General features: G+C 37.4%; 1 protein-coding gene across 1 annotated transcript; it reads right to left on the bottom strand.

The window, feature by feature from the left end:
- Window positions 1–5,934: 5,934 nt before the first annotated feature.
- Window positions 5,935–32,059, bottom strand: GTPBP4 (GTP binding protein 4). Its single transcript, XM_072652067.1, has 17 exons — window positions 31,848–32,059; window positions 27,427–27,597; window positions 25,441–25,544; window positions 25,211–25,347; window positions 22,443–22,543; window positions 21,270–21,362; window positions 20,624–20,815; window positions 20,473–20,538; window positions 20,042–20,131; window positions 18,564–18,674; window positions 17,005–17,082; window positions 16,733–16,784; window positions 15,354–15,454; window positions 14,066–14,263; window positions 12,167–12,232; window positions 9,436–9,579; window positions 5,935–6,725 (listed from the first exon to the last, which is right to left on the bottom strand). The coding sequence occupies exons 1-17, from the start codon at window positions 31,893–31,895 to the stop codon at window positions 6,573–6,575; spliced, it is 1,905 nt and encodes a 634-aa protein (XP_072508168.1). The 5' UTR covers window positions 31,896–32,059; the 3' UTR covers window positions 5,935–6,572.
- Between the last annotated feature and the right edge of the window lie 40,030 nt (window positions 32,060–72,089).

A 72,089-nucleotide genomic window follows, 5' to 3' on the forward strand; every position in this document is an offset into this window, starting at 1 on the left:
TTGAGAGCATTGTAAATATGGCAGCTCTGGAAAAGAGACTGTGGTCTTGTATCTCCAGTCGTTTGCAGGCTAGGGGTTAGGGTGGGGAAGTTGCATCAAGAAATGGGCATTTAGACTTAGTGTTTGTTACTAAAGTATTTCCCCGATTTTGTTCTGCTTCTATTTTATGTAAATTGTCCTTTTTCAGCACTATAATGTAATAGTACATAATTAACACAACTGTCTGGTCTGGGAAGGGTGTGTATGTTCGTGTGTGTTCATCCTTCATTGCTGAAGAAGACCATGCAATCAGAGAAATAATGACATCACATGCACTTGACTTTGTTTTGAGTGAGGGAGGGCTGTGCAGGTCACCAGCCTCACTTCTCCTCCAGAGCCATCTGAATCCAGTGACCAGATATTCATCAAGATGACTAGAGATGAGCCAGGATGAGGTAGCTGGGGTTAAGTGACTTGCCCAAGCTCACACAGCTAGTGAGTGTCAAGTGTCTGAGGTAAGATTTGAACTCAGGTCCTCCTGACTCCTGCACTGGTGCTCTATCCACTGCACCACCTAGCTGCCCCTTCTGGGAAGGGTATATTCAGAGAGTAAGGAAAGGAAGCTCAGAACATACAGATTGGAAGAACTTAAATGCACAATACTAACTGAACTGTACCCTTATGTACATTAAGCCACTTTGAATACTGCACCAGGGAGCCAGTCATGATCAAACACGATTTAGTAGCTACCCTTCTAAAGAAAAGAAGAGCTTAGAATACTGTAGTGCAAATGGTAAGGAATCTATATTTATCACCAAGAATAATGAATCCAAAACTGATAATCCTATAGAGGTAAAAATGGACCTTTAATGAAAAAGACTTCTCATGCTGAAAAGATTAGAGCTACATAAAAAGGTAAAGATGAGCTAATAACATACGGGACTAAACAAGAATAAAGTGCTTATGAGTTGATATGTGGTCCCCTAGAGCAACATCAACATTGGGAGTCTTAGAGGGAGAATAATTGCTGGGGAATATTCTATTACATTTTGATTATCTTAAAAGAAGAATGGAAAGGGAGAGGAAGAGGAATACACTTGGGAGGAGAGAGGGAGAGGAAGATGTATAAAGAAAAGTCTATATGAACAAGAAGAGGTAAGGGGAAAGGGCAACCTCAGTGTCATGTGAACTGGTCAAAGGAGAGAAGAATTACACACACACACACACACACACACACACACACACACACACACACACACCTGAGTACATAAATTCATTGCACACACACACACACACACACACACACACACACCTGAGTACATAAATTCATTGCACTCAACAGAGAAAAAGGACAGAAACAGGAGATGGGAGGAGGACTAAGACGAAGGACAGATTAAAGGAGAGATTAGTCTTAAACCAAATGAACTCTAAGAATATATAAAAATAATTATAGCAGCTATTTTTGTGGTGGCAAAGAACTGGAAAATGAGAGAGTGGCTATCACTCGAGAAATGATTGATAAAGCTATGGTATTTGAAAATAATGGAATATTATTGTGCTTTAAGAAATGATGAAGATAGTTTTAGCGAAACCTGGGAAAACTTGTATGTACTGGTAAAGAATGAAGAGAGCAGAACCAGAACAATTATACAATACATTGTTATACGTACACATAACTTTGAAAAGACAAGACCTCTGAGCAGCACAATGACCAGTCACTTTGAAAGGACTCATTATGAAACATGATACCTCCTGATGGGCAACAGACTTAGGGTGCAGACTGACACTTTTTAGACATACCCAAAGGAAGAATTTCTTTTGCTTTAATATAAATGTTTCTTATAGGTTTTTTTCCCTTCTTTTTTCTTCTCAATGAGGGCTTGGAGAAGGCAGGAGGGAGAGAATTTATCAATTGAAAAAAATAAAATTTAATTTTTTAAAAAAATGTTTCAAAGGACATTAAATAATTTTAAAGAAAAATAAAGCAGTAAGAAAGACAAAAAAATAGAAGTTTAATTCCCTGTCTTTCATAGGTGGGAACAAACAAGACTTTCACCAAAGTTCTTTTTCCCCTCACAAAGAGGATGGCAAGACAAACAAGTTGAACAAGCAAGATGATGCTAAGCAGGGTTTCTCTTCCAGGCAAGTGTTCCTGATAGCTCTTTCTGGATTCAAGTGAATGCATTTAATTTTGACTCTGGGCAATCTTAGTGGCTTCCCCCTCTCCATTAACTCCATGAGACACAAGTTCCCCATATATCAGATCCTCTAGAAAGTTCTATCTCCCCACAAGCAGGGAATAGTTTCCTCCTATCTCTTTCTTCATGTCTAAGATCAACTCCCAACTGAAATCCCTTGACCTCAGCTTTCTCCATTACACATAGACACAAGTTCCCCATATATCAGATCCTCTAGAAAGTTCTATCTCCCCACAAGCAGGGAATAGTTTCCTCCTATCTCTTTCTTCATGTCTAAGATCAACTCCCAACTGAAATCCCTTGACCTCAGCTTTCTCCATTACACATACAGCTCAGGTTTACTCTCAGAAATTGTCTCCTACAGCTCTGTACATGTACCATGCTCCCTTTTTTTCTGTCTCTATATTAATTCTTAGGGAAGTGATCCTAAAATTATGTGAAAGCAGATAACTGCTGTGAATTCTTTTGCTCGATTACTCACCCATCCAGTCAGAAGAGACAGCATTTCAGTTAGGCAAAATGTAACACATATATAAGTTATTCAAAATGTAGGGGTTTTTTTTAAGTCCTATTTTTCATTTGAAAAATGATGGCCCTAAATCAGTCGAATAAAAATCACATGGCCTAAAAAAGTGGGGCACAGGTGTTTCATATATCTTAACTGATGAGTAAATTTAAATAGCACAGTCTAAGCATGTAACCAGCTGGAATAATGAGCACTTCTTTATGTTCTAAGCTTGGACCAGCCTTAAGTCAGGCCTTCTGTTTGCCTCAGAACTTCATCAGTCTTGTCTCTTGAACACTGGAACATGCAAAAGAGAACCTAGGAACTTCCTATAATGCAAACACAATATTGAGGCAGATCAGTGTTATGGATGAAACCTGTGCCTCAGAGCTCATTCTCATGGGACTTTCCCCATTGGTGGAAACCGATTATACAATGCTGCCTGCCTGGGTGAGTGGCAGAGTTTTTAAGAGCTTGACAGAATACATCCTGGCTACTTGGTTTCCAGATTCAAGAGAAAAGATACATAATTCTAGATTCTAGTTCAAAATTTTAAAAAATAATAAATCCCCCCAAAAAAGTGTCAAAATAAGCTGAACTTATAACCAGTTTCAATTTACTGTCAGAGATTTTTAGTATATTAGTAATATTTTTAGTATATTCATACTGCTCTCACTAAAATATCAATATTTTATAATCTTTGAGCTACACTGGACTACATGCTGCTCCTAATTAAGCTCTCCCCAAAACTCTGCCACCTTAGGTAATACCTTTCCCTATCATATCATCTTCCTTGTGCTGATGCATGCCTCACTCATGCTCTCTCTTTATGTATGTATGAGGACCAGGGCTGTTTTTGCCTTTCTTTGTAGTGCATATTAAAGCACATATTAAACGTTTTATAGATGGTGAAGTTAAATTGAACACTGGAACTGAAGAAGATCCCAGTTAAAATTCAGCCTCAGACACTTACTAGTAGCTATGTGACCCTGGGCAAGTCATTTAACCTATTTCCTCAACTGCAAAACAGGAATAATTAATAAGAATGATAATTATACCAGCACATATCTCCCAGGGTTGTTGTGAGGATCAATTAATAACATTTATAAAGTGCTTATCACAGTGCCTGGTTACAGAGTAGGTGCTAAAAAAATGTTCCTTCCTTATTTCTAAATGCTTGCTGTTTTCCATGCCTGTAGAGTAAGTACAGGGAATCTTTTTTCCTCATTAAAGTGAAACACAATCTGGTCAGCTGACTTTAACTGCCAATTAGCACATTCCTTCCATGCAAGCCCTAATATAAAGAGAACTTCAATTCACAAGCAGAAACCTCATTATTTAGTTAACTCTATTCAACATCTACATCCTTACTTATCTCCAGATAATTCCCAATACTTCTCTGGCCACTTGGCTCTGACACTGGAGCAATTTGAAAAGTAATAAAATGGAAGTACAAGAAAAATAAAGACCCTTCCCATGTGGCAATCTTGGACAGAATTACCAAGAGAAAGTCCATTTTGATTTTTTGGAAGACAGTTCTAGAACAATAATAGCACATCCTGGGGGCTTATGGGACCAGTGATACCCAGGCAAGAGGAACTAGTGGAATGTTCCTCTACATTTCTTTAGTGTAGAGATCAGATCAGAGGCTCAACAAAAATTAAGCCTTATTGAACATTCAGTAGTCCTATGTAAAGGGTTACCCTGTACCATCTCTGACCTATCCTTGGGTATAAGATGCATAAACTCAGTCTAGCTATACCAGGTTCTCATCAATCTGGTCAATTTACATAAACCTGGACTCAATGGATTCCTTACCTGAGACATACTTCATACCTTACACATGATGGTAAATATGAGATTTAAGAACTAGTTATGAGAGATATATAATACCCAAACAGAAATAGCCTCTTGTTAGAGCTTAGTCTGAACCTGTAAAGACCTGGTACAAGGTATAATAATGTTGGTGATACAAAACCACCATAAACTAGCTTTTTAATGCCCACACAAAGAGTCATAAGCCATTTAGTCAACAAGCATTACTGTGGTGGGAACTGTGCTGAGACACAGAGAGCTGGCTAAGAGGACCTCAGCAGCCATTCAGACCAATCCTGCCCAAAAAAGAATCCTCATTGCAACATTCCTGACAAGTCATAATTCAGCCTTTTCCTAAAGACTTCCAAGTTGGGAGAACCCACTTTGTCCTGAGGTTGTCCATTCTGTTTTTGAACTGGACTAATTGTAAGGAAGTTGGGTTTTTTCTTACATTGAGCCAAAATTTACCTGTCTACCACCTCCACCAATTCCTCCTGGTCCTGCCATCAGGGACCACAGCAAACAAGTCTAATCACTCCTTAAATACTTGAACACTGTCCTGTCATGCCAAAGAGGCAACACTGTTACAATCTAGAATCCCTTATGCCTCTGAGGCAGGATAATGCTGCAGAGTTTCCCTGGATTTTAGCAGAAGTTTTGGTAAATATGAGGAGGCAGAAAGTTATCTGCAGCGCTGAGGCAGGCTCTGCTCTGAAGAGCTCAGACTCTCATCAGTAAAGACAACACTTACAGGCAAACTCACCTGTAAAAGAAGATGGAAGGTCCAGTGGTCCTTAGGGCACAGCACGCAAAACATGGACATCTTAAGAATTTTATGGAATTGGCTGAAGGGGTGGGGAGTGAGGAGAGAAAAGCTGTCCCAGACCTAAACCCAGAGCTCTTCAGGGTTTAGAACATCACCTTAGGATCTATGACTGACTTTTTTTACTGTCAATGAAAGGGTTCTTGAGAGTTGAAGCACAAACCTGATTCACCAGACACTTACAAGAGGGAAGCTATTTCCAGAGAGACAAAACCGTGGCAGACGTGGGAAAGGGCAAGACTTTGTGAAAGTAGCTGACATGTGCAGGAAGCCCACTACTCCAACAAAGGAGTGCGTATTCCCAAGTTAGATTTGAGAATGTGGAAAACAAAGCCAATGAGATCATGATATGGGTTAACAACAGAGACAGGACATATTGAAACCCTATCTGAGTGACACCTGAAGAGAGGTGATCATGAAAATCATGGGGACTGGAGAAGGGAAAGGTTATAAAATGCTACTTGGGCCTAACCCCTAGAGCTTTCAAGGTATTTTCCCAAGTTTTGTCTAACTTACTTCCTCCAGCTACGTATATTCAAAAGATAACATCCTTTTCATTAATTTGTGACAGATTAAAAGGAGATCAAAAATTTCTAACAGACAACAGAACCAACTTTAAGTTTAGAAAATACCCCAAGCTTTATTTAAGACCAACCAAAATTCTGTTTGGTAAAAATATAAGTCATTCATTCAATTTCCTTTTCCCTGGCATAACTGAATTTGATTTTTATAACAAAATGTTTTATAAAAACCAAATGTTCATATGCAAAAAACTTCTTTTACATTACTGGTTATATTTAATAGATTAACTGTATAGAAGGATAATTGTACAGTTGATATAAAAAGTCTCTGAGCCAGAGTTCTGACATTTTAATAAATTCCTTTCCTAAGTACTTTCCTTATAGATTATATATTCTTTCCATGGGTTTACAAGGCTCTTTAGCAATATTCTTGAGTCCACCAGTTAGGGATGTTTTACCTTTGAAGGGAAACATTAGTATACAACATCCAAAGCAGGTATTTAGGGCTTTTCTCTGCTGAAAGTCAGCAGAATTCATTAAAGGTCTACAGATACACTACTCCAAAGAAATAGTAAGAGATCCACAATATTTATGGTGGTGTTTGTTCAGTGTATCTGCATAGCTGCTTGAGTTGCTCCTCAATTTCCAAACCAATACTCCAGCTCTAAGATGTCACACCTAATAAGAAAACAGACAAGACAGTATAGCAGTTTAAGTTCAACAGGGTGTTTTTATCTTCTGTCTTTTGTACCAGATTTCCTCTTGCCAGACAATAAATGTTTTGGTTTCATATCAAACACATGTCTATCAGCTTCTCCCTTTCTCCCCAAGCGATTCATCTTCCTCTGAGCCTTCTTCATAATGGTTTTAGCTTTCTTCACCATCTGTTGAGAAAATAAAATGTATTTTAGGATATTTCAAATTAAGATATCACTTATCCTTTGATATACAGGAAGATGTTCAAAGCAAAGCCAAACATCAGACAGAACCTATCAAAAAATGAAGTTTCTACAAAGGATATTTTCAACTCTATCAAATGACAGGCACAGCAGCCTTCCTCTCCAAGATATAATCTTCCCAAATAAAAGCATTCTCAGTAAGCACCTGCTTTATGCAAGAAATCATCATAGGCTTCCACTTTATGGGAGAGGTGGAATGGGAAGGCAAACAGACAAGAGATATTCAGGTGGATCTATCATAAGGTTGGGAGTCACAGTAAAGGTTTAGGCAAAATGATCTACAGAAATCTGAGGAAGGACAGAACATATTCAGCTCAAGACCTTCAGAAAAGGCAACTAGTTTGAACCTGGAAAGAAAAGAAGCAGGAACTGAGAAGCAAAGCCTCCCAAAAGGAAGGGATGATCTGTGCAAATGCTAGAGATGGAAGACTCTGTCAATTTCAGAGAAAGTCTTGGCTCAAACATAGCACACTGGAAGGAAGGTGAAAGAAGGCTGGAAAGGTAGTTAAACACAAGTCTTACTTAGGGATTCAAATAACAAATTAGCATGCTGGGGTTTTAATTGTTGTCAGAATGAACCAGATAAATCACTAATAGTCATTTATGAATTTTAAGAATTTGTTTCAAGTCTTCTTTCTCCTGCTGCCATTCCAGATTCTTTTTTAATCAACTGACAATATATAGTAGATTCGTGCTGATCATTCACACAGTTAAGTATAAAAGAATATAATACTATGATGGGTCCAACATATAGCCCATCTATGCCAAAACTGTTAGAAAACATGCCATTTGATAGTAAATCATAACAAAAGCAAGTTATCCAATCAACTTTATAAGTACAGAAATTGCCCCCAATATAATATACTTAACTTCTCCCTGAAAAGTCTGCTAGGCTTCCTTCATTCTAAAAGCACCCCTGATCCAAGTATTTTTTCCAGTCAGAACATCTACTTGTATTAATAAGTTCCAAAAATTTATTGTGTACAATGTAAAATAATCCCTTCAAGTTTCCAAAATGTCTCTAATCCTAATATTTAAGAAACTGAAGAACATGTTTCTATTCAACCTGGTCACATTTAATCCAATCCCTTCATCTTTATCTTTCCCCACAGAAGAATTCCAATTCTTTTAGTCAATCCTCATTGTTCAAGAAAAAGTCACTCTTCTTCCTCCCTTTCTCTGTTTAGGGAGCAGCAATCTTACTCCCTGGTGCCTTTAATTCCATTTTCTCACTTATAAGCAGCTGCTAACTGCTAGTGAATTGTCTATGATCATGAACAAGGTATTTACTCTCTAAACAACATCTGTAAAATAAAAGGAGGAGGGTGGAAGGGATTCAACAATCTCTGTTTCCTGTCAATTCTTCTTCTCCCATAATGGCAGGGAAGAACATAAGAGGAAGCACTACAGAAACTTCCTTCCCCACCTCAAGGCCTGCCACTGCAGCTACCAGAATTTCATAATGTATTTTAGACACAACAGCACTGTGCATAGAACTTAAAATTATACTGTTTTCTTCCAATTACTAAATCCAGGAAGTCTCAAATCTTGCTAATTAAAATGCAACTACACAGTGATCAACTCACGTCTCAGGAAAACAGTCAACAATTACACTGAGATCTTTTCGCTTGGATTGCAAGATTATTCAGAGCCCATCATATAAGCTGGGTCTATGAAACAAATAAGTCCATGTTTGATCGCTTCCACAGACTTACCTTATAGTACACTGGTACTGTCCTCATCTCTTCACTTTCCCTCACCCAACATAACCAATGCACCATCAAAGCCTGTGGCTTTCACCTTCATCACTCTTAGAGACAATGCCTTCTCCCACTCACTCAAGCCATAACCCTTCATCAATCACTTCTAGTGGCTCCAATACAAATATAAAGTCTTTTGTGTCACTTAAAGCTCTTCAATACCTAGTCTTCCTACATTTCCAATGTCCTCACACATTACCACTCTCCATGTTCTCTAGGCTGCTGGTAATACTGCTCTACCTGCAATCTTTGCACTGGCTTGGCCTTACCCTGGCTTCCTTCAAGACTCAGCTCAGATCTTACCTTCTCCAGGATTGTCCCTTGGCATGGGGTAGGAGGGAAAACTTACCATCTTTCTGGGCAGCCTATTCCCGAGTTCAAATTTCCAACTTCCATCTACTCCATGCGGACCTGCTCTTCTGAGGCCCTCTTTCACATGACAGTCCCTCAAAATCTCAAGGAGAGCTACTTCCATTCCCATTCCTTCCCAGTTTTCTCTTTTGTAAATTAATTTCTTCAACCCTGTACTGAAGGCCCTTCACTAGCCTGGTTGCCCCACTATGAATACTGCACAGAGTGACTTGTTCAAGTCATGTGGCAAATTATTTCCCTCCCCACTTTATCAACAAGCTTTACTAGTTTACTGCCTGCTAGAGCTTTCTCCCATAAAAAAATAACACCATTATTCATACAGAAATGTATCTTACCCTTTTCTAATGATTGCTACTTATATACAAGGAAGTCGTGGTGGTAGCTATGATTTACTTAATTGTTTTTCTTAATTAAAAGAAAGAACTCAATGGTGGTGGAAGCATATCAAGGAAGAATTTTGTAACACAAAAGACATCAACACAACTTTAATAAACGACACCCACCTTGGCATCTCTCAGACCAGAAACATCACGGGGTGGTCGTGAGCAACTGCGGCTTCGGCTTTTGGAAGTAGGAGGAACAGACTCTTCACGTTTGCGTTTCCTAGTAACACTCCGAGATCTTCTTGCCTGGGTGGCATAGTGGCTCTGAAATTTATAAAAATCAAAACCATTTAGAATTTCATGCCCTCAGGCATAATCCCAGTCACTCTTCTTCTTTCAATAACTCAAGAGGAAAATGTATTTCTAAAACCACATATTAAATTAGATTTGTTTAAAAGCTGAAGATAAAAGAACCAAAAAGAACCAAAAATAACCAATCCTTGGTTAATTATTAAATAAAAGTTTCAAACAGTTTTCCATACAACATGCAAACATTATATAACTAAGCCAGGTTTTTTCTTGAAATCTTGAAAAGTCATTCATAACTAAAGTTTTTACACATCATTTCCTTTATTTCAGAATTTTCTTTTATATGAGCTATAACATTCCAGTGACATAAGATCACAAGATTCTGATGGAAAAGAGACTTTAGAGGATAAAACTGACTGGCAGAATGCTTGCACTATATCAGAAAAACAATACGTATGTATACGCACATACAAAGCAAACATCAAGTACAAATTGTAATTTCAAGTGTCAGTGAGGCACAAAGAAGCAGAAGACCTAGAAAAGCCTCATGGGAGAAGAGCAGTATCCTCAGTAGAAATGGGGAAGTTATAACATAGGTCTCAAAAAATTGTGAAACAATTAATAAGCATCTCTCTTGCAAAACTTAGAACAATTTTAAGATTACGGATCACAGATTTAGAAGTTATGGGTTGTAGGTCAACTTCCTCATTTTACAGATGAAAAAAATTAAGCCAGTGTTGTTAAGTGACATGTTTGTTCGTTGCTAAAGAAGACCATGCCATCAGAGAAATAATGACATGACTTGCACTTGACTTTGTTTTGAGTGAGGAAGGGCTATGCAGGTCACCAGCCTCACTTCCCCTCCAGAGCCATCTGAATTCAGTGACCAGATATTCATCAGGATGACTGGAGATGGTCTAGGATGAGGCAGTTGAGGTTAAGTGACTTGACCAAGTTCACACAGCTAGTGAGTGTCAAGTGTCATTTGAACTCAGGTCCTCCTAACTCCTGCACTGGTGCTCTATCCATTGCACCACATAAACGCCCAAGCAAAACTGAAATGTGAAATCAGGTCTTCTGGGACCAGTTCTCATGTTCTTTGTATAAAATCAAGATACCTTACCCAGAGAATGAAGAAATTTTAGAATTTTCATTTAAAGTAACTAACAAAAATTTAGTGAGGAACGGTGAAGTATTTTAGGAGAACTCATTTTACTCAGCACAGTATGCGAAAGGGAGAAAGACTACTTCACAAAGCAAATACAATACTTAGGAGCAGAAAGTTATTTTCTTGCAAACTTGCTATTCTCCCCTTTTTTTAAATAATATTTTTCCCCAATTACATGTAAAAACCATTTTTAACATTCATTTTAAAAAAATTTTGAGTTCCAAATTCTATCGTTCCCTCTCCGTCCCCCTTCCCTGAGAGGATAAGCAATCTGATATGGATTATTCTGGGGCAATCATGTGAAACATTTCCATATTAGTCATTTTGTGGAAGAAAACTTGGACCAAAAAAAGAGAGAAAATGAACAATAATATGCTTTGGTATATATTCAGCCTTTATCATTTCTTTCTCTGGAGGAAGACAGCATTTTTTATCATGAGTCCTTTGGAATTGTTCTTAGATCATTGTATTCATCACAAATATTGCTGTTACAGTGTACAATGATCTGGTTCTGTTCATGTCACTCTGCATCTATTTATGTAAGTCTTTACAATTCTCCCCTTTTTAAATGAATACCCTATCTACTGATGATTTGGGTTTCATGGAAGTAAGCATGGGTTCCTGAAGCCAGCTAGCACGGGGTAAACACTGGCAGAAAGGCTTCAAGTACAACCCCAAATGTGGATTATACTCAAATTATCACCTGAGAAGCAGCCTAGCTAAGCCCAGGATGAAACAAAGGGGAGCCACAAAGCATGGAAGAAACGCTATAATCTGCAATGGTGAAGGGAACATCCACACCAATGAAATCACAGGATTGTATTACTGAGTAGATTTCCATATGAACACAAAGAACTAAGAATTGTAGAAAAATATCTTATCATACAAGTAGCAGTATGGAAACTTCTTAACAGAAAATTTTAATAATACAAATAGAGACCTTTTTATTACACTGTAAAGGTCTAAACTGTAGCCACTGCAAAAAGAAGGTTCTAAAACGCACAAGTCTTCGTACAATTTTCCAAATACTAACCAACAATTGTAAACAACTGGTTTCTGAAAATACTTGCCCTCCTAGATCACTAGTATATATGATATCCTCAAGTGTGTTTGAGTAAACAGACCCTGACAACTGCTAAATTAGGCCTATATTCTATAAGAAAAAGAACAGTATGATTAATAGGCTTAAAATCAGTCATTTCAATTATTTAATGAGCTGTGAATAAAAGAAGCAATCTCAAATTATCATCTTTTAAGAAGCTCTATGCTTAAAATAAATATTGTGTGACTAATGGAAGATTATTCTCCTTTTGTCCTTTTGTTCCCATTGAAAGGAAACACCTCTATCTCATTCACATTTCTCAGAAAAATTCTTGGCTTTTCATACAATACATTACCCACTCTTTATACACCAAACCACCCACACACACTTACATCATCTTTGTCATCCATGTCAATACCAAGGCTGCGCATCTCATTCTCCAATGTTTTCCGTTGAACCTGGCAAATAAAATAGTTAATAATGCTGAGTTACATACTTAATTCAATTTTGGGAAAGCACAGAAGACACTGCTAACCTATTTGTGCAAATCAGAACATTTCTTCAAGGTCAATGGGAAAAAAGTTGGTATCATTTTTTAGAAACAATCTATGAAACAAATTCTTCTACATGTCTATTTCTTGAAAAAAGCTAACATTTCAGAACAATTGTAAACTATCCATTTCCACAGCTGTCCACTTACGAGGACTCATACGTGGACAAGTGGTATCACAGGAAGGAAAATGAAACATGGCCAATAAACACGGACTGGTCAAGAATCAAAGGCCTGGGAAGGCAAAGGTGGAACTTTTTTCACAGTCATAAATTGAAGATAAGGGTTTCAGAAAAGAAACAGACTTGGAGATGAGCAAAGTGAGGCCTAAAGAAATTAGCTACTTGTCCAAGAATACACACAGGTAATAAATGACAGGTAATTATCTGAAACTAAGCCTTCTAATTCCCAATACAGTGTTCTACTACAACAGGCACCAAGACATAAATTCAAACTGTATTAGAGATTTAGAAGAATGTGATTCATGACTAAAATACAGCAACAGAAGGTATATGGGGTGAAGTAACACTTTGTATCAAGAAGATAAAATTGTAAGAGGAAACCCAGGAAATGAAAGGAAGATGCTCCTGATCATCTGACTATGAAGTCACAGATAATGGGTTGGGAAACATGTCATAAACCCGATACCAAAGTAATAGGAAACTCAGTTGTATCTAGGGTAGTGTGTGCGCACTCTCTCTGCTAAAAGCAGAACAGCTGATAGAAATTCTTGACTGGTCTGCATGATTTCATTTCTCCAAAGGTGGAGGATGTAATTAAGGACTGCTATCCTGGACCTGACTGTGACCTGGTTGCTATAGCAGACATGATACTCCATCTTAGAGTGTGTAAGAAAGAAGAAAAGTAGTCTGACATGCCTGGCAGATATGGGGAGAACAAGAAGCTCTCAGAGACAGGACAGGTACGATCCTACTGAAGAAAACTAAAGAATGGCAAAGACCTGTAAAAAAACAACAACAAAAAAAAACCAAATCCACCAGAAGTACTAATTGTCAGAATGAGATGAGTCTAGCAATGAAAGGAAAGGACTACAAAAAGACATTTTTCAGGTGTCACAAGGACCAAAAGGAAGATCAAAGAAGAAGCAGAGCAGTGTCTTGAGATGGAGTTCTGCTAAGGAATGATGAAAGCAAAGTAAATGTAATCTAATTTTATTCTCTTTTCTCTATCAAGAGAAATATTTCAGATTGGAAAGGATAGAGAAAAAAATTGTTCATGGGAGCTTGAAACCAAGTAAATGAGGTGACAGTGAAAAGAACATCGATCTGCCCTTAATGAGTGAAATTTATAAAGTACAACACTCAATCATCTGCAGAGCGATAATAATTGAAACCAAGGGAGCTGATAAGGTCACCAAGTAAGAAAGTTTAAACTCCATCTTAGAGTGTTTTGTTTTCTTAAAGAACAATGCTTCCAGATTAAGAAAAAAAAGTTATAATCTTGAAAGTGATTTATCTGAAATGCAGAATAAACTGTGGGTTGACTTTGGAATTCAGTAAAGACTAAAAAAAATATAAAGAAATGAAGAATAAGTAAAGGTATTAGTTACATAGAACACAGAAAACGAAGCAGTTCAAAGTAATATTGTAACTATTAACACTAAACCTGATTCCTGGCCATAAATACTAACCGAATTGTGAACTCTCACGTCAATACAGAAAGGTATTTTATAAAGTTAGAAGACAATCCATTATCAAGATATTTTTTATTTAAGACTTACCTTTTTAGCAGTTCGAGGCATTCTGGGTCCTGACTTATCTTTCTCTTTAGACTGCAGAATTTTCAATTTCTTTTTCTCACGAATTTGTTTCGCCAACTGGTGAATTTCTATCATTTCCTCATCTTCAGTTTCTGATTCACTGTCATACTCTCCAGCGGCTTGTCTTAGCTCTTCCTCTTTCTCTAATTCTTTCAGTTTCTTTGATAAACAAAAAAATTTAATTTGAAGAAATTAAGGTTTAAGATTAAAAATAATGCCAGAAAATTTTGCTTCAGAACCATCTTCCCATACGTAAACATGTAAGAGGACACAAAGGACTATGTATTATAGTCTAAGCTAATCACAATAGCCAAGACAGGTTTTACCCTGTGTTTAAAAGATGAAATTAGACCACAAAAAATGTTACACAGAGACACACACACACACACACACAGAGACACACACACACACACAACTTTTATTCAAGCTACATAAAGTTCTACCAGAATAAAGTTCTACCAGAATACAATTAGACCATGTCACTACTCCCATTTTTTCAAATTTGCAGGAAATAATTTACTTCAATAGGAGTAAGAGTAAACTTGGAATTCCTTCTCCCCTTTCATCATCCCAATGGTTCCTACTCGCACTCTCTGTTTTACTACTGACATTTTAAAGCACTATAAACAGAGTACTTCTTTCAATTAAATCTATCTGAATTTCATCCCTTTAAATCAACATACTTTCTAGTTCTTTTAATTTGATGATATAAAAATAATTCACATTTCCAATGATACTTTAAAAAGGAAAATAACGAAAATTTTCAGGTTAGAGCAATACTAACACAGCATAATCAGACCAGAAGATTTGGGTCACACCTCCTTGAGCAACAGAGAGCAGAAGGACTAATTCATTATTATGCATGAGGCAACTTTCATAAAGCTACAAACGAATCAGAAAAGAATGACTGTTCACCCCCAAAACTGCTAAATTCATGTAGATTATAGCTTTAGGGCAATGTCTCTAGAAAGATAAATTAATCTTACAAAGTATACAAAGCAGTATCTTAACAAAAACCAGTGCAAAATACTATAATTGTTAATATTTTACAGATGAGAAAATTAAAGTTCAGGAAGAAATTAAGTGACTTGCTCAGTCAAAATACTGGAGAGAGTAATGCCAGAAGCCTTTCCATGATCTTTCTTTTTTAAAACTTATTTTAAAATATCCAAAACAGATATCTGTCTACAAATAAGGGAACACACCAAAGGGAATATAACATACCAACATCAAAAAGTGACAAACTCACCTCCATGATGTCTGGGTCAATATAATCAGCTATGTTATGGCCTTCCCAGATTTCTGGTATTTTATCATATTTTTCAGATGAATTCATTAGATCCCAATATTCTAGAGAAAAATTTGAAGAAAAGAAAATTTGATAATATTCTTACAACTACATAAAAGTATATGCTTAATATGAGCATCATTAGCATTCTTAATGGAACCTAAACGATTTCTATTTTGAGCAAATGCCCTAAGAGGCTTTACCTTTTCTCCACATACTTTTTTCTTGCATTAATGAAAGCTTTCTCCTCATGACAGAGCTTCCCATGAAATCCTAAAGAGAGTGACCATCCCTCCCACTCACAGAGCAAAGCAGATGAGGTTGGCATACCTAGTACTTGCTTCCACATCATATTTCACCATCCTCTCAAGCTTTCCTCTTCTAAGTGGGGAAAAGTCTTATTTTTTTATCCTCTCATTCTCCTATAACCTTTGTCTGTGTGTTCGTCCTTCATTCCCGAAGAAGACCGTGCCATCAGAGAAATAATGACATGACTTGCACTTGACTTTGCTTTTTGAGTGAGGGAAGGTTGTACGGTCACCAGCCTCACTTCTCCTCCAGGGCCATACTATTCTCTTAAATACACTCATCACCTCAATCTCCACCGCACAAACATTAATCATAACCTCATTTAAAACTACTAACTACCAAAATTAAGTCAGAAACATCCTTTTTGGACTACAATTTCCTCCCTAATCCACCTGATCTCACTCCTACGAACATGTATCTTCTCATTCTTCAGAATACCTAGGTTCTGGACTTTCCCTAGTCTCCTAGTTCATCTCCCTGATTTTTTTTTTTTCGCCTGCCTCTACCCAGCTACAAAGACCTCTGTGAGCAAGAATTCAAGTCTGTGCTCTCTAGTACCCTAAAATATCTCATGCTATTGTCTTTCCCCCAGTGTCTACTTTGCCAATTCCTAACCCCAAGTACCATCACTGTATTTCTAGACTTCAGTCTCTTAACTTCTAAGAAGAACTTCTGGACAAAATTACAAATCCCCCAATGTGCCCTAAACGATACTGGGAAACCAACCCTAACAGACTCAACAGTTTTTTGAAACAACCGTTCCAAATCTTTTCTGCTTTTCTTCCCAACTCCCAAACATGCTACCACCTCCCCCTCTTCAGAAGACCTCAACTATTTTCTTGGATTAAGGGGTTTCCAATGAGTTTTCTCAAATGCTCTTCTCCACCTCAAATTTTAGTCTTTCACCATTTTAGGCAAAAAAGTAAAGTTTTCTTCTATGAGACTCTATTTCACATTTTTACTTTGTCAGGCATAATTCAAATTCAACGTAGCATTTGAATGTCTTCTAATACCACTCGTACTGTACTTACTCTGAAGATCCAAAATATAATCATCTCCCAATTCCAGCTCAAGATCTCGTTCCTAAAGTAAGAAAATAAAGTTATCTACAAAGTTGGCTATAAAAGCCAAAATTTTCACAGCCCAAAATAATCAGCCTTATTTTCTCTTTCAAGCCCACAGAGTGTGAGTTATGGTCCCTCCAGGTCAGAGAAAGGAGTTAAATCAAAATCTTAACCCCACCACCACAATATGATAGTTTCTACATTTATGGAACCAACAAAGCTCCTACAAAGAGACATACCCTTTTCTTTTTGGGTGCATCAATTTCCATTCTCTTCTTGCGTGCTATTACACCCTCAGGAATGAATGGTGGCCTCTCCTGGAAACATAATTTTGAAGTATTACACTTAGAAATATTTTGAGGAATTGTGATTTCAGGAACATGATGACACATTACAGCACCATAAGAATCAATGAATAAGAAAAAATAAGGATAGGAAAATTTAAAAGCTAACAAATTGTTAACTAAGGAGAACCAAAAAAATTGAACAGACAATACCTATAATAGTTATCATTTTATGATACTTTTAAGACTTGCAAATTCTTTATATAGTCAATCAATAAACATTTCTAGGTGACTACTATGTGCCATGCTCTGAGCTAAACACCGGTGGCATGTTATTTTTGGTGTTCAATCATGTCCAACTCTTTGTGACCTTATTTGGGGTTTTCTTAGCAAGGATATGGGAGTGGTTTGCATTTCCTTCTCCACTTTGTTTTCCAGATGAGGAAACTGAGGCAAACAGGGTTAAGTGACTTGCCCAGAGTCACACAGCTAGGAAGTGTCTGAGGCCACATTTGAACTCAGGTCCTAGTGACTCCAAGGCTAGTTCTCTATCCACTGCACGACCTAGCTGCCCCACCAGTGATATAAAAAGATTCAAGAGACAGTCCCACATCCCTCAAGGAGCTCACATTCTCATGGAGGAGCTCACAAGATACTATCTCATTTGACCTTCACAACAGCCATGTGAGGTAGGTGCTATTATTATTTTCATTTTATAAATGAGAAAACTTGAGAAGTAGTAGGGTTAAGTGACTTGACCAGAGACCACAGCTAGTAAAAATATGAGCAAGGATTTAAACTAGGGTCTTTTGGACTCCAAATCTAATATTCTATCTACTGTACCACTTATCCCTATGTCAGGCCTGTCCAACACACGGCCCATAGGATGCTTGCCGTCCACCAAAGCTGCTCATGGGTAGTATATTGTGCAGGCCTGTTTTACATCCTCTATATTTTTTTGCACGCTGCCCAAAATCCCTCAGTGGGCCACATGTTGTGCAGACTTGCACCGTGTAAATCAATGTAAATAACAATTACAACCTAAACAAAATTCAAACGCTGTATAATTATAATGACTAAGACTGATTCCCCAAAAGACAAAATAAGCACAGCTCCTCTTCTGTGCAGTGGTGTGGGAACCCAGCATATACTTTGAGACTCAATCAATATGTTTAGCTTTGTGGAACTTTTTTTCTACCTTTTAAAAAAAATTTTGTTACAAGGATTGGCATGTTACATAGAGGAGATACTTGGAGAAATCCAGGTCATTTAAAAAAAAGACATAAATAAAATCTTTTAAAAGATATTTCTTGTTATATTTTCATAAATTTCTCCTCTATTGTATTAAATTATCAATTATATGCCCAAAAAGTAAATTTCTGAACCTCTTTCTCTTGGAATGCGAAATTACAAAATTCACATTAACAAACCACTGCACATACCAATAATCATTTATTCAATCCAAGTCAACGTGATAATCTTACTCCCAAAGCCCTTTAAAGAAATAAGTTTACCTTATCATCTCTTTTGTTTGGTATTGCTAAATGCAATCTGTTCAGTACTTCATTCACTTTATTTCCTTTCATTTTGATCTCAACTCGATGAGTCAGAAGTCTGTCACAAGCCTAATAACATATGAAGAAAACACAAAATCTAAGCAAGAGATAAAGTTAAAGACTGTACTAACAAAGCAAGAAAATACGAGACTCAAACCTTCCACTAGAGTTCAATTAAGATACAAGCAGTCCCTGGCTCACAAACAAAGCTGTTTCCAAAAGTTCGCTAGTTATTTATTCAGAACTCAGGGACAAGTGTTCCCTTAGAAATAATCTTATTAACAGTGGTTAGAGCATAATCCACAAGATCCTGTTTAATCAATTCAGTTACTGAAACACCAACAGTCCTATGTTGTTGGTTAAGGAAAAAGGAAGCTTATAGTGAGGGACAAGAGAACAAAAAAGGCAGCTTCTCCATTCTGAGCATGAGAGACCACTGCAAGGCCAAAGTCTCAAAAACCGATAAACAGGTTTCTGCCATCTCCCTGGCCCTTTCCATACTACTCTCATCAAAAAGCTGGTGTCCTTCAGCTGCACTAAGAGCCCCAGTTCACCACCTGCCTGAGGCCTCTCCATTCCCAAAATGTCCTCCGTGCTGAAGTTTCTCTATTTTAGAATTCAACTCCTATTCCCTGCCCAAAGTTAAGGCATCAGGAAAAAAAAAAAAATTAAAATCTAATTGAACTCATACTGTTTGAATAAATGGTGGCCTCCTAGCCTTACCAGAACATTTTAAGGGCAGCTCCCACAAAATGATTAAGATTTTTTCCCTTTCTCCTACTCATTAAAAATCATAGTTTCTCTGAAAAGTTTTTTCCACCCCCTGCAACAAGAGCTGCCAGGGCAAAGTGTCCCAGGGCTGGGAGAACAGGAGGGAAGGACAGCATAGACAAGCCATGTCTGTGGTCAAGTCAAAACAAGCACAGACAAGTCATATCTGCTGGGCCATTTGCAAAATTGGAGAATGCCTGCAATTGAAATCTGCTGATTTTCATTTACATCACTCAATCAGAAAAAATCCCAGGGGTTTTGGGTTCTTTCTTTGATTCTTTGACATTTCAATGATTTCTAAATATTAAACAACCACTGATGTCATTACTCTTCTCTCCATGATATAAACCCTAGCTCATTCCCTTCCTCTTGCTTAGTATATCAATGGTCTTTATATTTGACTACTATAGCAAGTTACAGCACAGAGGTTCTAAATATTATGGAAAATTGTTGTCACTCCTTTATGCTAAAACCGACCAGAACTATTTACCTAAACAGCAGGGCTTCACACATATCTAAGAGGCATCAGAGATGTGACAATGCTTTAAGAAGCTCAAACTGCCTCAAAGACAATGCCATCAATCATCGTTAGGAGGTTCAGATACTCAGTTCACAAGTCAAAAAAAAAAAAAAAGACTGTGATACTACTGTAGGAAGATACTGACCTCTGTTTTAACTTTAATAACACCTTCTTCAGTCAGGGTACTCGTCTCTATGACAGGAAGTCCTTCAGCTGCCAAATCTGAAAATATTTTCTGGAAATATATAGAAAAACAGAATATCAGTAAATTATTTCCAGGTCATTACCTAGAACAGCAACTCCTACCTGTGTTCAAAAACATGAAATGTTAATTACTCTCAAGGCTACATAGTTGTAAAAATACCAACTATATTCAGCAGAATTTCTCTAAGTTCAAACACCCACTTATTTTTTACTAATCAAAACACAAATTATTAAGTTGGAATAAGATTCTTAAAGTAATAAAGGAATAAAGATTCTTTTTACAACCAACTCCAAGGCATTGTCCAAGAAAGAATAAGAAGAAATGAAAATGTTCTGAAAACTGAACCGTGCCTCAAAACAGACAGTTATTACCTGGTCATCTTCTGGGAGTTCAGATATTCTCTTCACATCACATTTATTTGCTACAATAATAAGAGGCTGATAAGAAAGAAATAAGAAAATCAGTATCTTGTTCTTTCATTATAAAGTAACAGCTTTATCCAACCTTAGTTATCAAACATACTTTATTAGCAAAAAGTGGCTTAATATTTTTAAAGAGCTCCAGCTGTTCTTCCAGACTGTGCCCACACTGCTCAGACAGATCCATGACATAGAGCACAGCAGCACGAAGGTGAGCCAATGCTGTTATAGCCTGCATTTCAATGGTGTTCCTATCTTCCAGAGGGTGATCCAGAATCCCTGGGGTGTCAACCACCTAAAAATAAGAAATAATTGTTCCCAGACTTTCACAACCTTCTGTGGTGCCTGTATTTTCTAATTACAGAATCTCAGACCTTACAAGTCATTTAGACCAATGTCCCACCCCATGCAGAAATTCCCTTTATGACATCCTTGACAGGTATGTTATACAACTTTTCTAAAACATATCTAGTGAAGGGGATGCCACCTCAAAAGGCAGCCTGAATATGCTCATATTATAGTAACGACCTCAACGTACTAGTCAACAACAAAAAAGTTTCTTTACGTACAAACTCCTCCCCACTGTGAACTAGATTCTACCCATCATGCATAGCTGAGGGTCTTTTAAAAATAAGAACAAGATTCTATATTCTATCTAAATTTAATCAAGATAAAATTTAATAGGAAAGACAAGTGTTTTGTATAGGGCACTAGCATGTAAATTATCTCTGATTAATAAGAGCTCTCACCTGCCAACGCAAATATCTATAATCCATGTGCCCTACAAACAAAGATTTGGTTGTAAAGGCATAAGGCTGCACATCCACATCTGCTCTTGTCACCTTAAAATAAAACACAATCAGAATTTATTTTCATTCTTCAAGCAAGCAGAAATTATATATTTCTTTTCTATAAGCAACCTAAATGATACATGCAAACTACTGAATAATTCCATTTTCTAAAGTGATAATACATATAATTACAATAACTCTTTCCCTGTCACACTCAGGTTTATACCAGATATCATGTTCAAAGTAAATTAATGCATACATATCATGGGCATAATATCAAAGCTGAGACAGCCCTAGAGTTCAAAACATTCATATACTAAACAACATACTAAGGAATTCAATTCCCTTCCTGTAATATCGATGAGTGTATTTGAAGTGACTACAGCCTAAGTTCTTTAAAATATATTTTTTAAACAGGAGGTCACAAGAAATTTCTAAGCTGGCATTTTCCTCTTGGTGCCTGAAGTATTTCCTAGATCACACGCTGGCCCCATCCTGATGGGATCCCAATTATTTCCTCAAAGTATAGATTTATATGAAACACAAAACAAAAAAACCTCATCTTTACCTGGTTTACATCATAGTTTATGAAAGCAGTTTTCTCATTTTAACCTAACAGGATAAGTAACATACACATCCCTATCTCCATTTTAAAATATGAAGGAACTGAACTCTGGCCAACATCACACTGGTAAAATGGCAGAAGTAGGTTTGAAACCCAAAGTTCTTTCCACTACATCACTTTGTTTAATATCTATTATTACAGTGCCGAGAACTATAATAATATTAAGTTAGGTTCCAGTGAGAGATTAATCAGGTTTGTGGTTGTTCATTCTTCATTTTCGAAGAGGACCAATGACATCAGCAGGGTGATGTCCTGACTTGCAAGTAAACTGGATTTAAGGGAGGCAGGACTGTGCAGTCATCAGCCTTACTCTCTCCTCCAGTCATCAGAGTCCAAGACATAGGTCAGAAAGACTGGAAAAATCAGGTTTAACAGAAATTTTTTATACTACTTGGGGTAATATCAAACAATAATATTTCTAGCAGCCTGGTAGAACTTCTTTAGCTAGTATAACTGGGATCTTAGTTGTATATCAAAAACAACAAATAAATACATAACAGACCGACCTTATTGATGAAACTGGATTTTCCAACATTTGGATACCCACACAGAAGCAGAGTCCGAGTATTTGGGTCAATTGTTGGCAGACGGGATAAATGCTGACGAACTATTAAAAGTTCAAAGTGAGTGTGCTTAATTATATTCATTAACAAATGAAACATAAACGTGACAAATTAGGAAACATTTACTAGAAAATCACAGGTGCCATTTTTTTAAACTTGTAGGTACTAGAATGGGAAAAACACAAGAAATTATATGCTTTTAAATAACTTTGGTTACAAAGGCCAAGAAGAAGGAATATCAAGTGTGAGGTAGAGGTAACAGTGAAAAAAACTATTTTACCTAACAGTACTTTCATGAATCCAACTAAGATTTTTTATTAATCTGAAGGTGTACTATTAATTTCTAAAGATATTAAACAACAAAACTGTAAATATATCAAAGACAGAGTTGAATGAGATCCGTGTGTGTGTATATATATGTATATATATATATATATATATAGATTCATATCTGTATTAGTGATAGAGATGCTTTAAAAAAAGGGGGCAGATCAACTGAACATTTAGAGAGCAGAATGAAATTCTGAAAGGGACAAAGACAAGCAGAGCAGTGTTGGCACTATTATTAATTTTAATATTTTCTAAAAAAGAAACAGTTTCACATAAAACCCTCTTTTTCTATGCTCCTTCAACATAGAAATGTTCATTTCTGGATGTTAAAATCATAATAAAAAAAGGAAAATTGAAAAATATATTTTAAGATGTTTACGAGGTTTAACGGCTTTGCCAGAGTATTGAACAAGAACCCTCAGAGTAAGTCCTCCTCCAATGTCTCACTGTGGCATGGACGTGGCCCAGGGTTCTTTTACAGTTTCTGCCATTTAAGCACAAGTTCTGAAGGTCCTATACTTCACTTCATCACGGCCCTGAAAGGCCAAGAAACCTCAAAAGGATTGGTGTATGATAGGCCCAGCAATGGGCTGTTTGTTACTGAAAGATCAGCCTAAGTTTAAAGAGGTTCCATCAGACTGGGTGTAGGATGATTTGGATGATTTTTTTTAACCACATTAACTTTCAAAACCCTCTACAAAACCACAGAAACATACAGTTCTGCTATAATGTGACACATGCTTCCCTAAAAATCACTACACTCTACCAAAACAACAAAGCTTATGGGGAAAACTGGGCTGGGTCACAACACTCAAATTCAGTTCCAGTGGAAGCCAGCACAATCATGACACCAAGGAACTCCAATCATGGGGATTCTAGTCACCAGCGTCAGCCACTGTTTCATGAGGGATCACTCTATAGCCAGGAACACACAGAAACAATACGATGCTACCTTCACTAACCTGAACTGTGTCTGTGAAGTGCCTTGGGGGTGGCAAGGGTCAAAGAGGTCTGGTCATCATCAAGTCTGTCCTGATATTAGTCAATCAATAAAAATTTATTAAATTCCTACGATAGTGCCAGGCACTATGACAAGCACTAGGGATACAAAGAGACAAAAGACAGTTCCAGGAACTCTCAATCTAGTAGGCGCAGGGAGTAACAGACCTGATGAGAGAGTTCTCTGTCTTCCCTTTCACACTTGCCTCTCCCCGCCTTCACCTCTGTGTTATTCGCCCTCATCCTCAGTAGATCTCTTCTCATCCTGAGTTGAGGAAGATGACTGCCACGACATTTTCCCCAAGTTAGAGTAAGACATCTCCTCTTCCCACAGGCTCCATGGCAATGTCCCTTGCCTAACCCACCTACAGAGGTCCCATTTCAACCCCTCCCCCTCCTCGTGGATGCCTGGAAACTGTGATTTTCCTTAATGAAAAAATCATGCATAATCAAATGCAAAATTCATTTTATGTTCAAATTGTTCCCTAATATGTCAATTGTGATGGAACAAATTCACCTTTTAAAAAGAAATATTATAGTAGAACTGCCTATGTTGTGATCTGTATTAGGAGCCACCAATGAAACATAAAAACAAGGAAATACTGAAAGTCACCACTGAAAGACACACAATAAAAAACTTACCATGTCAGTAATCAATATTTTAGTTTTCCCCAAAATTTATTTATTTGTTTTCAGTTTTGAGCAATCACTTCCATAAGTTCCAAATTTTCTCCCCTTCCCTCCCCCTCAGTAATCAATATTTTACAATAACTACATTATCAGTGTATGTACTTCTTGAGTGAAGCAGTTCATGTCCTTCTACATATAAATGTAGATGGTTTAACGGTGTGAGGAGCTACTACATGCAACCTTCCTGTGATAGGACCCCCAAATTGAGCAGTTATCTGGTCTTTAGGAAGAAAGTCACAGTTTATCAAAAGAACTATGGTCTAAGCTTTTCCAGTTTGGCAGCAGCTGCCTAAGCTCTGACACAATGAGAATCAGAGGAGGATTCTAGCTGAAGACTGATAATGAAATTAGGAATTCGCTCTCAGCACATTATGTATATTTCAAACATGACAGAAGCATCTATAATTTTGCCCGTGTTTACCCCACTCCATCAATGCAAACAGCAACATTTCTATGCTTTGATAGAAGGCTTTGGGGAGTTGCTGTGGTCAAAAAAAAGAAAAAAATCACAGCCAATCAGGAAAAGAGTTTTTGAGTTAAGGTAAGCTGGTCCCCAGATACTTTAAGTGCTTTTTTTCAGCTCACTGGTATCCCTAGGTAGGACTTTGTTGGAGACAGTTCAAACTCAGGAAATTTAATTTAAACAAGATTAAAAGTTTAAATAAAAACTGGTTTACCTATACAATACATACCTTGTTCCAAATACTCCAGACTCTGTTTCTGTCTCTTGATAATTGTACACATACGCCCCAGGGCTGCACGTTTGAGCTGCTTGCAGCGGTACAAAGAATCTCCATATTTCATAAGTCGTACATAATCTTTGGCAACGCTTTGCAAAAGAAAAAAGTTACACCAGTTTTTTCACTTATGGCAATGCTTTGTTGGAAACACTAAAAAAAACTAAGAAAATAAGATGTCTTACTTGTCTACTAGATTTTTGGCGATATTAATTTGTCCTAAGGCCAACTTGTAATGATCCTTGTCATAAAGAACATTCATCAAATCAGCATAAAATGGGTGGATATCCTATAACATAAATAAAGAAGATTAATTGCCACTTCTGAAAATTAGTTTTATTACCACTCTTTTCCCAAACTAATCTAATATCAACTTTCTATATCAAGTTAAAATTCCCTTTCTCTCCTCCCCACCTCCGAATCTCTTCAACCACATCCCCACCCCTCACCCCAATTAAGGCCATCAGCAGATCCCAACCACAGAATCATGGAAGCCTTCAATGAAGAGGTTAAATTTTCAACCAGGTCTTAAAAAACAAAGTTCACAGATAAAAAGAAATCATATATAGGGTTATCATGAGGTATATACAAAGGCACGATGATTGAAACTAGAACATTTTTTAATGATTTTGTGAGTCCTCTGATCATCTTTACCCTCTTTCTCTCCCTCTCTCTCTCTCCTTTTTTCCCCCACCTCTTCCCTCCTCACTCCCAGTTTGTGTGTCATGGTTTGCAAATGTCCACATTAATGCTTTTCATCTATTTTTTTCTCTCTTCTAATAATTCTCTCTCCAAAATTTAATAGCATTCTGAATTCTGAATATAGCAGATTCTCAATATGCATGTGAACTGACTCAACTTTTTCAATAAATTTTTTATTTAGATGGTGCAGTAAAAATATAGAAAAATACTGAAGAACATATTTGCTTAAAAATCTGAATTCACCTGAAGTTATTAAAACTAACCAATTTAACCTCAAACATGAGTTTCCTGAAATGACCAAGAAAAGGAGACACTTCATGATCATAAAATTTTGGTGCTATGAACTTCAATCACACTAAGAATACAACATGAACATGTTTTTAAGGCTCTACATAGCTTACACTGAAAGGAATAAGATATTTTATGAAACCACACAAGTGAAATCCATATTTTTAGTCACCTTACCTTTAAATGCCTCTATCTCCACTGTTCCTATGAATTCCCTTTCCCAATAAATCCCTTTGTCCTTGTCTCAGTGCTTCTTTTCTATTTTTTTTTTTCAGAGCAAGCTGATAGGGAGGGACAAAGAGACTTCTATACTTCATCCCTACTTTCAGATAACAACAGAACATGTGTTACATTCTGCCCTCTTCCTACCATCATAATCACTTCCATTAAAATATTTCCATTTCAGAAATAAGGAAATTTTGGTAAAAAGAGGCTGACTCGCCTAGGATCACAGATTTAATAGTGTCAAAGAAAAGAATAGAACACATATCTCATTACTCCAAGTCCAAAGCTTTCTTCACTATATCATGCTGTGTTCCTGTTAACAATCGAGGCAAAAAAAAAAAAAAAAAAGCTTTATAAGTTAATGCTTTATTGATCACTTTCTTCCGTACCACTGGAAGATATTTAAATGTAAGTTAAGCAAAAGAAGGTAGTTTACTCTAGTAAAAATTAATCTTGCAATATGACTGTCATCTCAAAAGAGACTGTCTGATCATTAATGATGATAGAATAGTAATCCAGCTTTGTATGTGTCTGAATTAACTTCATTGTCCATTTCTGGCCCAGCAGAGACTTTGGCTCATTGCCTCACTATATGACTAACAGGAGGAATATTTGTATTTCACCTCAAATAATCACAAGCTGGGTGACCTCTACCTCAACTATAAGATGAGAATAGTAACCACTTATCTCAGAGCTGCCCTGAGAATCAGACAAAGTATTTATAATGCTTTACAAATATTAAAGTAACATAGAAACCGGCTATTATTAACACATGCCAGTTAAACACGTTTTTAAACTTTAAGACTGATATACTTTTCCAAGTTGTTTCTTAATCAAGCAGTTAGAAAATTATCCTGCTTTTCTGTCAGACTTTACAAAATTACATTCTGAAAAGTGAATACACATCATTGCAAAACAAAAATAAATAAATAAATAAATGTAATTGAATTACTTACATCCAATTTGGGGAAGTCAGTTAAAATCTGGTTGAGTCTATCATGGTAATTCTGCTGAGTGTATTTAACTTTCCTCATATAAAAATGTCTAATGCGGTGAATTTGGTAATGTTTATGAATGACTGTTGGAGTCTTTCGTTGAGTCTTCGATAATGTCAGGTCTATAAAATCCTGTAATCAAAGAATTTGGTGGATAAATTCAGGCTAAAAACTCTTTAATGTTACACATTTATCTAACTTCTTTTAAAAGAAAAATATTTCAAAGATAATGTATCATTTTTTCTTTTGGCAACAGAATACAATGCAATATTTTCATAAATGTGATCTAAGACATATTCTTTACATTTGTCTTTGGCTTTTATTCTTAAGGATATGTTTGGTGATGTAATTTGAAATACAACCTCTCAACACAATGACCAGAATGCCAGACCAGGAGTTAGGAAGCCCTGAGTTCAAATCCAGCCTCAGACACCCTCTTTGTCTCAGTTTCCTTTTCTGTAAGATAAAGATAATAATAGTATCTACTTCCTAGATTTGTTGTGAAGATAAAATGAGGTATTTGTAAAGCACTTTCTTTGAAAACCTTAGTGTTATGCAAATGCCAGCTAACTAATCTAATTCCATGTCCAACAATATGTAGTTAAAGGAAAAAAATCCAGTCTCTGAACCTGTTTCCATTTCTGTAAAATGGGGATAACACCTATAGTACCAAAACATGATAATGTATGTAAAGCACTTGGTAAACCTTAGTGCATTACAAACTATTAATAGCATTGTATAATCACCCTTTACAATCCTTTCACTGAAAATTTTTTTATCCAGTTTCTTTCTAATCTTTTATGCCCAAATGTCTAAGCACTGTGGTATATATTTTTTAAAAAACCAGCTAATCACATTCAGTTATCACATTGGTTTCATGGGGAAAAGTCTAAAAATGCAGAAGGATGACAATAAATTTGACTTAGGAACTATAGCTGAATTAAGAGTGGCAGCACAAACAGTGTAAAATGTACTGGGACAGGAGTCATGAGACATAGTTTCAAATCCCACCTCTGCTACTTGCTACCTATGTGATCTTTTGGTATGTCACTGAGCATCCCTGGGCCTTATTTTTCTTACCTACAAAATGAAGAGCTCAGATGAGCCAGTTTCTAAGATCTCTTCCAGTTCTAGATCTATAATCCTACAATTAAGTCCAATGTGGACAAATGTATGACAAAAAAAATATGCAGGCTTTACCCAAATTAATAAAGTAATATGTCCAGAACAGTTTCTCTCTTCTGGTTAGACCATATTTTAACAAGACTGACAAAATGCATCAAGATCCAAGGAAGGAAAAGAAAGATGGCAAAGGGGTCTATGTTCCATGAGGTAAAAGATAAATAGCTAAAAGAACTAGAAATGTTTCTTCTAGAGAAAATCGTCATCTCCCTCCGAAATAGACAGAAGGACTAGGAAAATGACAATTATATTAAAGTATTTGGAAGACTATAGAGAAGTGATTTAACAACAGAAAAATATGTGGAAGGCCTCTGTACAAGTTCCTTGTAGAAAATTCACAAATACAATTTCCATCTTTAGAACAAACTGTTTTTTGTGTATGTGATACACCTTCAAAAATAGGTGAGTGATGATTGTCTCTTAGTTATGGATAGTAAAAATACATAAAAGGTCATAGAAGGAAAACATTATTTGACCATTAAAACCTCAAAAATTTTAAGGAAATTACAGGGTATCTTTATTAAAAATAATTATACTTTTAGAAAACTGCCCTGGCACAGTTTCCCTATAACAAAAAAAAAAGAAACCCAAAAGATAGAGAATGATTACAATTATTATTGAATAATTATTTCAAAATCACTAAAAAATTTCTAACTATTTGGTGCTGTGCATATATTTTTGTCACAGATATTCTCATTTGATGTTGCTAAATCTACCACAAAGAACTAATTTGTGTTACAATGTTCAACGTGGAAGATATGAAAGAAACTATGTTCCCTATTTCAAACGTAAATAAATGAGATAATGGTGAGCATAACGTATCATGTTCACTTAGAGGATAGCACAAAGGACAAAATGTGGCCAAAATCCTTAATGTCATTAAGCAGCTATGGCTGTAAAATTAGAATAATCCACAGCATAACCAATTTAAAAGGGATTCTAGAAACCAACCTCCATCCTCATTTACAGATGAGGATACTGAGGCCCAGAGGAGTGATTTGCCCAAGTTCATATAGGGGCTAGAATTTGAAGTCAGGTCTCTTTCTACTGCACCATATTGCCAGAGCCTCTAAGTACCAATCAGACACTTGATCTATGCACAGAATAGGTGGGTGCTCCATAGGGTTATTCAGATGAGGTACCTACTTAAACAATCTGTGAAATATATATATATACGTATATATATATATATACGTATATATATACACATATATTTTCAATGAAGTCAAGAGCTTACGAATCAAACATATATTTCCCTATTTTCTGATGTGTATAAAATGTTACTGCTGATTGAATCCTACACACACACATCACACACACACGCCTCCTGAACGGCTCTTAAAAATTTCTCGGAAGATTTTTGCAGTACTAACTAGAACGATGGAGCTTCTGCTATTTTGTGTCTCCCTATATGATATGTTGACACTGTGAGCTCCAGAAAGCAGACTGTTTCACTTCTGTCATTGCACTCCGAGGGCCTCACACACAGTGAGTGTGGAATCACTGCTTGCTGACAAGCATGTAATCATCTCTAAAATTTACTCAACAACTAAATATACGGAATGAGGGGGTACTGGATTGGTCAGTCTCCAAGCTCCAAATCCCATCTTGTCCTTAATTTCTTATAAAACACAAAAACCACAGCTTTTTCACAGGGTGGTACTGTGAAAAGAGAGTTGCAATTTGGAACGAGGAAGGCTGGGTATGAATCCCAGTTCTGCCCCATTACCTGTGCTAACTTGGTCAAATCACTTAAGCCCTACTGACCTCAGTTTCCTCCTTTGGATGATGAAGTTAGATCAAAGTGTGTGGGATGGCTCAGGTCCCTACTTAAATTAATTACTCAGAGGCCTCTCAAAGTGATGACACAAAGTTTATTTACTAGATTCTCGAGAATCGGTACAATCCTACACCAGTTCATCTGGAGTAGGAAAGACAAAGACAAAGAAAAGGCAGTGATTTATATAGACCTGGACGCAAGTCCCTCCTCCCCCACTGACCATTATCCTCATTAGCTGAGAATATGATCTTACATTCTAGAGATAAAATCTAACCAATCCCTTTTGAAATGAAGACATCGAGGAATTATGTAAGTTTTATCCAATCATTGAGACCCTAATACACTACACAGTTTTATATCCTTATATGGAACTATTGTATTCTAAAAATATTGTAACCTTGAGCCTCTAGGTCTTACCTCACCCCTGGGAGAAGAATTACAATCTGAGAAGTCTTCACCAAACCTATTCCACTCAAAAGGTTCTTACTCTTTTTTTTCCTGCTATGGCCCCTCTGGAAGTCTGATGAAAACGATGTACCCCTTCCCTTCCCAGATAAGTGGAGCAGGGGCTAACTCTTGTTTTTCCCCATCCAAGTTGGGAGTACCCCTGAAATGCATGCACAGATCCCTTCTGAGCACCCCAGATTAATACCAACTCCTGGTCTACCCAATCTTCAGGGTCTCTGCCAGTTTTGAAACTAAGATCATGGGGCTTCCAGTTGAAGCACCCGTAACAAGAGGGGGTAAAATCGCAAGGTTCAAGATACACTGGCTTTGTCTTGGAAGAACCACCTTCCTTACAAGATCACTCACAACATTAATGATTGCAGGCCTAACAGCTAGCATTTGCACGGTGCTTTAAGGTCTGCAAAGCACTTTAACGTTGTCATTTTTTGTATCCTCACAAAAACCCTGGGCAGGAAATGTTATTACTATCCCCATTTTAGGTGAGAAAACTGAAGCCGACATAGATTACGTGATTTATCCAGGGTCATGCGGTCGGTCCTAAGGGAGTAAGCCTGGATGACCCCAGGGCCAGAACTCTGACCCCTGCGCCAAATCCTTCCGAAAAAAATCAATAAGGAAGAAGCGAGTCTAGCCAAGGAGTCCACGTAGACTCCGGCCCCCAGAGCAAAGGGGCACACCGGGGTCTCGGTTCGACTCCGCCGGCCTCGCCCCGACCCCGCGGTAGGATCGGACGCTAGGTCCCATCGGCACCGCTAGGTCCCACCGGCTCCGGCCTCCCCCAGTCCCTCCCCTCCCCGACGCCAGGGCCCGGAGCGGGGCCGCCGCGCACGTGTCACCCGCCCAAGCCGCTCACACACGTACGCGCGCGCCCGGCTCCTCCCCAGAGAGCAGCACGGACAGAGCGAAAGGGCCGAGGCACAAGACTTCTGAAGCCGCCAGACAAAGCCGTTACCTTGGCGGTGGGAACCACCATAATCTTCTTGAAGTTGTACAACGCCATGTTGCCAGCCGGCTCGCAGCCTGAGATCCGGAAGCAGGTTCGCAGGAAACGAACACAGAGAGAGATGGACCAAGAAGGGACTTCCGCTGACGTAGAGGATGCGTCGGGGACACGAGCTGCGCAGCCGCGAGAGTAAGCCAGAAGGCACTTCCGGCAGAGGGCCGCTGGGAGCCGCAGTCGCTTCCCCGGCGCAAGCTCTTTGGTGTCACGGCGCCGCGGCGCCACCTTGTGCCTGGTCGCTGTCCCGGCGTGATTCTGCACTCGCAGAAACTTCGAGGTGAAGGGGCAGTTAATAATAAATACCCTCGCGTCTGCAGAGCCCGGAATGGTTAGAGAAGGCCGCCGAGCCTTCCGTGGTGCGCTTCTCGCTTTCCTCCTCCGAGGGCCCCACCTCCGCCATCCGGGAGCTGCAGGTCAAAGGTTCCGCTCCCCCTTCCCTGAGACCTCACAGAACCCCGAGGGAGCAGAAGTGGATGCCCGAATTTAAATCTAACAGATGTTGATTAGGGGCGTTCTTTATGCAAGACTTTAAAAACATAAAGTTTGGAGGAGGGGGAAAGATTTCCCAAGAAGCTTACGTCCAGTTCTGGGGGAAAAGAGGAGCGCCGGGATACAACGTTTACAAATGAAAAAGCCAACCAGTACTTTCATCGGTGTAGGGAGCGCTCCTGGAGAGGAACTTACCCCACTTCCGCTCCCCCCCCCCCCCCCCCCGACAGACAGACAGACAGACACCTTTGTGGCTCAGGAATCTTAATGAACTGGGACTAAGGAGAGATGAAGTAACGGACTTAGTATTTACGTGATATAGTCAGTGGCAGGGTTTGAACGTGGGTTTTCCTGACCCAGGCCCGCCCCCTTCTATCCACTGGTCAATGCTTAGTGAATGATGATTTATTGATTGATTTCTGTCTCCTCCCAGAGTTCTGTGGCGTGTTCCTTATGTCTTTCTTTTGGCATTCTCCTGAAAACACACAGACTTTCCTCTTAACCTGGCACCACATTAGACATGCATTTCAAGATGGAAACTGTACAGGGGAATGCAGAGGACAAGAAAAAAATCTGCTCTAGTGCAGGTTACAAATATATGAATAGGTACAAATGAATTTTTCAGACATCCCCTGAGCCTGGAATAAGATTTTCATGAAATTGATAATAGCACCATTTGGGCATATGCAAGTAGATATGTCCTGTACGCAAATGGAGATAGAAGGGGAAAAGTGGTAGAGTGGATATTTATATTCTTTCTTCTATCTCCATGAATCTGGCAGTCATTTTAAAAAGTAGGATCCTGAGGAAATGTTTGAAGACATTAGAATGACACTTACTCCCCAAACATCTTATTTCCTCCTCTTTCTCCTACAGGCGAATTTCTGGCACTGGTGATCTATGCATATTGTTTCCATTTCCCCAACAAGTAAATATTTAGGACTTATGATGAACTGTATTAGGTATACTTTCTTTTAATCTCTTTGATTTCTGTTCCACTCAGTCTGCTGAAGCTGTATTCTTAGGGGTCTCTGTTGACTTCCTACTTGCTCGATTCAGTGTCCTTTTCTCAGTACACTTTTATCTTGACCTTTCTGCAACATAGAATACCGTTGATTACCTCCATGTCTTTGAAATTCTTTTTCCCTAACTTCTGTGACATTGTATCATCCAGGTTTATACTTCTACTTCTCTGACTGCTTCTGTTTACTGTCTCCTCTCCCAAAATTTGAGCATTCCCTTAGATTCTTTATTGTCCTTTGTATTTCTGTTTCTAAACTCCCTCCTTTGTATATCTTATCCCCCACTCTGATAGCCTCAAATTTCAATCCTGTGCCCATCTAAATGGCAATCTTTGAGCTCTTTCTCTAGTTCCAAGCCAACGTTTCTAATTATCTGCTATATATTTCTATCAGCATGATCTGTTTTCATCTCAGTTAGTATATTTAAAACTAGATCCATTGTCTTTATCAATAAATCAACTTCTAATCTTGAATTGTTTTTATTTATGATACCACCCTTCTTTCAAAAATCCAGGTTCAGATCCTTATAGTTATCTTCAGCTTTTCCTTCTCTCTCATCCCCTACTCAACAAGTCCTAAAAATTCTACTTGCACAGTATCTCTCCTCTCCATCCCTTACTTTCTCACTACCACCACCCTACTTTAGACTCTGAAACCTTGCCTTGTAACCATTAAATAAACTCCTTACTTACTAGTCTGCCCCATCTTGAACCTAGTTGCTAGATCTTTTTAAAGTAATTTTCCTATTATAGCACTCTCCCACAGCAAACTTGTGCCAATGATTTTTAACTTGTTTTTAATATTTAAATATTTCTGTTTAATTTTTATCGATTCTGCCTTGTCAAGATCACTTAGAATACTGATTTTGTTATTTATCAGGTCAATGATTGAAAACTATTATCTAAAGGATTACATTCAACAAAAATTTATTAAACACTTACTATGTGCAAGGCATTATGCTAGGTACTGGTAATACAAATGAATAAGACTTGTCTCCAAAAAGTTACGATCTAATGTGAATGTTAGAGGAGAAGAACAATTCCAAGTATAATAAATAAGTATATTGCAAGGAAGAGCAAGTTAAGTGTAAAGGAAAGGTTCTATGAGAAATTTGAGTAGAGAGATTTACATTTTAGCTAGGAAGGGCCTGAGGAAAAGTCAGGTAAGTCTTCACGTAGATGGGAGGCATCCAACTTGGGCCTTGGAGGAAATGAAAGACATTAACAAAGATGGCAGGGGTGGAATATATATGTATACATATATGTGTGTGTATATATATGTATGTATGTATATGTAAATATATATATATATACACATAAAACAGATGTGAGGAATATTATGAGCAAAGATATGGACATAGGAGAGGGTAGAAGGGTAGAATAGTAGATGGAGACTAATTCCCCTGAACTGGAACACAGTACAAGAGAAGATACAAAGAATATGAGAAAAGAAGGCTGGACAAGTAGGTTGGAATTATATTGCATAGGATTTTGAATGCCAAAATCAGAAAGTTGTATCTCAGCATTGAAGCAGTAAAGGTTTTCAAGAAGTGTGCATGCCATGGTCAGAATTGTGACTTAAAAATAAAAGTGTTATCTAACAGATAGATAGCTGACCGTGGAGTCAATAAGACTTGGGTTTAAGTCTCACATCATATTTATACTCCCTCAAACACCCTAACTTCGTAGTTCTCAACTTATTCATTTCATATTACGTACTCTTCCACCCCACCTCAGCCACACATAAAGATGGTCATATTCTTGATCTTGCTGTCACCCACAAATTCATTATTTCCATGTTCATGAACTCTGGAATTCCCTTATCTGATCACAGTCCCATTGTTATTTCACACCTCCCTCTGCTTTGCAACCCCAAACTCTATCATTCATCACTGTGACCTCCAATTTCTCAGCCCTTCAGTTCTTTCCTAGCCTACAACCCCTCCATTGGCTACCCTCTCCTTTCCCATCTTGGCCGCTTGGCGAACCAGTTCAACTCTATACTATCCTCTTAAGTCCCTTGCCCTCCTATTGTATAGCTTTTCTTGCCCTGACAAGTGTCAAACTATCAGTCACAGCTATTCATGTGCTACTGAAGGAAGTTAGAGAAAATCACAAAGCTATGCTAACTGGGCCCATTGCAAATTTATGCTATACAACTTCAACTGGGCCTTCACTAATATAAGGGAATTCTTTTATATCTCCTCCATTAGCTATTATACTTTCTGTAGCAGTTCTTCCATATCTTTTCATCACTCTTATAACCTCTCCTAGATCCCCTTCCCTTTATCCTTTCAGCTAAAGACTTTGCCTCATCTCTTACTGGAAAGACTTTGTGTCCGGACTTTGTTGGCTAAGTAAAAGAGGATTCCACCATTTTGATAAAGGCATTGCAATAAACTGTTAATGTCAAGTTCCTTGTTAGAGACTGCTAATTTTCCATATGTGACTAAATAATGTATATCTTAGAGTGTTTGGAACCTGAATTATTAGCCAGCTCTTCAGGGAGTAAGCAGTATCATATGAAAAGAAAAATCACCCTTCTTCCCCCCAAAAAGACCAAGCCTCTTTTCACAGTATTTATATACATGTGGAAGGAGCTGAAAATGGGGCATTTGAGAATAAGACCACTTTCCAGGCCACTTGGCTTTTAAATTATGCAGGCAGAAGAGTATTCCTGTGAATATATGAGTCATGACTCATCCCTGGCTACTTAGCTATAACCTCAGTGATGAGTTACTAAGCGCTAATCTCGTCTGCATGTTGATGAAAGTCAACATTCTTCTCCATTCTGCTCATGCTTGTGCCAGTCCTGTGCAAAGCTTTTCCATCAGCAGGCGTTGACAGTGTACATTCAGATCTGGAGGAAGCAATCTCCCTTCTGGACATACTATTGACACTATCTGTCTCTTGGGAAATTTGAATACCCTTTCTAAGAAGAATAGCTGGAAAAGATCCATGTAGCTGAAGCTAGATCGCTAATATGTGGCCTATTGTGGACCATTTCCTGGAAATGTCCTGTTACCAGAAATCATAACACAAAGTTTCTTGAGACAGTCAAAGGTAAGATTTGCTATGGATCATGTTTCTTTGCAACTTTTTCTTCTAACTGCTGTCTATAATAGCTATATAACCACATAACACTTATTTTTCAGGATTCTAAGTTATAGTATTGGGCTTCTATTTACTTCCACACACATGCACACACCTCTTTTATTCAGCCCTATGATTGATGAATATATGTATATACCAGGGAACTGAGTCTGAATTTCTTACCTAAAAGGAAGCTTTGTGTCAGATTAGCAATATATTCAGAGGCTAGTTTTCAGAAATTAAAAGGTGTGAAGCTTTCACTGTCTAACTTCTGGGGCCTTTGTTGTTGTCTCCTTTAAAAAACTGAAATGGAACTTAGAGTCTTTACCATTTACTTTGATATATAAATCATATGTTGTCTTATGTTTCCTAATTATTTCACATGCCTGTCTTGCACATCAAAAAAGAATTATTATACTTGAGAGTAGCACTATGCCTCATACATCCTCATATACCTCTCAGCACCTAGGATTGGTCAAAATACACAGTGGGTACTTAAATATGTTTTTATATCTGGTCTGAGTAAATTATTGCATAGATACTACCTTCCTACACAAATATAAGGTTAATACCTGTGATTTTATTGATAGAATGAAACACTGAGGAAACAGTGCCTTCTCTGCAACACGTGGTCTTAAAAAGTTGCCTAAATCATAGAGGGAAAAATGATTTGTTCTTAGATACAATATAGATCTGACACAGGCCTGGAACCCAGATTCCCATGGTTAGCTTTCAGTCTACTGTACCATACTGTCTCTTACCTTGTTTTTAATAATCATTTGGAATTTCAGAGAATATAGGACTTGTGAGGAGTCCTTTAGGGTCCAAACTAAAATTATATTGCTTTCTCAGGGGTTCTCAATACTTAGAATTCAGATCTTTAGCAGAGGATCTGTCCCAGTCAGTCATGTCTCCCGTTGCGGTGTTCTTATTAATCTAAAGTTTCAGAATTCTTTGAATTTCAAGGGTGCAGGATAGGGATTCCCTAAAGGGCAGTATATACTCAGTTAAGCTTGTACTAAGCTTCAAATAGCCCTTAACAAGTAGACACATTTCACTCATGTTTGTGGGTCAAGCTAATGAACTTACACAGCTGGTTTAATAACATTTCATCAGCCTACAGTGTTTATGTACGGCTCTAAGTTTTTCCCATCAGCACTCTTCAGGACTGAAGCAGAACTGGTCTATTTTTGTCCTAGACTTTTGACCCATTGTCAGCTTGCACATCATATGCAATGACATCTCAGCCATTAGCACCCAACAGTGCACATATAATTTGATACATCTCCATATTCTAACTTACAGGTTTTAAAATGAGAAATTCAAAAAAATTTACTAATAATCATGACTATATGGCCACCTAGAATATTTTGATCAAACAACTTAATATGTTTTTTCTCTAGTACAGTATCTGGGTGCCAGGTTCACAGCTAGTTCGAACTCCTCAGACATCATCTCCATTTTATAAAGGAGCACATGGAAATAAACTAGAGACAGGACTCACAAGTGGTAGTTGGGTCTTTCTCCTTAGTGTATACATAACTTGCCTTGTTCTGTTTATTTCACTAAATTTCACTGTGTGGCGGAGAAGTGAACTTGCTTCTTGTTCTCTGCTTTTGCTTTCAGGTCACTGCTTTGGTACCATCACCTAACAGCCTCTTCTCTACTAAATTGCCCTATCCCCATCATCACAATTGTGTATCAACCTTCAGCACACTTTTTGCCCATCCTCATTGATCTTGAAAACAGGCTCATAAGTCTTCCATTTAAGATATTTCTTTTGCCATTATCTTTAACAACTTTTAACATCTACGTTTATGACCTTTGTAAATCCTGACCTCATAGTTTCATGACCTCTTCAGCTCCACTGCTGGAAAAAAATCACAGAATGGCAGATTTTATCATTTATTTGTTTAGGCTCAGATAGAGTCTCACCAATGCTCTGCATTCTTTTTACATATTCCAAATATTTCCTGGAGCTTGTACTGCCACTCTTTTTGTGCTATCAACATATGACCTCAGCAACTACCTTACTGAAATCAAGGCAATCTGAAGTATACTTCCTCAGTTCCCCTCCTCCTCACCCTACTCATTTTTACCTATGTATTCACCTGTCCTGAGTCCAAGGAAAACATGTCTTTCCTGGACAAGGCTAGTGTCTTGATCTGTGCATATGACTCCATAGTGAAGTCAAGGGTCTAGGACTAGAGATATTCATCTCTTTACAAGGAAAGTGATATGGAAAATTGAAGTATCTAACAACCCCAACAATTTCAGCATTTTAAAATAACCAAATGGTTGAGGCAGATGTTTTCATGGTTTGATTTTCTCAAAGAATTGTCTGTCTCTCTGTTTTCTTATCCACAGTTGAACACAATTTTACAAAACATATCTAAGGTGCATCATTTAGCCCATACTGCTAAATTTGTTAAGCTTCCATCTCTACATAGATGACCCCCAAGTCTGTATTTCCACTTTTAACGTCTTTCCAAAGTATCTCACTTGCATTTTCAGTTATCTACTTAATCAGGCTAAGTGCCTGGTGACATTTCAAAATCATCACATTCCAAAACAGAACTTGCTATATCTTCCCTCCAAACCAAGTCTTCCTTCTGGCTTTCCTATTTCTGTCAGTGGCACCATCATTCACCCACACTTGAAAAACTGAGTAATACTTTACTCTTCTGTATCTTTTACCCCCATATCCTATTATTTACAAATTTTTGTATCTCTAATATGTCTCAAATCTGCTCTCTCCTTTCTCCCAGTTAATGGTCTCATGTTCTAGCAAGCAGCCTAGTATAGGTTCTCATTGACACCTACTCTGCTAATTACAATAGCCCCTTAACCTTTGCTTCTGTACCTGTTCTCACATTATTCCCCATTCTCAAATACTCTTCCCAGCTACTGCTACCTTTTGAAATCTCATCCATCATTCTAGACCTTGATTATTTGCTACCTCCTTAAACAAACTTTCCCTGATCCCCTAGGTAGAAACTTTATCTATCTGATATTATTGTATTCTAAATTATTCTGTAATTATTGTACAATAATAGTATATTGTCTATTATTTTATTTGTCTGTGTAACAGACCCTGTTAAATTAAGCCCTATGAGAAGAGGAACCATGTCTTAATTAGTCTGTCTCCCCCAGCACCTGGCATGGCTCCTTGTACGTAGTAGCTACTTAATCAGTGGTCATTGGATGGATTAGTAAATAAAAGAAAATGACCTTCCATCCATTCAACAATTTTTAGGTCTATCTTATGTGTGTAAAAGCATGGAAAATGGTAGGACTTAGGACAAAAGAAAGAATGTAAAAATGTATTACAAAATTGAATGTCCTTATCTATAGAGATGGCATTTGCAGAATATAAAATACTCCATTTAAATTAAATGGAAAATTTAATACTGAGTATAAGAGAAGGCAAATATATTACTGTGTTACATTACCAAAATCCATGATGATGCTTATTCTACAAAATATTTCTTAAGGACAGGGATTATGACTACTTGCATTTAATTTATAGTGTACCCTTCCTAGGTATTTAAAGTATTAAAAGTATCAGAAGGAAAGTCTTTAAGGTTAATTATAATTTTTTTAAAATATGGTTCTATGAAGCATATCAGTTAGTTAAAAGGTCCTGAACATGATGGCCAGGGAAACCTGAGAGTATTAATTCTCTGCTAAGAAACAGCAGGTGGTGCTTTTGAGTCAAAACATGTAACTCTTCCTTTATTAACTACATCACTGCTTTAGAAACAAGTTTAGGATCAAAATATCATAGGTTTTGTGCTGGAAGAGATTTTGAAATTCATCTAAACAAGCTTCCTAATGTTACAGTAGGAACAGTCTCACAGTGGGAAGTAACTTGTACAGAGTCACCTACCTATAAAGGGCTTTGACCTGAGACTGATTCCATGTCCAGCAGTTTTTCCACTGCGCTACACTGGCCTTCTCTGATAACAGTTCAAAATATTACATTCTGTACCAATGCAAATGACAGTAGAGTGGAACTGCTTTTAAAACATTTTTTTTAAAAAAATTGACAGCTCCTTTTATAGGCTAGAAATGTATTCTTCAGAAGGCATACAGTGAATGGAGTATTTCATAGATATAGACTTTGTCACTAGTTACCACTGTGTGGGATGGCTCGGATCGCTACTTAAATTAATTACTCAGAGGCCTGTCAAAGTGATGACAGAAAGTTTATTTATTAGATTCTCGAGAATCGGGCAATTCCTCTACCAGGAAAAGACAAAGACAAAGGAGAAGCGATGATATATATAGACTCTAACGCAAGTCCCTCCCTCCCTACTGACCATTATCCTCATTAGCTGAGAATATGATCTTACATTCTAGATGCGAAATCTAGCCAATCCCTTTTGAAATGAAGACATCAAAGAATTATGTAAGTTTCATCTAATCATTGAGACCCTAATGTACTACACAGTTTTATATCCTTATATGGAATTATTACACTCTAAAAATATTGTAACCTTGAGCCTCTCGGTCTTACCTCACCCCTGGGAGAAGAATTACAACCTGAGAAGTCTTCACTAAACCTATTCCACTCACCACCTCCTCTCTGATGAAAAGGTAGATCCATGAACTCCAGAATTCTGCTTAAAGAGGAATCTCAGTTCAGAACATCTCATTTCTCACCTTGCTGCAGTGCTTAGGAATATATCTGACCTCTCCACCATGCTCTTAAGTTGGGTACCTTCCCCCATGTACAATTCTGCTTTTCACCTTTCTTTTTTATGTTCTTTCCCCCCATTATATTGTAGGCTGCTTGAGGTCAGAAAGTGTTGTTCTCAATTGTATCTCCAATACTTAGTGTAGTGTCTGGCACATTATAGGTACTTAATAAATGTATATTGACTATGACTATGACTTGCATAGCTCATTTTAAGTTTGGCAGTATGTATGGATTTGTCATGTATACCTCTGGTCATCATGGTTACTCTTCAGAGTTGCCTAGATTTCAGTCCACTATGCCATGCTTAGGAACTATTTAACCCAACCTCTACATTGTTAGCAATGAAAGCGTAGAGAATACATAAGGCTACTGATACAGCAAAGCTTGCCCTACTAGTTATCAATAAACCAGGAATTAGAACCCAGGTTATATGACCTCATATTTCCTTAATGCTAAACTTTTGTATTTTAGTGAATTTCTCTCATGAAAAACATGTCTCACTCATCTTCTTAGCACACATAAAATTTGTCCTAATAATACTCTACTCTACCATTCATGGCATGCCACATTGTCTCAGAAAGATTTAAGGTATAGTTCAGCCAAAAATCAATAGAGAGACTTATGGTGGATAAGCTGCACCCAGTTACCACTAAAGAACTGTGCACCAGAAGAAGCACAAAATATTTCATCAAAGAGACATATGTCCAGAAAAAGAAACAGATCAGTCATGTACCAAGAGCAAGGGACAACAGATGGAAGTTCATGAGTTCCACTGGTAACACAAAGAGATACAGAGCAAGCTCCCTAGCATATGTGTCAGTAAGCATCCCACATACATGGGGGGGCCTGCTATCACAGGTTCTTAGATCTGCATTCATAAAAGGAAAGGAAATTTTTGAGGGGTTAACAATCACTTTAATCAAGCACATGTATCATTCCTTTAACCAAGCACATATATCGTTCACCTTGTTAAGGGGCATCAACATCCTGAACTTCGAAGAAAAACAGAGAAATCAAAAAAGTCAACAGACATGACTTCCTCTGCCGGAATTCAACAGACAGTTCCAACTATCTGACCAAAGTTACTAGAGAAGGAAGCATGACATCTGAGTCTCAAAGGGGGATGGGGGGAAGGGCTCCTTAAAGGAGCTTCCCAGAGTCCTCGTCTGGCTAAACAAACACTTCTAGTCAGTAAGCCCCAAAATAAAATCAGCACCTCAGAATCTTTATACACTTTTTAGAGCCAAAAGGCCTCACATCCCTTGAGAATCAGTGCCTCATTAACAAAAGGTGAAGACCTTCTTACAAATCTTCCCAGGCCCAACAGTGGGTGAGAAAGGTCCTCCTTAGTCACATTCAAATAGAGGCATTATACTTCTTGATTATACTAAAACAAAAACAGCAAAAGATACTATTTTACTTGCCATCACAGCATAGTAGGTAGAACCCACTGTGGAGGATTTATGGGACTACTTGGACAAAAGTTGGCTAGGTGGCACAGTGGATAGAGCACTCAACCTGGAGGCAGGAAACTCCTTTTCCTGAATTCAAATCCAGCTTCAGATATTTACCAGCAGTGTGATCCTGGGCAAGTTACTTTACCCTGTTTGTCTTAGTTCCTCGTCTGTGAAATGATCTGTCAAAGGACATAGCAAACCAGAAAATCTCAAATGGGATCACAAAGAGTTGGACACAATTGAAAAATGACACAAGGAAACAAAAATGGACAAGAGTCACACAGGATGATAATGAAGTCACAGAAGAGTTATCATCTGCTCCAATGGAGGAAATATATATCCACTAAAGTATTAAAGCATTCTGTCACCTGTAACAAATTAAAGGAAATGAAGCAGTAGGGTAACTTTTCTCATTTCTTCTTAAAAATAAGGCCTTAGTTGGTTCTCTGCTTCAGTGGTGTCAAACTCAAATAGAAATGGCACCCTAAACCTTACATAAGTATCTCTGCAAGCTGCATATTGACTTAGGAAACTGAATATTAACATTATTTGTATTCTATTATACTTTTAATTTATTTTATTAAATATTTCCCAAGTATATTTTAATCTGGTTCCAGCTAACTCTAGTGATAAATCTACAATTTAGCCACTTGCCTGTGTGTTTAACACCTCTTTACTACACATTCATATTAGAAAAAGAACCCTATAGTGTCAGTAATTATTAATCTAAAGATTGCAAGATTCCATACCTAGCGGCTCTGTAGCACAACTAAAGATATTTCCTAAAATAGTCTATTTTTGTCTCTAAATCAGAGCACCAATCAAGTTGGTAGATCAAAAAACCACTTTATTTTAATTTTTCTTCAGGGGTAGGCTAGATAGTCAGGGTTAATTGACTTGCCCAAGGTCACAAGCTAGTAAGTGTCAAGTGTTGGAGGTCACATTTGAACTCAGGTCCGGATCTGACTCTAGGGCCAGTGCTCTGTTCACTGTGTAACCTAGCTACGTCAAGAACTGCTTTCTTTTGAAGAGCAATAATTTGTTAGCTCTCTCTCTCTTGCTTTCTCTCTTTCTCTCTCTCTTCTTCTCCCTCTCCCTCCCTGTCCCTCTTCCCCCTTCTCTCTCATACACCACACACACACACACACACACACACACACACACACACACACACACACACACACACACACACACACACCCCCTCCTAATGAATCTCCTCTTCAAAATTATGCCTACCTTTTATGTTGTTTAAAGTTTGCCAAACTTTGAGTAATAGATTAATACTTTGGGAATGAGGTTTCACTTATTCAATAAGTGGTGGGTAGAAGGATATAAGCCTTAGTACAATAAGATTTCATCTCTACAGCGTATCTACTCACTTAACAGAAGGGGAGAGATAATTTATAAATAATAAACTGCTTCTATCAAATATATCCACATGTTCTTGACAATAAGTTTGTAAGAAATTATTCAAGTAAATTTAATGTAAGCTGACTTGCTTTTATCCAAAGCCTAAAGAAATTTAAGAGCCAATTATAAGATGAATTACTTTAAAATTTCTTATGTAAGATTATTAGTTCCTCAGTTAGAATAAGCAATAGAAACCTGTTGGGATGGTCTGGTGAAAGGAACTGGTGATTTGCTGTATGTATTCAATCAGTGTCTAAACACTTGTATGTTTGCCCTTTGTAGCCTTGACCTGTCAGGACACTATATTACCCCTTAGTACTTTGCATTCTCCTTGACATACCAGTTAACTCATTCTGGCTTTTACATGTCTGAGCAATTCTTTTGTACTCTTTCTTGAAGCTCTTTGCTTTCATATTTTACACATAGCCTTTTTTTCTCTTTTAAATATAAATTCTTTATTACCTTCCATTAATAGATATCAGTATTCAAATATATAACAAGAATGCAAGAAAAGAAAAAAGATTATGAAAAATAAAACAAAAATTCAGTAGGATATTATAAATGATCCCATTATCTTATGCTTTGGATATTTATTTGATTGTTAATCCCACCCTGTAGACTGATTTTAATAAAGGAGTATCACATGATCCTTTATGATCCTTTTGGACCTCTGTACTGTGTATTTAAAATTAATTTGTTGTTATTATTACTTTATCATATATGTGAATCATTCTTTTGGTTTTGCTTTTTTCACTCTATCCTCCCACAGTTATGGTTGTGTTTCTTCCAATTCTTTAGATTCATTATTTCTTATAATAATATTTCATTACCTTCATATACCATAGTTTGTTCAGGACCCATGTGATATAGTGAAAGCATTAGATTTGGAATCTGAAGACATGGAGTAAAAGCCAAGTTCTGCCATATACTAGCTATCTTCTTCTCAAGGACTTTTGCAATGAAAGGGAGCATGGACAGTGCATGACAGCTACTGGGGATGAACAGAATAAGTGAGGGATTTTTTATATATATTTGTAAACAACAGGGAAGCAGCCAGTAGGCAGAAAAGACTGAAGATTACTGAGATAATAAAGATGATATATAGGATGATCTTCTGGAGAAGATGAGATGAAATGGAATTACTTTTGTATATAGAGAAGTTTGCCTTTGCAAGCAAGGACACCTCTTCACGTGAGGCAGAAGTGAAGGAGGAGATAATGGGGGAAGTCATCTGAGTGATGTGAGATAAGGAACATAATGCCAGACATAGAGTAGGTACTTAATAAAATGCTTGTTGATTTGACTTTCTTATCTCAGGCAAGTCATTTCACCCCTCTCAGCCTCAGTTTCCTCATTTGCAAAATGAGTTGCACTAGAGATGACCTCAAACTATGATCTTTGTTGTCAGTTCTTTGCTGTGATAGTGCTAACATGTTCTTTTCTATTTGACCTTGTCAGAAATCTTTCTTTGGAACCACACTGGTCTCATTAGAAGCCTCATTTTTGCTTCCTTGTTAGGATAATAACATAGTATCATCCAACTTTCATTTCTGAGAACCTCCCATTTGTCTTACACAGTCTTCCCCTTTTCAGTTTCAGAACAAAGAATTATACATCTTTTTCCTCTGAGCTCTTTGAAACCTACTCTTCTAAAGTCTGTGGTATATATTTGGCCATACCTTCATTCCATTCCATGGTCATCACAAACTGTAAGATGACATGATCACTTTTTCCTCAATATTTCAATTATTTTCACTTTCCTCATAAATGTTTGCTGATTAACTTGAATTCCAATGTACAGAACAATTCCTCTGTGTTGACCAGAATTAGATGCAGATTTCTAGTTCTTCTTTTTTGTTTCCTGTATATTTATAGAATTTAATTTCTCTGTAAAGCAAACCAATTTTTCAGAAGCTATGCTTCCTATCAAAATGAAATTTCTGGTAAATGCAAAGTTAGGTGAAGTTCCCCTATCATTACTATCTTTCCTCAGCAAGTTTTATTATTTGTCTAAGAAACTTATCCATTTTTTCCTTCTGGCTAAATGGTCTGTAGTATATAGAACAATATTACTCTTAATTTTCCTTCCTTGGGTTCATTACCCAAGTACTATCTATCATGTTTTATATATTTTTGAAGTCTCAATTTCAACTGGACATTCAGATGTTTAGAAACTATGCCCTTTACCCTAACCTTCCATATGATAGATGTATGCCATTAGTCAGAAGTAGAATAGGACAAGAGAATGTGGACAGATCATGACAAAAAAAAAAATCAATCAGTACTACTTGCTAAACAACCAAATTCCATTCCCCATTTAGGGTTAGGTGGTAGTGTTATCTTTGTATTGGATAAAAAGATTATTTTGAATTTTTATGAGATCACAAAGATCCCTTTTTGTTAATCCTCTAGTATTCTCTAATTTTTACCTGTTGTCATCACAGGAAATGTCTTCTTTACTGAACACTGAACTTCAAGTAAGACCTAACCCATAGCCAGTAAAGAACAGTAAATAACATATTGGGCAAAACCTCCAAGCTTAGAATGCTTCTAGATTTGCTAGGAGACAAGTGGTTGGTGTTTGACCATTCGGGCCGCCCATTTATTGTCAATTCTGTTCTCACTTATGTCATATGTCTTCTATTTAAGTGCTGAGTCACTAGAAATTTGGGGATCTTCTTATGGCACTACTATTCCTTGTCAGGTTGATAGTAGTAGTTTTGGAGAGCCATGCTACCTTTTTTCCCTCAGTCCCAGTTGTATATTAGAGAACAGTATTGACATAATTATGTTCTTATTTCGTCATAGTACTTATGATCAATTTTGGGGGGGAGATTTTTGTTGAAAAGGAAATTTTAGTAAAGTATAATGTGGCGCTATGCTTAAAATGCAATGTGGTGAATTCTGAATAAGCTAAAATTGTTTTTATGGCTTGAGGGATAAGTACAAGATCTTGAGCAGCTAAATGGAAGGTCTGAAAATGAAGCATTCTGGGATATTAGAAAAACATAAGAAAACAGTTATGATGTGAAAGACTTTATTTCCCTCCATCCTGTCCTGCCCCCCATTTATTTCTGTTCTCTCTTTTGACCCTGTCCCTCCTCAAAAGTATTTACTTCTCCTTACCCCTTCCTCCCATTTGCCTTCCCTTCACCCCTTGCTTATCCCCTTCACCCCTCACTTTTCCCCTTCACCCCTACTTTCCTGTAGTGTAAAATAGATTTTCATACCAAATTGAGTGAGCATGTTATTCCCTTCTTAAGGCAAATTCATTGAGAGTAAGATTCACTCTTTCCCTCTCACCTCCCCCCTCTTCCCTTTTATTGAAAAAGCTTTTTCTTGCCTCTTTAATGTGAGAGATAATTTAACCCATTCTATTTCTCCTTTCTTCTTCTCCCAATATATTCCTCTCTCACCTCTTAATTTTATTTTTTTTAGATATCCTCGCTTCATATTCCACTCACTGTGTTCCCTCTGTCTATATATAATCCCTCCAACTACCCTAATACTGAGAAAAGTCTCAAGAGTTACAAATATTATCTTTCCATGTAGGAACATAAACAGTTCGGCTTTAGTAAGTCCTCTTTCCTGTTTACCTTTTCATGCTTCTCTTGATTCTTTCTTTGAAAGTCAAATTTTCTGTTCAGCTCTGGTCTTTTCATCAAGAATGCTTGAAAGTCCTCTATTTCATTGAATTACCTTTTTTTTCTCCTGAAGTATTATACCTAGCTTTGCAGGGTAGGTGATTCTTGGTTTTAATTCAAGCTCCTTTGACCTCTGGAATATCCTATTCCAATCCCTTCAGCCCGTTAATGTAGAAGCTGCTAGATCTTGTGCTATCCTGATTATATTTCTACAATACTTGAACTGTTTCTTTCTGGCTGCTTGCAATATTTTCTCCTTGATCTGAGAACTCTGGAATTTGGCTACAAGATTCCTAGGAGTTTTCCTTTCAGGATCTCTCTCAGGAGGTGAGAAGTGGATTCTTTTAATATCTATTTTATTCTCTGGTTCTAGAATACCAGGGCATTTTTCCTGGATAATGTCTTTAAAGATGATGTCTGGGCTCTTTTTTTGATAATGGTTTTCAGGTAGTCCAATAATTTTTAAGTTGTCTCTCCTGGATCTATTTTCCATGTCACTTGTTTTTCCAGTGAGATATTTCACATTGCTATTTTTTCATTCCTTTGGTTTTGTTTTATAATTTCTTGAGTTTTCATAAAGTCATTAGCTTCCATCTGCTCCATTCTAATCTTTAAGGAATTATTTTCTTCAGTGAACTTTTGAACCTCCTTTCCCTTCTGACCAACTCTGCTTTTCAAGACATTCTTCTCCTCATTAGCTTTTTGGATCTCTTTTGCCATTTGGGTTAGTTAGGTGTTATTTTCTTCATTATTTTTTGGGTCCTCTTTAGCAAACAGTCTACTCGTTTTTCATGATTTTCTTGCATCACTCTCATTTCCCTTCCCAATTTTTGCTCTAATTCTCTTATTTGATTTTCAAAATCCTTTTTGCGCTCTTCCATGGCCTGAGACCAATTCGTATTTTTCTTGGAGGCTTTGGATGTAGAAGTTTTGACTTCATTGTTTTCTTTTGTTTGTATATTTTGGTCTTCCTTGTCACCAAAATAAGATTCTATAGTCTGATTCTTTTTCTGTTTTTTGCTTATTTCCCCAGCCATTTACTTGACTTTTGAGCTCTTTGTCAAGGTAGTTCTCTGCTTCCAGTGGAGGTGGGGGGGTGTACTGTCAGCTGCTCCCCCCTACAATCTGTGGGGGTAGAGCTCCAGAAACTGCTGCTGCCGCTGCTGTTGTGAGTTCTTCTACCACCTCCACCCCCCTGGGACTGGAGCCAGACCACTCTACTTAGTTGCCCAGGTCAGGCAGGTTTTTTCCACTGACCTTCCAAATTGTCCTCGATGTTTTGGGGTTGTGAAGTCTGGAATATACCACAGATGCCAGAAATTCAGTCCCCCTGAGCCCACTGCGCTCTGCTCCCAGCCCAGCAAGATAAATGCTTCCTGTTGACCTTCTAGGTTGTCTTAGGCTGGAGATTTGCTTCACTCAGTCATTGTGTGGGTTCTCAGCTCCAGAATTTGTTTAGAGTCATTTTTTACAGGTATTTGGCTGGGCTTGGGGGGAGAGCACTAGCAAGTCTCTGCTTTTGCTCCACCATCTTGATTCTGCCCCTTTTCTACACTCTTTCCCCAATAATTACTTGATATTCTATAACTAGCCTATCTCCAAATCTTCCCTTGTTACTTCCACCCCCAAAGAATTACAACTTCATCCAAAGGACGCCATTCCAGAAATGCTTTTAGTAGTGTGTTAGGTTTTTAGATGCTCTAAACCTGAACCCTTAGAAGCAGAATTGGGCTGATAAATGTTTAACAATCCAACTAATATGCATTATTAATGCTAGGCAATCAACAAGCAATAAATCAAATCCTGATTTATAGATTTCCCATTTCTAAGGTGTAATTGTGTCCACTGAAAATTTAACAAATGCCCTTACATGCCAGTTAAATCTGGTTCCAGCACACCTCTACTCAGAATATATTCTAAGGTGGCCTACAACTAACTAGAGATATATTTAGGCTAGTATCCAATTTACCAAGAGTTGTCCATAAGATTTGTTTCAAGGTCAATGCCTAGGAAAATTGGAGACTCGCAAACCAATCCAAGCTTTTCAAAGGTTGAGCATATAATCAAACTGTGCCTCTACATTATTGAAGAAGTGTTTCAGGCCTCCAATTCCAGATTCTCTTATGTAGGATGACCTGAAGGATTTGTAGAACTGATCCCTGCTCCTGGAGCATGGGGCAAAGGAGAAGTTAGAGTTAAAGGTGGACATTCTCCCACTCCCAAAATGTGCCGTATTTTTCCTGTTTATTGATTAAATGGGGTCAGTTGGCAAATACTCTCAGAACCACACTAGGTTTAATGTCATAAGGCAAGTCATGGGGCTTCTTCATTTTACAGATAAGAAAACTGGGGAGCAAGAGACTTGAAAATACTTGCCAAAGGCCACACAAATTACAAATGGCAGAAGTGGGATTCCAACACAGTTCCTCTCATTCCAAATATAGCACTCTTTCTACAGGATCACATTACAGTATTTATAAATTACTTATTATGTGGACTGACTAAAGAGACATGGATTATTTAAAACATGCCCTACAAGATGGTATTTGGGCCATGAGGTAATGGCCCAAGATAGGGGAACTTTTCTTTTTCCTAGGATGGCACCAAAGAAAAGAAATTCTTTTTAAAATTTTAAAGTATTTAATTTTATGCAGCAGTAGCTCTGTTCCTAGAAAAGTAGAGAGAGGCAAAGAGTGATCACTTTGGCACATATTTAAGTGTATGAATCAGCAGCTTAGAGCTCAGTCCTTATTTGAAGTTCAATGGTCTCCAAATGGTAGTCATCCAGCCTCTCCTTTAACAAATTTTGACAATGATAAAGCTCAATAACATGGCAACCTATTCCATTTTTAGATCTCTGTTCTTTCTTCAGTACTTTAAAGATCTGAAAATTTATTGTTGTGGGTCCTCTTATCACACAAATCATGATCTCATCAACCTTCACTGGAGGGACTTTGTGATTTGCTATGGAAAAACAAAAATAAAAACCCTTACTATCTGTTGGCCCACCTTCTGGAATTTGTTTCACAGGATCATAGATCTCAAACTGGAACAGGCCAAAGAAACTCATGATTGAGGAAGTTAAGTGATTTGCTCGGGTCACAATGATAGTAAATATCAGAAGCAGAATTTGAAACAAAGTCCTTTTACTCTAGAGACAGTGCCTATAACACTATCTATAACACTATAACACTATCTCCCTGTAGGATGCAGGAGTTGATCTTTGATCAGCCCCTCCAACACCTAAAATATAATCACATAATATAATCTGTTACTAAGGTATTGAATTAATTACGAAGATACAACTACAAGGTTTTCTATTTAGAAAGTGTAAATAAGTTTCTCCATTGAATTGGAAGGGGAGCTTGGAATTGGGAAGCTCAGAATTGGCCATCACCCTCGAGGCCTGTAGCTAAGCCTGGAAGAGACATAATAGTGTATCTGCTTCCTGCTGCCACAGGGGAGGTTGAGGCTAGTAAATCCTTTGAACTTAGGAGTTCTATGCTACAGCAGGGCCAAAGCAAATTGGGGGTCCACATTCAATCTGGCACCAAGATAGTCAGTCCTCAAGAATAGGGAAACCCCAGGCCGCCTAAGGAGGGATAAACCAGTCCAGGTTGGACAGAGTGCAGATCCAGGCTTCCATGAAAATAAGTAGTAAGCTTAGGTCATTGAATGGTCACTGTACCTCCAATCGGGGTGAGATAGGGAGACTCAATATTGAAAAGCAAACAAAAGATAAATAACTAAACTTCCAGTCCTACAGTAAGTTAAATCCTAGAGCCACAGGATTTGGAGGTAGAAGAAGCCTTAGCAATCATCTAGTTCAACCCCTTCACTTTGTGAATGATGTTTTATGATTTTCCCAAGAGCACACAGATTGACCAAACTGGCTCTGATGAAGAGATATGTAATTCTTCACTTGACCTGTTCTTAAAGCCTGGTATAACCTGCCAGAGCTTGTATTCTGTTGATATAACCTCTGAAAACCTGGACTCACCTCCATGCCATAAAGTGATATAAGAATAAAATTTTAAGGAAACAATTCTAAGTGCTCTAAATTCAATAAAAAGTCAAAATATGTCTCCCTCTGAATTCCACCCATTGGTCCCACTTCTGCCCTCTGGAGCCAGGGAGAATAAATTTAATCCCTGTTTTACCCAACAACCCTTTAATTGTTTGAATATGGTTATATCCTTTCTTCTCCAAGTTAAATAATACTCCTGTTCTAATAATTAATAATACCCAGAGAGATTTAAGGTTTGCAAAGCACTTAACTTATGTTATCACATTTGATCCTCATAATAATCCTAGGAGGTAGGTGCTATTATTATCTCATTTTGTAGACAAAATACTGAGACAGACAGATCATGTGACTTGCCCAGGGTCACATACCTACTGTCTTTTAAAACTCTGATCTTCCTGACTCCAAGTCCAGCACTCTATTCACTGTGCCACCTAGCTGCTTCTATCAAAATATAAAGGACTTGTTTTTTAAGCTTCTTACCATCCTGGTCAAGAGAACTGAAGGATTATGCCATTGCTCAGGATCCACCCCCAAAAGGATAAACTCTTAATATTTCTTCTATTTTAAAAGTTGTAAGAAAACATGTTGTTCAATAAAGAGAAACTATCGTCTGTATTTCCATATCTAGAATTTACTATTCTGAAAAAAATAAAACTTAGTAATATTAATTTAATGTATGGCATGATGTATCCACTTATAATGCCTCAAACCCATTACATAGGCATATAGGTACCTGTCAGTCTCTGGGATGGCTTGCTCACTCCAACCAGCCCTCACACTTAAATTCTCTCTAGGTATAACCCTATTAAAGGCAAATATACACTCCTTACTCTCTACTTAAGCTCTCAAACCCCCATTAGTGTTCCATTTATACAAATATTATCATTCATAATGATGGCACTGTTTGGTCTTAAACACAACTATTTATTTAGCAATAAGGCAAAATAAACAAGAATCACATTACTCATATATTAAAACAAATTTGGGACTAATAAATATATCACAATCCATAGGGGAATCTGGATTATACTATTTCAACAAAGTGCTGAGTATATGTGAGGGAAGAGTGGCTACACACTTACAGAAATCTAACAGGAAAACATGAGAAAAATCCCTGTACTTGGGGTGACTCACAACTCAGAATTACTGTTCTTGATGCCATTGGTTCATCCAGGAGCTCTATAGAAACCTGTTTCTCTGCTAATTACTTCCCTTCTCTTCCTCACCTCTCTCTCCAGCTGGGAAAATCCTCATCTCTTCTCCTCTTGAACGAATGACATTCTCTTTCAACTCACAGTGGCCCAGAAAAAAAGGTGTTAAGGAATTAATTTAGTTTGAAGTTCTCTTAAGGAAATACAAAGATAATCAAACTAGCTCTCTCTAGGCAATGCAGACAAGACAAGCCAGCTACTCCCCAGCCAAGATGCTCTGCCCACTAATTCAGTTGTAGCAAGCAAACCTCTTAGCAAAACATCTACAAAGCCTGTCTTTCCCTTCTGCTTTTCCCTCTCAAACTAGAGGTGTCTGCAGAGAACGTTGATGTCTAAGAAACTTCTCAGACTCTAGGTGGCACCGAAGGACAGTACCTATCATGAAAGTTCTTGCCCAGTATGATGGAGTCTTTCTCCAAGCAATCAAAAATGTCACTGATAACTTATGGTTCTAATTACCCTCTTTACCACTCCAATTTAGTGGACCTTCAATTTTCATTTGCCAAGTTTTTTACCGCATTCACTAAATCCAGTGGCTTAGATAATCTAATCAACAAGTATTTGGTAAATACTATATGCCAGGAATTATGCAAATTGTTGAGAATAAAAGTTCAAAGAATGAAATAATTCCTATTTACAAGGAGCTAGATGGTACTTAAGAGTTACACCTTTCATTTAGTAGGTAAAGATTTCAGGGAATCTCCCCGATGAAATAAGGAATCTTTATGTAATTGTGCCGTGGTCCATACACAGTTGATTATTCAGTTTTGAGTTTTTCCTTCTTAAGTATTAAAAATTACATGCAAATGAGCTAAGCATCATCCATAATGCCCTATAGCTCCAGCCATTTGATAGTATTCAAAGAAGTCCATTTTGAACCCTTTGTCATTGACAACTGGTTTTGGTACTTAAATTATAGCAGTGTTTTAAAAAAATAAATAAAAGGTCTCTGTATTCCCCCTTTAAAAATATCGAATATTACTTATAAAACAGGCATCATCCTACATCCCTCACAGTGTGATTCAAGCCCTTATATTTGTCACAGTTCATTTTCTGCACCTTTTGAAAAATCCAATTGTCAAGCCAAAATGAAAAATAAATCTCTTTACACATAGATTTTAGCATTTTAAAAAATTAAACTAAAGTTATTTTCCTATTCCTCTTAGGCACCAAATTGTTCATATATGAAAGAGGCCTTACCATATACCCTTTACCAGCTGATTTAATTCTTTTGTCTTTATACAAAATAATTTTCCTGTTCCTGTTAGTATCAAACTGTTTCGTATAAAAGGACAGTATCTTAAAGGGTCAGTATCTTATAGTGATATGTAGTAATCATAAGATTTATAGCCAAAAAGAAACTTAGCATCTAGTATAATCCCTTCATTTTACAAATGAAGATAAGGCTTAGAGAGGTTCAATGACTCCCTCAAGGTCACACAAACAGGAATTTGAACCCAGGCTTTCTGAGTATAAATCAATAACTACTTCCACTATATCACCAGTTATTATCTTGGTGTGGTGATTGGCCATAAAAAGAAAGGAGTGACATACTGAAATTAGCATTACTTTCATACAGGCAAACCATTTTTTTTCTTTTGTTTTGTTTTGATCTTCTTTTACTGAGAAGTATGGATGTTTACCATTTGCTATGTTGGTAGCATCATTGACATTGATACCCAGGTTAAAAAACAGATACTGCCTCTTAGTCTCTATGTACTGAGATTCTTGACCTATTTATCATGCCTCAAGTATGATATCGCATGTGCCCCCCAGTTCTGTCCTATGAATACAACCCCAGTCTACACGTAAGGGACCTGAGAAGTCCTGAGTGCTAGAGGGTCTTAAAAGTAGTAGAAACACTTGACCATAAATCAGCCATCTAAGAGTCAGAAAACAAGATCAAAACTTGTGGCATAAAGGAGCATAAAAGGACACGATGAAAATGGGTTGGAGTCCCATTACATCTGGAATCCTTAAAATGATGGAAAAATGGAACATGGGGATTACCGTGAAGGGAGAGAACTCTGAGCAGAGAAAGGCAAAACCAGGAATCCTGTCTCTTCTAATTCGAGTTCCCTAAACACCTAAAGTAACTGTACTTCAGCATCCAGGGAGCAAAAGGTCCTTTGTCCCAACTCACCCCATCCAAAAAAAATCTCCCTCACTCACTTGAATTTCTTATCTTTCATTTCACAAGGAATGAGTCAAAAAAGTAAGGGAAGAGTGGATTCTTATTTTGTTTAGAGACAGGTATTAGAAAAATCAGCAGTGCTGGGAAGAAGAGGGTGTCTGTGAGAAAAAGGTGATGGATTTCACAATTCTGCCTCTTGTCTTTACTTATATTCTGTGATAGCACAAAGTCCTGAGGCTGTCCACTACACATTAGCTAGGCCACGTGCCAATTTTTCCACGTATGAATTATCTGAATCCTTTGTTTCTCCTTTTTACCTGATTTTTATTTCATTGCTTACTGATAAGCTGAAGAGCAGAGGAAGTAAAAGATAATAAACCTCTTGCTAATGAATTTGATTCCTCTTTATAGTATGTATGGTTAAAAAAAATATGGGGGAGGGGAGCAGGGAGAGAGATAAAAAGTCTACTACATTGCTCCATATACAATTAGAGCCCTGTAAATAGCACCAATAACTGGAATTTATTTGAGCCTCACAACTACTTCAGGCATTGATATTACAGAAGAAGAAACAGGGTCAAAGAGGTTAAGTGATTTGTCCAGCATTTCATCCATAGTAAGTGTGGGAGGTAGATTTTTAACACATTAGTTCTTAACTTGATCTACTCTAATGTCTAACACTCTGTCCACTACACCACACTGCTTCTTGGTTTAATTTTGAATTAATTAAACCATGTGCCCTGTGATAACAGTTTCCAAAAACCCACCTCTGGCAATGTCATTTGCTCATTGTGAAAAAAAATTGATAGGTCATTTAGATGGGGGAGGGGGGATGAGAGAGTTCTTAGATATTTCCTTTTTTTCTTTTTTAAAAAATTTAGTATTTTATTTTCCCCCAATTATGTGTAAAAACAATTTTAATAATTCTTTTAAAAAATAGAGTTCCAAATTTTCCTCTCCTTTCTCATTCCACCCCAATTGAAAAGGCAAGCACTTTGATACAGGTTATACTTGTATATAATGCAAAATATATTTCCATATTATGTTATGTTATAAAAGAAAATATAGAACAAAATAAAAACCCAAGAAAAATAAAGTTAAAAAAGTAAACTTCGATCCATATTCAGTCTCCATTCAGATACTCTGGGGATGGATAGCATCTTTCATCATAAGTCCTTCAGGGTTGTCTTGGATCATTGTATTGCTGAGAATAGCTAAACAGCTGATCATCTTACAATGTTGTTGTTACTACGTACAATGTTCTCCTGGTTCTACTTATTTCACTTTGCATCAGTTCATGTAAGTCTTTCCAGGTTTTTCTGAGAGCATGTAGCTTATCATTTTTTATAGCACAATAGTATTTTCTCACAATCAAATACCACAAATTATTCAGCTATTCCTCACTTAATAGGTGTCCCCTCAATTTCCAGTTCTTTGCCCTCAGAAAAGAGTGCTGTAAATACTTGGAAACACTTCTAAATTACTCTGCATGATGATTGAATCAGAGCACAGTTCACCAACATTGCATTTGTGTCTCAATTTTCCCACATACCCTCCAACATTTCTCATTTTTCTTTTCTGTCCTATTAACTGGTTTAATATGGGTGAAGTAGTATCTCAGAATTGTTTTATTTGCATTTCTCCAATCAATACTGATTTTCAGCATTTTTATATGGCTATAGATAGCTTTGATTACTTCATCTGAAAAGTAACTATTCATATTTTTTGATGATTTTTCAGTTAAGGAATGGCTCTTATTTTTAGGATTTTGACTCATTTTTCTATTTGAGAGGTGAGGCCTTTATAGAGAAACTTGCTTCAAAATTTTTTCAGTTATGATGCTAACTGTATTTCACTTCATCCTATTTCCCTCCCTGTTTATTCTGTTCTCTCTCTCCTTTCACCCTGCCCTTCCTCAAAATGTTTTGCTTTTGACTACTGCCTCCCCCAATCCATCCTCTCTTCTGTTAGCATCACTCCTTCTTTTATTTCCTTCTCCTCCTGTAGGGTAAGATAGATTTTGATAGCCAATTGAGTCTGAATGTTATTCTCTCTTTGAGTCAATTCTGATGAGAGTAGGATTCAAGCATTCTCTGCCATCTCCCCCATTTTCCCCTTCACTCTAAAAGCTCTTTCATGTTTTTTTATGTGAGATAATTTACCCTCCCCCATTCTACCTTTCCCTTTCTCCCAGTGCATTCCTATTTCTCATCCCTTGTGCCCTCTGTCTATATCTGTCTATTCCTTCTAACTGCCCTAATAATGACAAAGTCCTTAGGGATTACAAGTATCATCTTCCCATTTAGGAATATAAACAGTTTAACCTTATTAAGTCCCTTACGATTTTCCTTTCCTGTTTATCTTTTTATGCTTCTTTTGAGTCTTGTATTTGGAGGTCAAATCCAGCTCTGGCCTTTTATCAAAAATGCTTAAAGTTCTCGATTTCATTGAATGTCCATTTTTTCCCTTGAAGGATCATATTCAGTTTTGCTGCATAGGTGATTCTTGATTGTAATCCTAACTCCTTTGTCCTCTGGAATATATTCCAAGTCTTCTGATCTTTTAATGTAGAAGTTGCTAAATCTTGTGTTATCCTGCCTGTGTCTCCATGATACTTGAATTGTTTCTTTCTGGTTGCTTGCAATATTTTCTCCTTGACCTGGGAGCTCTGGAATTTGTCTATAATAGTACTGGGAGTTTTCATTTTGGGATCTCTTTCAGGAGGTAATAAGTAGATTCTTTCAATTTCTATTTTATCCTCTGGTTGTAGAGTGTCAGGCCAGTTTTCCCTAATAATTTCTTGTAAGATGATGTCTAGGCCCTTTTAAAAATTATTATTATTATGCCTTTCAAGAATTCTAATAATTTTAAAATTATCTTTCCTGGATCTCTTTTCCAGGTCATTTGTTTTTCACATTGTCTTCTATTTTTTCATTATTTTGGTTTTGTCTTATTGTTTCTTGACTTCTTATAGATTCATTAGCTTACACTTGCTCAATTCTAATTTTTAAGGAATTATGTTCTTGGGTGAAGTTTTGTACCTCCTTTTCCATTTGGCCAAGTCTACTTTTTAAGGAGTTCTTTTCTTCAGTGAATTTTTGTGCCTCTTTTTCCATTCAGCTGCTTTTTAAGGAGTTTTTCTCTTTAGTGAATTTTTGTATTATCTTTTTCCACTTGACCAGTTCTGCTTTTCAAGGCATTCTTCTCCTCATTGGATTTTTGTACCACTTTTACTATTTGACCTATTCTGTTTTTTAAGGTGTTGTTTTCGTCAGGTGTGTGTGTGTGTGTGTGTGTGTGTGTGTGTGTGTCTGTGTCTGTCTGTCTGTCTGTCTCTCTCTGTGTGTCTGTGTGTCTGTCCTTTACCAAGCTGTTGACTCTTTTTTCATGATTTTCTTTGCATTTGTCTTCCCAATTTTTCCTCTACCTTTCTTACTTGACTTTTAAAATTCTTTTTGAGCTTTTCCATGGCCTGAGACCAATTTGTATTATTCTTTGAGGCTTTGGATGTAGGAGTTTTGACTTTGCTATCTTCTGAGTGTGTGTTTTGATATTCCTAGTCACCATTGTAACTTTCTATGGTCAGAATTTTTTTCTGTTGTTTGCTCATTTTTCCAGCCTATTTCTTGACTTTTAACCCGTTGCTAAAGTGGGGCTCTGCTTCCAGCGTGGAAGGCACATTGTCTCAAGCTTCAGATTTTTTTTTGCAGCTATTTTCAGAGATACTTCTAGAGACCTATAAGTTTTCCATTCTTCCAAGGTGTTATGATCTAAGAAAAGGTATGTTTATTACTCCTTTTGGCCTATGCTCAGGTCTGAGTGACTGCAAGTACTCTTTTTTGCCCTGAAACTGTGATGGGGGTCCGCCTCTGCTGTGGCCAACTATAAGCTCTGGTGTGCTAGTGTTCCTCCTCACCCTATGATTGCCACCCAGGACTGCAACCCAAATCTAAATATGGACAAAGCAACAGTGTCCTGCCCCCAGTGCCAGCAAAGAGACCTCTGTTATCCCCTCTTACTGTTTGTGGGCTGAGAACTCCAGAAGCAGTGGCTGCTGCTGTTGCTGATTAAGTCACTTCCAAGGCCTGCTCCTGATTTGCTAGGGCTGGGTCTACCCTGAAACGGCCTGCTCTGGATTGTGTTTCATTCTCACCCTGGTGTAACAGACCTTTCCTGCTGACCTTCTAAGTTGTTTTTAAGCTGGAAAATTGTTTCACCCCATCCTTTTGTGGGTTTCTTTTGCTCTAAAATTTGTTTTAGGGCATAATTTAAAGATCTTTGGAGGAGTTTTGGGGAGAGCTCAGGCAAATCCCTACCTTTTCTCTGCCATCGTGGCTCTCTCATTCCTGGATATTCCCAAAGTAGTAGAAAAAAATTTGACCTATAAATATGTCCTGAAAAACTTACTATGAAGACAATGACATTATCATTCAGGTGGCTGAATTCTAATGTGCTGAATGAAATGACTCTTAGGAATAACGCAAAAGGAGAGGATTTCAGCAGGCTTCCCAGAGTAACAGGAGTGGCATCACTGATGACATGAAACAAGAACATAAAATGATCCCTGATTGAGGTTCCCATTTTAGCACTTCTCTCACTTAGTACAGTTACTTTATCATATTACCTTTGGTTAAATGTTTGATCTGTAGTTATCTCAGGGTTGAGATAAGCAGAATTATAAATACCCCTGGGAGTCATTGCTGTGAAGACTCTTATCTGAAAAGTAGTGGAGAAGTGGGGCCAAGGATAAGGGTAGAAAGACTGTGTTTTAAAGAGTTAGTTGTTTGACAGTCATTTATTATGAATTAAACATGCAGGGGTAGATGGAAGCTGGACTACAAGTTAATAAGAAAGGAAGAGAAACAGAGCACAAGGAGGAGACCCAGGGTGAAGGTTATTTCAATCAATCTACAAATACTTATTTAGTACCTACTCCTATGTGCAAGGTGCTTTCAGAAAGTTAAACAAACAAAAAATTCAATGTATACAAACATATAAAATATTATAATTATATAATATGTGTAAGTCTAATTTTAGTTTAAATAATTTTGATTAAAATGGCAAGCATTGTTCACTTGATTTTACACATCATTAAGAGAGACCTAGAGAAGTTAAATGAATACTTTAGAGTCACCATCAGAGGCTAGAGCCAGAGCTGTATTTAGATTTCCTAACTTCTACGCCATCATGTCATGATTCCAGGCAAATGCTTCTCTTCTCACCTTCTATGGTGTCCCAGACCTGGAGTTAAGGATCAGGCCCAACTCAGGTAGTCTCTTCTAACCATATCACCTAATTTTCTAGCTGGTCAAGCAAGACCCAACTAGCTAGCATCCTATACTGGGTTCTGAAGAAACAGGAGGAGGTGAGGGAATTGGAAGGCTAGATAGAGGGGATAAAGAAGAAAGATGACAATAGATAGCTAATATTTATATAGCGCCTACTATGTGCTAGGCACTGTGTTAAGAACTTTACAGGTATTGCCTTGTTTGATCTTTGCAACAAGCCTGGAAGGTAGGTGCTATTATTATCATTCCTATTTTACAGTTAGGTAAACTGAGGCAGACAGTGGTTAAGTGACTTGCTTATGGTCACACAGTTAGTAAGTGCTTGTGGTGAAATTTGAACTCAGGTCTTCCTGACTCCAGAACTAGCACTTTATCCACTGTGCTGTCCAGGTGCTGTAGGTTTCTTCTCTTTTCCCACCCCATTCTCCTTATTTCTAATAGCCCCCTAACCAAGTACAACTGTAGAGATAAAAATGGTAAACTACATATTACAAAGGTTCTTATAATTTAATCCTATCCCTTAGGACCTTTTCTTAGTTCCCTTCAACCAAATTCCCTATTTGGTCTTGGCTTGCATATTAACTCTGTTCTAGTTTCCTCATTATAAATTTGCTGACTTAACTGATGCATTTCAGTCGTCTGCAGTATGTATGGATTAGTGCTTGGCCTTGTGTGTTTAACATTTTTGTTAATGACTGGGATAAACGCATATATGGTAGGCTGGCCAAATTTGCAGATGACAAAACTGGGAGGGATAGCTAACACAGTGGTTTGCAGAGTCAGAATCCTAATAAAATGAAATTCAAGAAGGATAAATATAAAGTCTTACCTGGGTACAAAACCAGTTTCAGAAGTAATATAAATCAGGAGTGTCATTGGCAGCAAAATAAAACAAAAACTAATGTAATCTTGGACTGCTTTAAGAGAAGCATAGCTTCTAGAAATAGAGTACCATTATACTGCTGACATATTAAAATTTCTAATTCCCTCAGATCTTTTTCAGCATGTAATCTCAATCTATAATTCTGTATCACCAGCCTTCAATTATCTTTATGGAGTTCTAATCTTAGGCAGTTACCTTTCTCCTAGAACTCACCAGTTTTGTTGTTCTTAATTTTCTTCATAGTGCTTTTCTTATTTTCATTAATTACTATTCTATACATTGTTATCCTAGTTCTGCTTATTTCACTCTGTGTCATTTCATACAAATTTTCCCATGTTTCTTTGAAGCCTTCATATTCATCATTTGTTTTTATACGTGCTGTAAGGGCTGCCCCACTACATGTAGCATAAAAATATAATTGTGGGACTTGAAAGGAGATAGAATTGACACCTCTAACTGCTTCTCCCCTAACCCTTCTTCAAGGGAGAGTTTATTTCCTGCTAGGAAAGGAGTCAAGAAATTAGGACCAACAAAAGTTTGGTTGTTCTGTCCTCCTCAGAAAAGGTCAGTACAGGCTAGAACAATATCTGTTCCCTTAAATATTATTACTCTAGGAGATGTGACTTTAAGGGTCAATCTCACTTGTGATCTCAGTTTAATTAATTGAGGAGAAGCAGGACCCTGAGCTTTAAATCCAAGGATTGACTCCATTTCCACCAAATACCAGTTCCACAATGAATATACACATAGCAGTTAGCCAAGAAATCCATTTATCCAAATCGGCAGCAAACTAGAAGTCAAAGAAAGTGTACATATGAGAATATATAGTAGACAAAAAGGTTCTTTCCCATTAGAAGCAAGATAACTCATTCAAGAGACCTAAATCTCACCCACTGGGGGATTCCCTGATACCACTAATGTAGCATGCTGGGATTAGAGACATGAGGGAAGCTTCTAGCTCCTCTCATATTGGTTTCTTCCCAGAGCCTTTTCCATCAGCAACCTGAAGTGGAGTTGGCATCTTCCATCTTCTCTTTTGAATTTGGAAGTCACCTGTACCCAAATTCCACTCAGCTAGCAACCTGAAGAAAAACTTAAAGCTTGAAGAGGACTAAAGAGTTCTTCTCTCTCACCTCTCACCAAATCCTCCCCAAAACTCTTACAAGTATGGAGCATTGATTTCTACCAATGAGGAGAGAGTTCCATACTAATGGGCTTTGGGATTGGGGTTACATGTAATAATATTCCTTTATACTCATACGTCAGTTTGTTCAACCCTTCCCCAGTTGATGGACACCTACTTTGTTTTCTGTTCTTTTCTGCCATACAAGGTTCTGCTATGATTTTTTTTTTATATGTATGGGACTCTTCTTTCTGCCTTTGACCTATTTAGGATATTGATAGAATTCTAATTCTAGACTATCTAAACACGTTGAAGGTAGGAACTTTCTGATTTTTGTATTTGTAACTCCACCACCTAGACACTGCCTGGCAGATGAAAGGCATTTAATAAATGCTTGTTAATTGTTTGAGTCTCATAAGATCTTGCCTTGACTCACTGGCCTAGGGGAATGTTTCTTTTCTACCTGACTCTTATTGAAAGCCTCTTATCTATTTGACCCCCAAAGCTATAATTGTAAAGTGCTTAGCACAGTGCTAAATAAGCACATATTAAGTGCTATATAAATGTTAGCTACTATTCACTATTCTATTATTCCAAAAGTTCAGGCCCTGATGCTTTTCTCACCCTTATCGGGCCCTATAATAATAAAAAAGTTATCATATATATAAATATAAATTATCATCTTCATTTAAAGGACAAGAACGTGAAGCTAAGAAGCTCCGTACCTCTGCAATCACAAGTCATGAAATTAACCCTTCCATTTTACAAAGATTTCATGTCTGGATCCTTACGCTTCTCTGGACCCATCATCTTCTCCTTTGTTGTATTCTTTCTTCTCCTCTTCCTCTTTTGCTCCTTTTCCTCCTTCCTTCTCCTCCTTCTGCACATCCCCCATTTAAGTTATTGTAATTGTATATACTGTTTTTCTGGTTCTTTTCACTATTATTGGTATCAACTCCTATTTCTTCCTACTTATATGTCACACACATATGTAATATACATATATATGTATTCATCATGGACATCATTTCTTACAACACGCTAATATTCCATTACATTCATGTACTACCACTTGTTTAGTCATCTCCCAATTAATGGGCATCTACTTTGGGAAATCTAGACATTCTTACAATAATAATTCATTTCTATAGCTCTTAAAGATTTACAAAGCACTTTCCTCACAGCAATTCCATGTACAGGCATCAGTATCCTCACTTTACATAGAAGGAAATAGAAGCACCAAGAAGGCAGATGGCTTTTTCCATGGTTACACAACTAGTTAGTAAATATTGGAACAGAGAATTGAACCCAAGCTTCATAACTCTAAAGCCTATGCTCTTTCTCCTCCAGCATGCTATTTGAGGACTGGAATTCCTGTCTCCTTAGCACCTAGCAGCACCTTGAATATTAATAAATGGGAACCATTTGCATTGCTCAAAGATTTTTGGAGTTCTTTGGAAATTGCCTTCTGGTCCAGCCTGCACATTCTTTGGAATATCTTAAAGAAGTGCCAGTCTTTAACCTTTGGAGGCAATTTTGACTTTTTTCAATTAGCCCAAAGTCCCAAGATTTCAGAATTAGAAGAGATCTCAGATGCTATCTACTAAAATCCTCCAATCTTTTCTCATACTTTTTTCTAATCACATGTGCCCCATTTTATACTCTTGAAGTTGTGGGTTTTTTAGCACAGATATAAGACTTCTTTCATCCCTATAAAATTTCACCTTATTAGATTCAACCTGACAACCTAGCCTTCTGAGATCTTTTTTGGATCTGTCATTCATTATTAGCTATTCTCAGCTTTGTGTCATCTGTGGATTTGATCTTTGTGCCGTCAATGACTTTATCCAGGTCAACAGGAGTCTGCTGGTAAATCAAGTAGGTGATCAAGCTGAACAATCTATATTGTATGACTAATATGAAAGAAATGGCTTTTAAAGTCTTCTAATTCTAAGATTTTCTTATTGTGTGGTTTAAGAATTTTCTATCACGGCTGCTTTGGTGGACATGAAAATCTGCTGAACTTTATTTGCATCCATACAACTCTCAGATGTTAAGGTTAGTTCTCTCTTGAGTCCCTGGCCAACTTTTCTCTTTACTGACAGGGGTCCTGCTTCTCAAAGTTGCTTCCTTCAGTAAGTATTGCTTTTCTGTATCCATGACTTTCTAAAGTATAGGCTATTAATCCCCAATTGTTTTTCAGACTCTCTTCATTTGCCAATGAAATGTGTCCTTCTTGGTGAGTAACTACTGCTAAATTATGCCAGTGTACTCCCTCACAGCCCCATGGAAGGATATCCTTCACTGGCCTACATTCCCTTGAACTGTCTAATTTATCTAGGATCTGTTTCTTTTCTCTCCCTCTTTTAATTCCCCCTTGCAGATCAGTAAGATTGTTTTGCTTGTCACTATTCCTTTTCATTATTATCCAGCCACCTTACCCCTATCTGTTTCCCTGTTGAATTTGCTATATTTTTAAAGCATTTGTGTATGTGTTTTCTTTTTTAAAAACATTAAATTTATTTTTAGTTTTCAACATTCACTTTTATAAGATTTTGAGGTCTTAATTTTCTCCCCTTCCCCAAGACAGTGTGCAATCTGATATAGGCTATACATGTACAATCATATTAAACATATTTCCACATTAGTCATGTTGTAAAGAAGAATTAAAACCAAATGGAAAAACCATGAGAAACAAAAAAAGAGACTCCATAGTTATTTCTCTGGATGTGGATAGCATTTTCCATCATGAGTCTTTTGGAGCTGTCTTATATCCTTCCCTTGCTGAGAAGAGCTAAATCTATCAAAGCTAGTCATCAGACAATGTTGCTATTGCTGTGTTCTCCTGGTTCTGCTCACTTCACTCAGCATGAGTTCATGCAAGTCTTTCCAGGTTTTTCTGGTCTACCTGCTCATCATTTCTTATGGAACAATAATATTCCATTACATTCATTTATTACAACTTGTTCAGTCATTTCCCAGTTGATGGCCATCCCCTTGATTTCCAGTTTTTGGCCACCACAAAAAGAGCTGTTATAAACATATTTGTACATGTGGGTCCTTTCCCCATTTTTATGATCTCTTTGGGATACAGATCTAGAAGTGGTATTGCTGGGTCAAAGGGTATGCACAGTTTGGCCCTTTGGACATAGTTCCAAATTGCTCTCCAGAATGATTGGATCAGTTCCATGTGTGTGTTTTCAATAGGAGTAGGGTTTATCTGATACCCACTCTCTTCAACCCTTCCTCTATTTTTTATTACTCTTCTCATGCATTCCATTTAAGGGAAGGAGCAAGTTCTACCCTTCTTCCTGTCTACAAGAGTGTACCCTGCCCTGTATTTACCTTTCTCTCTTCCCTCTTCAGACCCTCAGGGTAGAATCAATACCACAACTTCTCTTCTCCATTTCTAACTACTTCATCATCTTTTGAAGACACTGAGGTTCTGAAAGGACACTTGTCACTTCTCCCTGATGAGCTTGTTAGTACTGCATCATCACATCACTCCTTTCAGTTGCTCAAATAAATTTACCTGTGTAGGTTCCTCTAGACTTTTGTGCCTGCCCAGGTCTCATTTCATCAGAAATTCTGGACAATACTCTATTCTATTAAAAATCCACTTACTCTCTATAGGATTATATTCAACTTTGCAAGGTAAATTATCTGTAATGGTAAGCCTATATCTTTTGCCTTTTGGAATATTGCATTCAAAGAACTCTCGTTTTTAGTTGATCCTACCAAATCTTGTATGATCTTAACTGTAGTTCTTTGGTACTTAAACTTATTTGTAGATGCTTATAAGATTTTTTTCTTTGATTTGGGAGCTCTTTATTTTAACTATGACCCTGATTGGTAGAGTCTTTCTCTCTTTTCTTTACCCTATGGTTCTAATATATATATAGACAGGTTTAACTTAAGTTTTCTTAAAATATAATGTCTAAGATTTCTTAATCTTGGTTTTTAGGAATTTTAATGGTTCTTGAATTCTCTCTCCTTGTTCTGTTTTCTACATCAGTTATTTTTTATATCATGTCTTACTAAATTTTCTTATTTTTGTTCTAATATTTTAATTGATTTATATAGTATTGATTTCTCTTTCGTCTACAGTAGTTTTGAGCGATTCCATTTTGGGAAGTAAGGTTTAACATTTCATCTTGCAAGCTATTTATTCTTCTAACTCTCCTCGAGAGATTTTATTTTTTTGCTTCATTTTTTCTAAATACTCACATAGTCTTTGTGGAAAATCCACTTTTTGCATTGAACAAATGGAAGTTGTTATGGAATGAGATTTGCAATAATTTTTGGCATTAGATGTTTTTTTCTACAATTCACTCATCCTTCCAGCCCGAGTTCCTGAAATGGGGCTTTGTGCCAGGGCCAACCTCTGCCTCCTGCTATATTTTGTTTCTTGTACTGACCTTCACCTTCCCAGGCTCAGCTCTACCTTCCTTAAACTTTGAAATATAGGGTGGTAAATCCTTAGGGTCGCCTCTGGTGTCTCAGGGCAGCATGTTAAGGACCTCAGAGCCTCTTGGCCTGAGTTAAACAAGTTTGAGCACTGTGGCACTATTATTGCAAAGCTTTCAGGGTCTCCAACCAGGGGATTTCTGACTTCCCAGTGGATTTCTCAGGGGAGCCCTCCACTCTTGCTGCTTCTGGGCACAGAGAATTACAGGAGTACTTATGTAGGAACTAGTTGGTATGCTTCATGATAAGATAGCCATCTTTGCAGGAAACTCCAAGAGCTGACTATTTTAAGCCCTGCAAATGAGTGTTCAGTTTTTGCTCATTCAATTAGGTTGTTGTTCCTATTTGTTCCCTCGGAGAAATATGTTCATAATTCATAAAGGGATCACTGGTTATTAACACTTTGTTTGCACATCAATGCCTTGTTATCTCTATTATCTACTCTTTGATATCTATGACTAAATCAAATTTGGAGGGAGCCAATTCCCTCTCCCTTATATATGTAAAGCATTTTGAAACCTTTAAAGTCATTATTTATTAATATATTATATATTATATTAAAATAATATAATATATATTAAATGCCTATTATTGACATCATTATCATTACCATTCTTACCAATATTCTACTGACTTTTGATTGGCTATACAAATCAAAAAGGTGACTTTACCAATACTGAAGATTTTTTTTAAATGCCAACAGACTCTGAAGGACAGACAGGCTGAAGTTTAAATTCCTTAGTGATATGTACATGAATTAACATTGACTCCATTTGCAACCTATTGAACTCCTATTGTTGATAAAAGTTCTAGCATTTGCTATTAGAAGACTCTTTGAAATTAGGAGTATAAACACTGCACTCCGTAAGACCTAGAAAGGTTTTGTTTAGCAGATCCACCTTGGTCCATTGTTTGGTGTTTGGCTTAATTTTCAATAAATTCCAGCAAAAACTCAATGTGATAACCTAGAGAGCTATTAAAAAGCTTTCTCTGGAGGCAGGAATCTTTAAAAAGAAATTGGAAAATGATTGTAATTATGCATAGGTATAACTTTACATCATTTTAAAATAATTTTGAACTTCAAAAATCTGCTTAATTGAAAGTAGATTTAAATTTAGTTACGTAATTCTACTTCATCTTATACGAAGAAATGTTTACTTTTAACTTTGATATTACAATGATCTATGATCACATTAATGTGAGTACTCTCTCTAGTGAAGCAAATCATAATTCATCCATATTTTCTTCTCCTGTGTGGTTTTGTCCATGTCCTTCAATAGAGGACATCCTCAGTTGGACCTTCCTCAGATTCTCTTGGCATCATGTAGACACCAATGGAGTGCTTAGGCTATCTATCTCCCTTGTTCTTGCCACATGACTGGTCCACTTTTTTCCTCTCAAGTCACGTATCTCTCTGATGATATTCTTTATGTGTCTCTTGCTGTAGCTCTTGGTTAGCAATATGTTGCAACCTACTCATGCCCACCATATACCTCTCATCACATTATTGATAGAGAAACCCTTTTTCATCTGTAATCTGTGCTAAATATCCTCCATAATGGTGGCAGATATCTTTGGTAAGCATAATGTCCCTTTCTTATGCCTGCATCTCCTTAAGAAGATTTTCCTCTTCTTTATCCTTTTTTTTTTCCTTAACCATAAGACTAAGTAAGGGGAGAATGGTATAGTTTTTAGAAAAAGACTTCAAAAAAATAGATATTCAAAAGATGTATATCTACTCTTTCAGACATAGGTTGGGGAGCCTGATCCTTGGCTTCAGAATCATTTCTTTCTTATGACAAGGTACCTCTTCCTTTTTTGCCTAACCCTTAAAAAATACCTTTAAAAAATTCTGATGACTATAAATCAGAACTTATCAGGTACAAAATGTTCACAATATTTCAGATCACTTCATATTTCATACTTGTTCCTTCTTTCTGAGGTCAGTGCCCATGAGATACTAAATTGGGACATATTTTTAGAGAACTTCAGCCAGTATGATTAGTGCCCAAGAAAATCAGTCTTTAGCCAGGATATAAACTGAACACTATTACTACCTATTGACACTGATCTGTGACATCAAATGCTATATAAGGGAGGGAAAAATAGTCTCTTCTGTTGTTATAAGATTGGAGGTCCAATCAAGAAAAGTGTTTTTTTCTTTTTAAGAACATGAGTATTAACTTAAAATATTGAATATTTATTATTTTGTGACAGCAATGCAACATTATTCTGAGTGGTAAGATTTAAATATTAAAATTGTCAGGCACATCCTAAAATATTCTTTTGTCAGGAAACTATAAAGAATCCTTAACAATAAGAAGCTATTTTATAATAATAAGATATTATCTATACTTCTAAAAATCTCATTTCTTCTTTCTTCTCTCCAGATGGTCAGCATCCAGCATAGGTCTTGATCAAATGACTAGGGTTGCCTCTTTTTAACAATGAGGGCCCCTTCCTGTAATTAACTCCTTTTTCTGGCAAGGTTATGCCATTTCAAACCATCCTATTTCAAAAGTGCAACTCCCATGATGAAACAAGTAAGTCTGTGATTTCTAAGCTGAAGTCAGATCTCACCATATAATTATGACCATCATAATAAATGACAAAATGGCATCATGGAAAGATCGTTGGTCTTAGAGTCAGAAGACCTGGGTTTGAGTTCTAGCTCTGGTACTTACTAGAAGGCTGTTCTTTATGTATCCATAGGACATTGTAAGGTGGTCCTTCATCACACCTTGAAGCATTGTAGTTGGTAAAAAACCCATCTCATCCAAGCCAAGCTATACTACTCTTTCCATTGGGATGCCCTGGTGGGGTCTGGGTGGTCCTAGAGTCAGAAAAGAGGGAACAGAAGGTAAGAAGGAATAATCTTCCCTTTAATAGGTCTTCCTAACCAGCCATCTCATGGAATTCAAGGAATCAGAGGAGTGGCAATGGGATATCAAGGGAATAGGGAATGTTGTATTTGCCATATGAAATATGGTTGGTAAACAAAATATACGTTCAATAGACTTACTTATTAATCTTCTTTTATATGTAGTATCTGAAATTTCACAACATATCCTTTGAGAATAACCTACTCTAATTTACAGACAGATTGTGTAGGGATTTTCCACATCAACAAAATGACAGGTCTTGGATTTATCATTGTAAATTTAACAAGTCTTTCTCTCCTTAGTTGTTTCTGGCCTCCATTTTTGGAAGAATCTAATCCCCTTCAACAAACATCTGCCTACTGCTATAACAACCAGATGTTTCTCTTCCTGACTATCTGAAAATAACATGTTCCAGGAGTCTCTTTTCTACACACCCCCCCCCCCAAACTGTAAGAGTTCAGAGTCTCTTCAAGAGTCCACCTGTTTGAAGTCCTATAACCACCAGATGTACTGGCTTTATTCAATCTGTGTTGCAAGGAATCACTAAAGTGAAGTACTACCTGGCTGAGGATAGCCATTACTCCTAAGCTTTTCCAACCTGATTGAGTTTCTCTTTTTCATGTTTGACTTTCATCTAATCATTAGCTAATTGGCTATCATATGTCCCTGAGACCATGGATTCTATTTCAGTAGGATACATATTATACCTCTTCTCAAGACAGCATGGTAGAGTGGAAAGAGTATATAATTTGTATTCAGAGGACCAGGATTCGACTCCTTGCTCTGTTATTTGGTATCTGTATGACTCTGAACAAATTATTTCTTTTCAAATGTCTCTATCCATCATTTACCCTACTCTCAATTCCTCATATGTAAAATGAGGGGTTAATCTAGATTGACTTAAAGATCTCTTCCAATTCTAATTCTATTATCCCATAATTCCTCTGGTGGAACAGAGTTCTTGAAGGCTACACCATTTAAACATCATTTCTTCCAGGTCCTCTACCAAGAGGTCTTCAAGTACAGACCTAGGAACAAGCTCTATTTCCATCATCTGAGGATCAGCCTAGGTAAGACCAGAAAGAGTCATCACCAGGAGAGAGGCCTCTTGGTAATGATTTTTTTGTTTTGTTTTGTTTTGTTCCTTTTTTTGAGATTAGAGCTCCCTCTCTAGCACAGGCTGGAAGTACTGCAGTCAACTATAGGATTGATTCTATTGCTGATTGGCACCATGGCTTTTACCTACTTCATTTCTGGTACAGGTCATTTCACCTCTCTTAGGAGAGCCTGATGTCCTCCCTCAACTCCCCAATCTATTGATGCCAGACTTAATGTGAAAACTTGATTAGCCTTAACCTTACTCCATCTTACAACTCCAGAGCTCCAGAAATCTACCAAACCTCAACCTCCCCAAGGGCAGGGATTTCAAATGTATGCTGCCATACTCTCCTGATGAATTTTTAAAACTAGACTGTCCACTAGGTCTAAAGGAAGTGTGACCTGCCTTCAAGGAAGGAGCATCCAGACTTACAGAAATACAGACCCTTGAAGTATTCAAGTAACTAAATGGTATACAAAACTCAAAACTGACCTTTCATAATGTCACTAACAAATAGAAGAGAGACCTCAAGTCAAATACCTTCTACATTCTATCTTCAGTGACATGAAAAGTGCAGAAAGATCTACCTGACAAAAACACAATATAAATATGTTCCATTATCCAGTACAGCCTTCCATCCCTTGAAACTAAGCACACCAAATATGCTGATGCTTTGCTTAAATAATCATTCCCAGGGGTGGAGCGACGATGACCGAGTAGAAGAATAGACCTGTAGAAGCTCTTCCCCATAGCCCATAAAATACCTGTAAAAAATGACTCTAAACAAATTTAGAGCAGCAGAAGCCACAAAACAACAGAGCAAAAGAGATTTCTAGCCCAAGACAGACTGGAAGGATGCTAGGAAAGGTCTGTTGCACCAGGCTCAGAGAGGAGTGTAGCCAAGTGTGGGCCACGCAGCATGGACAGGACTGGAGCAGGCTTCAGGGCACAGAATCAAGAGTAGTAGCTGTGGTTCCCAGATTTCTCAACCCACAAACACCAAACACAGCTTCAGAGGTAGGTAAGAAAGTTGTTTCACCTGGGTGGGAGGGGAGTGCAGTCTGGCCCCAGCCCCAGGGTGGCAGCAGCCACTCCAGCAGCAGCATCCACTTTTGGAGCCCTTGACCTAAAGATCCTGGGGGAATCAAGCAAGCTGATGTGGTTCTCAGTTCTGAGTGGTGGTCTTGGGGTGAGGAGGAGTGCTGTTGTGGTGAAGTTGGTGGTGGTTATGGACAGGGAGTCCTATTTACAGATCCAGGGCAGA

Source organism: Notamacropus eugenii, chromosome 3 (assembly GCF_028372415.1).
Source record: "Notamacropus eugenii isolate mMacEug1 chromosome 3, mMacEug1.pri_v2, whole genome shotgun sequence".
NCBI classification, from domain to species: domain Eukaryota; kingdom Metazoa; phylum Chordata; class Mammalia; order Diprotodontia; family Macropodidae; genus Notamacropus; species Notamacropus eugenii.

Excerpts from the sequence above, each read along its gene's own strand:
- GTPBP4 (XM_072652067.1), bottom strand. The coding sequence starts at position 31,895 with ATGGCGTTGTACAACTTCAAGAAGATTATGGTGGTTCCCACCGCCAAG. Across the intron at positions 25,545-27,426 it reads CTGACTTCCCCAAATTGGAT|GATATCCACCCATTTTATGC; the intron begins GTAAGTAATTCA and ends TTTATGTTATAG. Across the intron at positions 17,083-18,563 it reads CAAACAAAAGAGATGATAAG|GAGAGGCCACCATTCATTCC; the intron begins GTAAACTTATTT and ends TTATGTTTCCAG.